We start from the raw sequence: 72,089 nt of genomic DNA, 5'->3' as shown, positions 1-72,089 counted from the left end.
GACTGTGAATGTTTACACGGTGTGTTCAATGAAGACATGAAAACGTATAATTGTTTGTGTGTTATTAGTTTAAGCAGACTGTTTGTCTATTGTTGTGACCTAGATGAAGATCAGATCAAACGTTATGACCAATTCATGCAGAAATCCAGGTATATCCAAAGGTTTCACATACTTTTTCTTGCCACTGTATATACACTACTGTTCAAAAGTTTGGGGTCACTTAGAAATGTCCTTGTTTTTGATAAAAAAGCTATTTTTTTTGTCCATTAAAATAACATCAAATTGATCAGAAATACAGTGTAGACATTGTTAATGTTGTAAATGACTATTGTAGCTAGAAACGGCAGTTATATGGGCCCAGATGCAGACACGGGAGGCAGATGGTTCGATGGTTCGAGTCTCTGGTATTTATTATAATCCAAGGGGCAGGCAGGAGAATGGTCGTGGACAGGCAAAATATCATAACAAGGTCAGGTGTTTTGCACTTCATTTTGTTTTACCTGTTTTCTATTGAATTATTTTTGTATATATCCATAACAATTATGCTGATTCATGATTTTGACTGGCTGAGAAAATATGCATGCCTGTCAGTCTCATCCCGACTCGAGACCCCAACAAGTTCATTATTATGGGACAGCTGGAGAACACATTTCAATACTGAAACAATACTGAAACAAATGTCAGAGAGAGAGAGACAGCAAGGCTTATACAAATCTACATTATTGAAAGCCAAATGCTAGTCTAAAAAAATGGGAGATAATGTCTAGATGTTTTTTAAAGTGGAGATCAAGTTAATAAATTGCCTGGCTGGGCTGATGAGACAGTGGATTGTGCAGTGAGATGGAACAGAGTAAATGGGCGTTTCAACGTCAGAGCTTTAGACGGTGGTCACTTGTGGAATAGACACTGGCTGGAATGCGGTTTTAACCAAATCAGCTTCCAAGATTAGACCCACCCGTTGAATAAAAAGGTATAATTGTTATATACAACAAAATTGGTGAATACGTGTTACTGATTGACTAGAAGGGCATTGTAGAACGGACATTAAAATGAGATAACGGGACAGTTGGAAACTTTATAGGGACACCTTTACTTTATTTGAACAAAAAAACATTTGGGGGGAGTCATAGCTAGGTCTCTTTCACAGATGAGCCCTGAATTACAGAAAATACACATCAAAATATATATGCAAGCAGAAAGAAACAAAAGCACGGTCATAAAAAAACAAACACATTCATCAGTAATAAGGTCCTCAATCAGCTTTCTGAATTGCCCTACAGGCACCAAAACATAAAATGTAAGAACATTGTCCAGCTGCGTCGTCTCTCTAGGTCATCTATTATTTCTGAGGTAATATACAGAACATAGGTGTTTATCCCTTACATACAGTGCATTTAGAAAGTATTCAGACCCTGAATATTTCCACATTTTGTTACGTTACAGCCTTATTCTAAAATGTATTAAATTGTTTTTTCCCCCTCATCAATCTACACACAATACCCCCTAAATAACAAAGCAAATACAGATTAAAAAATAATAATAATAAAATTAAACTGAAATATAGCATTTACATAAGTATTCAGACCCTGTACTCAGTACTTTGTTGAAGCACCTTTGGCAACAATAAAAACTTTGAGTCTTCCTGGGTATGACATTACAGGCTTGGCACATCTGTATTTGGGGAGATTCTCCCATTCTTCTCTGAAGATCCTCTCAAGCTCTGTCAGGTTGGATGGGGAGCGTCGCGGCACAGCTATTTTTAGGTCTCTCCAGAAATTTTCGAGTACGTTCAGAGACTTGTTCCGAAGCCACTCCTGCTCTCTGTACTTTGCTTATCTTTCCCTCGATCCTGACTAGTCTCCCAGTCCTTGCCGCTGAAAAACATCCCCACAGCATGATGTTGCCACCACCATGCTTCACTGAAGGGATGGTGCCAGGTTTCCTCCAGACGTGACGGTTGGCATTCAGGCCAAAGAGTTCAATCTTGGTTTCTTCAGAACAGAGAATCTTGTTTCTCATGATCTGAGAGTCCTTTAGGTGCCTTTTGGCAAACTCCAAGCCGGCTGTCATGTGCCTTTTACTGAGGAGTGGCTTCCGTCTGGCCACTCTACCATAAAGGCCTGATTGGTGGAATTGCTGAAGAGATGGTTGTCCTTCTGGAAGGTTCTCCCATCTCCACAGAAGAATTCTGGAGTTCTGTCAGAGCGACCTTCGGGTTCTTGGTCACCTCCCTGACCAAGGCCCTTCTTCCCCGATTTCTCATGGAGGCCACCGTCTTCTTGGGGACCTTCAATGCTGCAGAAATGTTTTGGTACCCTTCCCTAGATCTGTGCCTCGGCACAATCCTGTCTTGGTGCTCTACAGGCAATTCCTTCGACCCCATGGCTTGGTTTTTGCTCTGACATACACTGTCAATTGTGGTACCGTATGTAGACAAGTGTGTGCCTTTCCAAATCATGTGCAATCATTTGAATTTACCACAGGTGGACTGCAAAAAAGTTGTAGAAACATCAAGGATGATCAATGGAAACAGGATGCACCTGTTTTCAAAATGTACACGCAACCAAATCTCGGGCCCTGCCTGAAGGTTCAGTCCGGCCCAGTCTGAAGGTTCAGTCCGGCCCTGCCTGTGAGCAATCACTACATTATCAAGCTTTCCGGTACACCAAGCACCTGGCCATGGAGGCTGATGCCTGTTGTGGATGGGATGTGTATAGAGGAAATAGACTGAGGTCTAACCACTAAACTATCTCTATACCTAACACTGTAGGCTATATTGAATTTAAGGACAAATCTATGATTGATGATAAAGCCCAAACTGCACCTGCTCCAAATATATCCTCTTCAAATCAAATAGACTTTATTCCGTTCTCGATTCTTTTCAGAATGGCTTGATAAATGCCTGTGGTCATTTAATCACTATAATCTTGCCTTAATTGGATCCATCTTTAGCAGCCAGAGCAGGAGTTTACTGACTGTAGACAGTTAGGTCTCTGATCTTGTAATTATGAGTCATCTAATGAATATTAATGAAGAGAAGCGTTTCTCCTTGCACAAAAAAATGACCTTCTATGTCCAGGAGATCTCCAGAATGTAGGTTATATTCTCTCATCTTTTTTGACTCCTGATAACATTTATGAAGATGAACATAATTTCTTCATCGGATAGATAGATAGATACTAGTGTTCAGCCATGTGTGTATATACTGTACAGCTGAACATATACACACACACACACACACACACACACACACACACACACACACACACACACACACACATACATACATAGACACACATATATATACATAGACAAACACACACACACACACACACACAGTTGAAGTCGGAAGTTTACATACACCTTAGCCAAGTACATTTAAACTCAGTTCTTCACAATTCCTGACATTTAATCAGAGTAAAAATTCTCTGCCTTAGGTCAGTTAGGATCACCACTTTTATTTTAAGAATGTGAAATGTCAGAATAATAGTAGAGAGAATGATTTATTTCAGCTTTTATTTCTTTCATCACATTCCCAGTGGATCAGAAGTTTACATACACTCAATTGGTATTTGGTAGCATTGCCTTTAAATTGTTAAAATTGGGTCAAGCGTTTTGGGTAGCCTTCCACACGCTTCCCACAATAGGTTGGGTAAATTTTGGCCCATTCCTCATGATAGAGCTGATGTAAGTGAGTCAGGTTTGTAGGCCTCCTTGCTCGCACACGCTTTCTCAGTTCTGTCCACAAATTTTCTATAGGATTGAGGTCAGGGCTTTGTGATGGCCACTCCAAAACCTTGACTTTGTTGTCCTTATTAAGCCAGTTTGCCACAACTTTGGAAGTATGCTTGGGGTCATTGTCCATTTGGAAGACCCATTTGCGACCAAGCTCTAACTTCCTGACTGATGTCTTGAGATGCTGCTTCAATATATCCACATAATGTTCCTCCCTCATGATGCCATCTATTTTGTGAAGTGCACCAGTCCCTCCTGCAGCAAAGCACCCCCACAACATGATGCTGCCATCCCCATGCTTCACGGTTGGGATGGTGTTCTTCAGCTTGCAAGCCTGCCCCTTTTTCTTCCAAACATGACGATGGTCAATATGGCCAAACAGTTCTATTTTTGTTTCATCAGACCAGAGGACATTTCTCCAAAAAGTACTATCTTTGTCCCCATGTGCAGTTGCAAACAATAGTGTGGCTTTTTTTATGGCGGGTTTGGAGCAGTGGCTTCTTCCTTGCTGAGCGGCCTTTCAGGTTATGTTGATAAAGGACTCGTTTTACTGTGGATATAGATACCTTTGTGCCTGTTTCCTCCAGCATCTTCACAAGGTCCTTTGCTGTTGTTCTGGGTTTGATTTGTACTTTTCGCACCAAAGTACGTTCATCTCTAGGAGACAGAACGCATCTCCTTCCTGAGCAGTATGACGGCTGCGTGGTCCCATGGTGTTCATACTTGTGTATATTGTTTGTACAGATGAACGTGGTACCTTCAGGCGTTTGGAAATTGCTCCCAAGGATGACGCAGACTTGTGGAGGTCAACAAATTATTTTCTGAGGTCTTGGCTGATTTCTTTTGATTCTCCCATGATGTCAAGCAAAGAGGCACTGAGTTTGACGGTAGGCCTTGAAATACATCCACAGGTACACCTCCAATTGACTCAAATGGATGTCAATTAGCCTATCAGAATCTTCTAAAGCCATGACATCATTTTCTGGAATTTCCCAAGCTGTTTAAAGGCACAGTCAACTTAGTGTATGTAAACTTCTAACCCAATGGAATTGTGATACAGTGAATTATAAGTGAAATAATCTGTCTGGAAACAATTGTTGGAAAAATTACTTGTGTCATGCACAAAGTAGATGTCCTAACCGACTTGCCAAAACTATAGTTTGTTAACAAGAAATTTGTGGAGTGGTTGAAAAATGAGTTTTAATGAATTCAACTTAATTGTATGTAAACTTACGACTTCAACTGTATATATCTACACTGCTCAAAAAAATAAAGGGAACACTTAAACAACACAATGTAACTCCAAGTCAATCACACTTCTGTGAAATCAAACTTTTCACTTCTGTGAAATCAAACTTAGGAAGCAACACTGATTGACAATAAATTTCACATGCTGTTGTGCAACTGGAATAGACAACAGGTGGAAATTATAGGCAATTAGCAAGACACCCCCAATAAAGGAGTGGTTCTGCAGGTGGTGACCACAGACCACTTCTCAGTTCCTATGCTTCCTGGCTGATGTTTTGGTCACTTTTGAATGCTGGCGGTGCTTTCACTCTAGTGGTAGCATGAGACGGAGTCTACAACCCACACAAGTGGCTCAGGTAGTGCAGCTCATCCAGGACGGCACATCAATGCGAGCTGTGGCAAGAAGGTTTGCTGTGTCTGTCAGCGTAGTGTCCAGAGCATGGAGGCGCTACCAGGAGACAGGCCAGTACATCAGGAGACGTGGAGGAGGCCGTAGGAGGGCAACAACCCAGCAGCAGGACCGCTACCTCCGCCTTTGTGCAAGGAGGAGCAGGAGGAGCACTGCCAGAGCCCTGCAAAATGACCTCCAGCAGGCCACAAATGTGCATGTGTCTGCTCAAACGGTCAGAAACAGACTCCATGAGGGTGGTATGAGGGCCCGACGTCCACAGGTGGGGGTTGTGCTTACAGCCCAACACCGTGCAGGACGTTTGGCATTTGCCAGAGAACACCAAGATTGGCAAATTCGCCACTGGTGCCCTGTGCTCTTCACAGATGAAAGCAGGTTCACACTGAGCACATGTGACAGACGTGACACAGTCTGGAGACGCCGTGGAGAACGTTCTGCTGCCTGCAACATCCTCCAGCATGACCGGTTTGGCGGTGGGTCAGTCATGGTGTGGGGTGGCATTTCTTTGGGGGGCCGCACAGCCCTCCATGTGCTCGCCAGAGGTAGGCTGACTGCCATTAGGTACCGAGATGAGATCCTCAGACCCCTTGTGAGACCATATGCTGGTGCGGTTGGCCCTGGGTTCCTCCTAATGCAAGACAATGCTAGACCTCATGTGGCTGGAGTGTGTCAGCAGTTCCTGCAAGAGGAAGGCATTGATGCTATGGACTGGCCCGCCCGTTCCCCAGACCTGAATCGATTTGAGCACATCTGGGACATCATGTCTCGCTCCATCCACCAACGCCACGTTGCACCACAGACTGTCCAGGAGTTGGCGGATGCTTTAGTCCAGGTCTGGGAGGAGATCCCTCAGGAGACCATTCTCCACCTCATCAGGAGCATGCCCATGCGTTGTAGGGAGGTCATACAGGCACGTGGAGGCCACACACACTACTGAGCCTCATTTTGACTTGTTTTAAGGACATTACATCAAAGTTGGATCAGCCTGTAGTGTGGTTTTCCACTTTAATTTTGAGTGTGACTCCAAATCCAGACCTCCATGGGTTGATAAATTTGATTTCCATTGATCATTTTTGTGTGATTTTGTTGTCAGCACATTCAACTATGTAAAGAAAAAAGTATTTAAAAAGAATATTTCATTCATTCAGATCTAGGATGTGTCATTTTAGTGTTCCCTTTATTTTTTTGAGCAGTGTATATACACACATATATACATGTACGTACACAAAAAAAATAAACACACACACAGTACCAGACAAAAGTTTGGACATACATACTCATTCAAGGGTTTTTCTTTATTTTTACTATTTTCTACTTTGTAGAATAATAGTGAAGACATCAAAATTATGAAATAACACATATGGATGTAGTAACCAAAAAAGTGATCTTAGATTCTTCAAAGTAGCCACCCGCATTGACGACAGCTTTGCACACTCTTGGAATTCTCTCAACCAGCTTCATGAGGTAGTCACCTGGAATGCATTTCAATTAACAGGTGTGCCTTGTTAAAAGTTAGTTTATGGAATTTCTATCAGTTTTGTTGTGATAAGGTAGGGGTGGTATTCAGAAGATAGCCCTATTTGGTAAAAATCCAAGTCCATATTAAGGCAAGAACAGCTCAAGTAAGAAAAGAGACACGACAGTCCATCATTACTTTAAGATATGAAGGTCACTCAATGCGGAACATTTTAAGAACTTTGAAAGTTTCTTCAAGTACAGTCACAAAAACCATCAAGCGCTATGATGAAACTGGCTCTCATGAGGACCACCAGAGGAGAGGAAGACCCAAAGTTACCTCTGCTGCAGAGGATAAGTTCAATAGAGTTACCAGTCTCACAAATTGCAGCCCAAATAAATGCTTCACAGAGTTCAAGTAACAGACACATCTCAACAGTCAGAGGAGACTGCGTGAATCAGACCTTCATGGTTGAATTGCTGCAAAGAAACCACTACTAAAGGACACCAATAATAAGAAGAGACTTGCTTGGGCCAAGAAACATGAGCAATGGACATTAGACTGGTGGAAATATGTCCTTTGGTCTAATGAGTTCAAATGTGCAATTTTTGGTACCAACCGCCGTGTCTTGGTGAGACGCAGAGTAGGTGAATGTATGATCTCTGCATGTGTGGTTCCCACCGTGAAGCATGGAGGAGGAGGTGTGATGGTTGTGGGGGTTCTTTGCTGGTGACACTGTCAGTTATTTATTTAGAATTCAAGGCACATTTAACCAGCATGGCTACCACAGCATTCTGCAGCGATACTCCGTCCCATCTCATTTACGCTTAGTGGGACTATCATTTGTTTTTCAACAGGACAATGACCCATCACACCTCCAGGCTGTGTAAGGTTTATTTGACCAAGGAGAGTGATGCAGTGCTGCATCAGATGACCTGGCCTCCCCAATCACCCGACCTCAACCAAATTGAGATGGTTTGAGATGAGTTGGACCACAGAGTGAAGGAAAAGCAGTCAACAAGTGCTCCGCAAATGTGGGAACTTCTTCAAGGCTGTTGAAAAGCATTAAAGGTGAAGCTGGTTGAGAGAATTCCAAGAGTGTGCAAAGCTGTCATCAAGGCAAAGGGTGGCTACATTGAAGAATCTAAAATCTAAAATCTATTTTGATTTGTTTAACACTTTTTGGTTACTACATGATCCCATATGTGTTATTTCATAGTTTTGATGTCTTCACTATTATTCTGGGCCACTCAATTGATGCCATTCCTACGTTGTCTTGTCTGTGTGCTTAGAGTCGTTGTTCTGTTGGAAGGTGAACCTTGCCCCAGTCTGAGGTCCTGAGCAGGTTTTCATCAAGGATTTCTCTGTACTTTGCTCCGTTTATCTTTGCCTCGATCCTGACAAGTATCCCAGTCCCTGCCGCTGAAAAACATCCCCACAGCATGATGCTGCCACCAGCATGCTTCACCGTAGGGATGGTGCCAGGTTTCCTCCCTGACCAAGGCCTTCTACCCCGAGTGCTCAGTTTGGCTGGGCGGACAGCTCTAGGAAGAGTCTTGGTGGTTACAAAATTCTTCCATTTAAGAATGATGGAGGCCACTGTTTTCTTGGGGGCCTTAAATACTGTATACATTTTTTGGTACCCTTCCCGAGATCGGTGCCTCGACACAATCCTGTCTCAGAGCTTTACGGACAATTCCTTTGACCTTATGACTTGGTGTAGTTTGATGAAAAAGGCTTTAGAAAAGGCTGTAAATTAACAAAATATGGAAAAAGTCAAGGGGTCTGAATACTTTCCGAAGTAAATGTATGTGTGAGGCCAGTTGGATGTACTGTTAAATTCTCTAAAACGGCATTGGTAGAGAAATTAACATTAAATTCTCTGGCAACAGCTCCAGTGGACAATACATTTTAGAGTATTTTTTTATATATATTTTTTTTAATACAGTATATAATTTGGTTTTTGGAACTCAGATGGCGTCTCAATTTATTGTTAGTCTAACCAGCTATCATACTAACCGGGCACACAGGGCACGTGCCCAGGGGCCCCCACCTCCAGGGGGCCCCCATTGATTCTGTTAGTCACTCTCACTCAGATGTCATATGAACATGACATAAGTCATGGCATTAGCTTGTAAACTGTAAACATACCTCCCCACCACATGGCAAAATGTGTAGAATTGCAGGAAATTAGCTATAAAACTGCACACAACAAAAATATGTAAAGCAAACTCATTTGTTTACTTTTTGTTAATAAAATTGTTTATTTCCTACACTGATCACTCTGTACGTATTAAGTTATTGTTTTTAATCCCAGGGCTAAATTAATGTGAGTTAATGTGTAGCGGCTAATTGTATATAGCTAATAGGCAATGTGTTTGTAGATAGACTGAGGTTAATGAAGCTATAGCTACCGATGTGATAATGGCTGGGGTCATTTTACCTTGGTTTTGCTGTTCTCCAAATATCATTTTAGGTCCGTCCGGACCTCACTAAAACTCAGATCCTGGTTACGGCCCTGACAGGGTCCACGAACACACGCCCCTTCTTTTTCCCTCACAGCCTTGTCAGCAACGTGAAGGCCCCCAGTCCAAATCCCACAAGGTCTCCCTCTCTCTTGCCTCACAGCGGTGGTATATCACTCATCAGCATTGACATGTGTTGGCAGACAGACTGCTGGCAAGAGACCCAGGTGACAAAGGAGAAGAGGGGGAGGGGTGGAGAGATTATTGGACTTGTGACAGGGCAAGTTTATTGGACAGCAGAGGCGGGTGACGACCTTCCACTCTGTCCCACACAGACCGGCCAAGCGGGAGATCTACAGCCACCATGGCCTCATCTCCAGCCTTTAATAAAAATGTAAATAATTCATTATTTCATGCTGTCCTTCGTTATCGTTATTATCTTAGCTGTATGCATGCATATGCCCACTTCTCTAAACATTTTAAGCCAATTCAGATGGATCGAGCTACTCATAAACGTAAACCGTTTTGACCACCTGTTTTATAACAATGTTCATTGTATTTCAATGGTGCTTATGTGGTGCATACCCAGAACGTCAACCATTAGAGCAGGGTTTCCCCAAACTCGGTCCTGGGGTCCGTTTTGGGTTTTGCCCTAGCGCTACACAGCTGATTCAAATAACCAACTCATCATCAAGCTTTGATTACTTGAATCAGCTGTGTAGCAGAGGAATGGACCCTTGTCAGTATGTCTTTTGAAACATGACATTAGAAATTGTCATGGGGACAAATCATTCCATATTTGTTATTGAATAGACTAACAACTTTTGAAAGGTTAGTTCACAAGCTCATCGGTTACTGGAAGCCATGTCCCAAAATACTCATTCAATTAGTATTAATATTGTGTGTGTGTGTATAGACAGTGTCAGTGCAGTTTGTGTTCACTTATTTGTTTCTTGCTGGCTGTATTGCAGGGCATTGAGGGATGCCATTGAATTTCAACTAGATTTCTAACCATCGTGACATAACTGCAGTCTACGTACACTGACTCAGTTGTAAATAACATTTAAAAAAAGAATGGTTGTCAAAAATGGCTGTTTGTAGATCACAGTTTGTGTGGACAACTTTTCTGCACTGATCCAACACTAACATAGGCTGCATCCCAAATGTCTCCCTATTCCCTATGGAGCCTAGTGAAAAGTCGTGCACTATAGGGAATAAGGTACCATTTGAGACGCAACCATTATTTTCCATAGATTTTTCAGCTCCAACTAAGTTGTCATCATGCAGTTTGGTTGTGGCAAGGATTCTCACACTATAGCTCATAGCTGCCATCCAGAAATAGCAACCATTCATCAGCTAAATCAGCATTTCTTACACAGGAGGCTGCTGAGGGGAGAACGGCTCATAATAAATGGCCGGAACGGTGCGAATGGCATCAAACACCTAGAAACCATGTAATTGCTGTATTTGATACCATTACACTGATTCCGCTCCAGCCATTACCACGAACCTGTTCTCCCCAATTAAGGTGCAACCAACCTGTGATTTCTTATGCCGTTTTTATACTTGGTAATTACAGTATCGATCACTTGATAACATCAAGCAGTACATTATTTCTGTAAAATCATCAAATAACATAGATGAAGCTCTTTAAAACAGACTTGAGTGCTGGTTGTCTGGAAGGTAAGTAGATATTATTTTTTAAATTGTGCTGTTTTTCTAATGAAAAGCTGAAGTGTTTCAACATAGCTCTTTTTCAAAGCTTGTGAAGCACCTTCTTGTGTCTGGGAGCACATGCCTGCATTCACCAGGTGAGCAGTATCAGGGATGTGTTCATTAGCCACCAAACAAAAGAAAACTGACTGCAACATGGAGGTACTACTTGGACTTGTCCTAAATGGAAGTTTCATTTTCGTTTTCCGTTGCATAACATTTTGCTACAGTGTGCCCTAATGAACACGACCCAGGTGTGCATCTGCGTAACAAAAAATAGTGCAGAGGGAGTAGACCACAGGAGGTTAGTGGCACCTTATTTGGAGAAGACAGGCTTGTGGTAATGGCTGGAGCGGTATTAGTGGAATGGTATCAAATACATCAAACATCGTTTCCAGGTGTTTGATGCCATTCCATTTGTTCCGTTCCGGAAATTATAAGCCGTCCTCCCCTCAGCAGCCTCCTGTGGCGTAAACACAGGGCTGTCATCTGAAATTGACAGGACAAGCACACAAGTTGACAAGTCAATTGTAAAAAAAAATATGACTGAATAACAAAAATAATTGGACAGGTTATGAACTGAATAAGCCACAGAGATAATATAATGCTTGTCACTTTGCCATAAGTATAAAAGCAGTGTCTAGAGACATCTAGTGGCCAAAGTGAAGCGTGTTTCCAGAAGTCATTGACCTAATGCCAAAGATGTAGGACGGAGAAGCAATTTCTCTCAGCCCTTTGGTTTGTCAATACACACAATAAAGTATGACTTTTGACTTATATTGCTACTTAGTTGTCATAAAACACTGCCTGAAGATAGTCAGTTCTAGAGATAAGAAACAGAAAAGAGAGAGCATTATAATCGGGACCACGTTCACTTTTGCAATGCGTTAAAAGAATGTATTAATCGTTCTGAGATTCATGTATTAATCGGCCCATAAATCAACGCAATCGTTTTTGAAAACATACGAACAAAAGTCATAGCGACATTTTTGTTGTCAAATATTTGCTGCAAGAAATACACTGAGTGTACAAAACATTAAGAACATCTGCTCTTTCCATGACATAGACTGCCCTGGTGAATCCAGGTGAAAGCTATGATCCCTTTCTGACGTCACGTGTTAAATCCACTTCAATCAGTGTATATCAATGGGAGGAGACAGGTTAAACAATGATTTTTAAACCTTGAGACAATTGAGACATGGATTGTGTATGTGTGCCATTCATAGGGTGAATGGGCAAGACAACGGGGTATGGTAGTAGGTGGCAGGCGCATCGGTTTGTGTCAAGAACTGCAACGCTGCTTCACACTCAACAGCTTCCTGTGTGTATCAAGAATGGTCCACCACCCAAAGGACATCCAGCCAACTTGACACAACTGTAGGAAGCATTGGAGTCAACATGGGCCAGCATTGCTGTGGGATATTAGGAAGGTGTTCCTAATGTTTGGTATACTCAGTGTATAGCCTATTACTTTTGTCTCAGCGATCTATGTTGTTTTTGTCATGCCTGCTCCCGGGCGCCAGGCTTCCCAGCATCACGCACTCCTTCAGCATCATTACACACTCCTGCCACCATCATTACGCGCATCCGCAGTTATTGGACTCACCTGGACTCAATCCCCTGTGTCATTACCTCCCCTATATATGTCTGGTCCCCAGCTCTGTTCCCCGCTTCCGGATTAATTGTCGAATGTCGTTGTGTAACCGTGTGCTGACACTGGTCCTGTCTCGTTCCATGTCTGTTCCTTATTAAACGTTGACTCCCCATACCTGCTTCTCTACTCCAGCGTCGGTCCTTTCAGTTTTCTTTCATTAGGTCATAGTTTTTGTCTTTTTGATCATAGACCCCAGCGAGCTCTGTAGCATTGTTTGTCAGATACAGCTGTGCATGTGCTGAATGCTAAATATGGATTCTATGCAACGGCAGAATAAATATATTTCATAACAAAAAATATATATATTTTCAGAACTGTTACATATATGAAGCAAAGGCACAAATGAAGATTAGCTGGGCGCTGTTTGACAAATCCAGATTACCATCTCACACAGAGATACTATTTTTGGATTACATGCATACAGTATGTTATTTCAGTACAATTCTGCCACCTACTATAAAAATCATTAACCAAAACACATCTGTAGGCCTACATATAATACAGCCTGGTCTCATAGACTAGACGTAACATAGTAAATGTAAATCCGAAACACTCAAATGAGTATGAAATGTTACGTTTGGTATAGTTAGATAGGCACAACAAATTGTAATTTGTAACATATCATAAAAAATGGATGATGGACATCCACGATTAATACATATCAACCGAAACATAACATATAATTATATTTGGAGTGTTGTATTACATTTAATATGTTACGTCTACCCCTGAGTCCATGTTGCATAATAACATAACAATGTGCACAATCAATTCAAAATAACATCATAGCCCCTAATTCATATAGCCCATCACCCTCCTGTAGTCTAAATCTGAGAAGATCTATAGATTTAAGCAATTTTGTAATTGAGTCACAATACCTTCTGATAGGTTGGTTGGAATTGTTTTGACATATTGCTTTAATAAAGTTGAGGAGACACTGCTGACCAAAACACAATGATTGATCTTCGTTTCCAGACAGAGAAATCGCCGTTTGCAGACAGTATCAATCCGCCCATCGAGTTCAATTTGATCATAGTTGACCTACATTACAGAACTGACTAGCCAGCCTACTGATGAACCTAATTTCACTGTCTGTGGGTCCTAGTTAGGCCTGTCTGTTTTAAGCATGAAAGTGAGAGTCAGAGGACCAGTGATGTCTGTGTATGCCTACATGTACTGTAGGCTACTTCAGAGACAGAGTAGGCCTCCTTAATGGGGTCCAACTTGAGCACTGTTCTGACTCCTGTGTCGCCCAGCCCAAGCAAGTTAGATTATGTTCAGTTGATGGCGACAAATAATATGATACCAATATGAATATACAAATAGGCATGGCAAAAGAAAGGGTTCAAACGGACGCGGGCAAACCTCGGCATGTCAAGAGACTAGGCTACTCAATCCATCTCTCACTCTCATTTAACTGATTTCCCACCAATCCCTCACACTTGAGCAATCAAGCACCTGGCACCCAGCTTCTGCTGCCCATAGGGATGGGATACTTTAAAGACTTTAAAGCCTTCCTGTAACACATACAATGCATTTAAGAATTATTACATGCAATGTTAACCAGCATATAAACCCACCAGTCTTCCAACTGCAGTTCAGTGAGGCTATCCTGAGCTTCCCTGTACCATCAGAGAACCTGGACTTAGTCACATGAAACTCAAAAGTGAAAGAAATTCCTAACATTTTAAGATAATTTGGACAAGAAGTGAGTATGTTAAATGTTTTTTTTTCTGGGTCCTGAATTGTTATAACTATGTCTAACCACTAGAGAGAGCCACCTGACAAGGACACAGAAGCGCTAGACACTTTTAGACATAGTTGCCTCCCACAGGTCAAAATTGGAAACGCACATCATCAGATTCCAGCCTCACACCCACACACATGTTTTTGATCGCCTTCTGCCTCCTCTCCTCCGTCCTCTCCTAAAATGCGCTTTTATGAGAACTCTTCTCCCCTCCCGCTTCATCAGGCAAATGGGTGGAATCCCAAAATAAATGTGTAAATTGATCAAAACTAATGTAACTAGGCGTGGAAGACATTTGATAGATACAAGGATAAGTAGCGTACCGCTTTGAAATGTGTGCATGCTTTTCTCCTTTGAGAAAACAACAGCTGATTATGAGTGGGTGTGGCGGATGTTGAAACACTTATGCGCTAGCCGCCGGGAGGATGCTCTTGTGCGTCCTGTGCTGAAGTAGATCGAGAAGAGGAGGACACTCCTCTTGTTCGCCTACTCACGAATTTACACTCTCCTCAACAACTTGACCACTTATCGGTTTCAGGGTCACGGAGGAGAGGAGGACGTAGGAGTCGAGGAGAGGACAGATTTTTCCCAATTAAGAATCTCCCATAGTTAAAGACAGTACAATGGTACATCCAAGGGTGAAAAGGTTCTACCTGGAACCAAAAAGGACTCTCCTACAGGGACAGCCAAAGAACCCTTATGGTTCTAGGTAGCCTAGAGTGTAGCCTATGATGACATCATTGTCGTTACAAAGGTCTACCCAATTAGATGGATATGTTGGCATCCTATGTGAGGTAACATTTTCAGCAGACAGGTTAAGGGGTATATCAATAACCAACAGTATCATTGATATATCCCAGGAAATTGAGTTGAGTTGTTTTATGTAAATTGTAGTTCAGTAATCAGACACTAAATTATTGAACGTACAAAGAACATACACTGAGTGTGCAAAACATTAGGAACACCTTACTGCTATTTAATTGCACACCCTTATGCACTCAGGACAGCCTCATTCAATTCATTGGGGCATGGACTCTACAAGGTGTTGAAAGCATTCCACAGGGATGCTGGCCCATGTTGACTCCATAGTTGTGTGAAGTTGGTTGGATGTCGTTTCGGACCATTCTTGATACACACGGGAAGCTGTTGAGCGTTAAAAACTCAGCAGCATTACAGTTCTTGACACACTCAAACCGGTGTGCCTGACACCTACTACCCCATTCAAAAGCACTTACATTCACCCTCTGAATGGCACACATACACAATCCATGTGTCAATTGTCTCAAGGCTTAAAAATCCTTCTTTAACTTGTCTCCTCCCTTTCATCTACACCAGGTATTCCCAAACCAGGCGTACGTGCAATGCCGTCGGGGGTACGGCAAATAAAAATGTGATTCACATTTTTTAAATTTTAATTCTTCACATTTTCAAACAGTACATTTATATTTTCCAACGGGGCTATACATTTGGGTGAGGTTTTTTTCTCGCCTGAGTAGCCTCGTTTCACTACCAAAAATAAAATTAAACCATCTAGTGTTCAGCGAAATAACAACACAATGTCAAATACAGGTAGTCTAGTCAAATAATTAACATCCAATCACATTAACCGTTACTCTCTCGCGGGAAACCTTAACTCTTGCACAGACATTTAGAAACAAAATATAACAATTTGAAAAATAAGACACGGGAGTTTATTGAGCGACAATAAAGACGACTTTTGAGTAGTAAGACATGTATAAAAGCAACAGATACCATTAATAAGAAGAGGCTAGAAGCGTCTTATATGGTGAGCTACCAAGTGGCTAGGACAGGCAAGCCCCATACTATTGAGGAGAACTTAATTCTTCCTGCTGCCACGGATATGGCTGGGACAATGCTGGGGGAAAGGCCCAAAAAACTATACAGACAATGCCTTCATCAAACAACACTGTTTCACAACGCATCAGTGACATGGCAGGAGATGTTTTGAAACAATTACTGCTTCGCATACAAGCCAGTGAATTCTATGCGTTACAGTTGGATGAGTCAACAGACGTGGCGGGCCTGGCACAGCTCCTGGTATATGTCCGTTATGTTTATGGGGGGTCAATTAAGGAAGACATCCTCTTCTGCAAATCAGGACAACATGAGAGGATATTTTTTAAGTACTGGACAGCTTTGTGACATCAAATGGACTTTGGTGGTCAAGATGTGTTGGTATCTGTACTGATGGCGCAAAAGCCATGACAGGGAGACATAGTGGAGTGGTAAATCGCGTGCAAGCATTTGCTCCCGACACCACTTGGGTACACTGCAGTGTCCACCGAGAGGCTCTTGCCAAGGAAATGCCTGACAGCTTGAAAGACATTTTGGACACTACAGTGAAAATGGTTAACATTGTTAAAGCAAGGCCCCTGAACTCTCATGTATTTTCTGCATTATGCAATGATATGGGCAGCGACCATGTAACGCTTTTACAACATACAGAAGTGCGCTGGTTATCAAGGGGCAAAGTATTGACACGTTTTTTTTTCATTGAGAGACGAGCTTAAGTTTTCTTTACTGACCGTAATTTTCACTTGTCTAACCGCTTGCATGATGACGAGTTTCTCACACGACTGGCCTATCTGTGTGATTTTTTTTCTCGCCTGAATGATCTGAATCTAGGATTACAGAGACTCTCCGCAACTATATCAATGTGCGGAACAAAATTGAGGCTATGATTAAGAAGTTGGAGCTCTTTTCTGGACAACACACAGGTCTTTCCATCATTGTATGATTTTTTTGTATGCAAATGAACTCAAGCTTACGGACAATGCCAAATGTGATATAGCAAAGCACCTGAGTGAGCTGAGTGCGTAATTACGCAGTTATTTTCGCAAACAGACAACACAAACAACTGCATTCATTATCCCTTTCATGCCCTGCCTCCAGTCCACTTACCGATATCTAAACAAGCGGTTCTTTGAAAATGGAATTTAAACAGAAGCCACTCACAGATTTCTGGACAGGATTGCGCTCAGAGTTTCTTGCCTTGGCAAATCGCGCTGTTAAGACACTGATGCCCTTTGCAACCACGTACCTATGTGAGTGGATTCTCGGCCCTCACTAGCATGAAACCTAAATACAGGCACAGACTGTGTGTGGAAAATGATTTAAGACTGAGACTCTATCCAATACAACCCAACATTGCAGAGTTATGTGCATCCTTTCAAGCACACCCTTCCCTGTGGTGAGTTATTCACAATTTTCGATGAACAAATAAGGTTTTATATGTAAGATGGCTAAATAAAGAGCAAAGTTATTGATTATTATTATATTATTATTTGTGCCCTGGTCCTATAAGAGCTCTTTGTCACTTCCCACGAGCCGGGTTGTGACAAAAACTCACACTCATTCTTATGTTTAACAATTGTATTGCATAGTGTGTGTGTGGCAGGCTTATAATGGTGGCAAAAAAAACAACTTTGAGTGTGTGCTGACCCTGATGCTAGAGGTTGAATGTTTGAAGGGGTACGGGACTATAAAAAGTTTGGGAAACACTGGTCTACACTGATTGAAGTGAATTTAACAGGTGACATACATACGGGATCATAGCTTTCACCTGGATTCACCTGGTCAGTCTATCTCATGGAAAGAGCAGGTGTTCCAAATGTTTTGTACACTCAGTGTACGTAGCATAACCTATTCCAGAGTATGTTTTGTTTAAATTGAATTGTTTTGTGTTACATCAATTAACAGAAACATGATATATTCATGCCTGTTTTCACCCCACTGTTTGGAGAGGGTAAAACAAAAGCTTACAGGCTGACATCCAGAGATAGATTATGAATCAGAAAACAACTGTGTATGATGATATCGTAGTAAACATGTAACCTGAGTTGTATACCGCTCATCCATGGCAGCCTCTGACAAGTCATATATTACCCATGATCCTCTTGCGTGGATTGAAATAGACAGAATCCTGGTGGTGATGGTGGAGACAAAGTGGTTCTGGTTCTACTTGTTTACCTCCTCCGGAGGAAGGGGAGGGGGTCTGCCCAACCCTCTCCCTCCCACCTCTTCCTCTACTTCCTTTACAACCCTCTCATCCTCACTGGTGTTGCTCCTGATGCTCTTTAAGCATGCATTATGTCCTGCACAGTGGATCTCCGGAAGTGTGCAAGGATTTGCTCATTTGCCCAACTTGTGAAAATGGGGACTTTAAACCAATGCTGATCAATAATCATTTCCCCCTATTTCTTGACCTTTGATACTATGTTTCCATGGACTAATTTTACTGTAAAGGATAGAGATGTTCTACCTATGATATTATGTTCATGAGTAGGGCTAACATATGTGTGCTTTGCTCTCTATAGAGAATGCATATTACAGTCATAATTGCCCCAAAATGTGTTTTTTTAATGATTGACAATGATAAAAGATACTCTAGCCTAGAAAATAAACTAGATAATAGAATAGAACACATTAGAAAACGATAGAATGGAGTGGAGTATAATACAATAGAAATGAAAATAATAGAATTCATTATTCCTGGAAGAAAAAACTTGCTAATACTTTGTGGCTGGGAATATTTTCATCATTACTTAATTCGAACATTAAGGATGTTTTAACGCTATACCGTAGCCTAACGCCAATTTTTCAGGGCACTCACGCTCCTTTGTTCATTTCTATTTCACTGTACCTGTACTGCCTCTTTAAGAGAAAACATTTCAATTTAGGCGTGTTCTCTGCTTCCATTGATTAGGTACGAGCCAAGTTCGCATCCTGCGGTAAAGCACAGCGAACACACCTTCTTTTTAGGCTACGATTATTTATATGCTATTTAAGATAGGCCTATTGTAGTTATTTATTTTGATTAATAATGAGACTTATTGAATAGCAACCATCATAAACCAAACCTGTGTGGTGCGCGCGTATGATCAGTGTTATCGAGATGGTATGAACGTCACTCGGTCAAGGTCCACTCCCGATGCGAGTACCAAGACTGGATTGCTTTCCTATGGGCCGAGAAAATCTGCCTCCAGTTTTTGGATAAAATTCAAACATATTCCATTATTAGAGGGATCATTTGGGAACCTGATTACTGTTCTATTCTACAATGGAAGCCCTCTGGCACTGGAAGGAGGTAGCCACACTGAAAAGAGAACTTTCATTGACGAAAATATGGATGCTTGGATTTTGTGAAAATGTATGACACAAACGACAAGTGATTCATAATCATCTCATTTCAGAGCAATTAACGCGGATTGCCGAAGAAAGAAATTCGTTGCATCAGACTGAATGGACTGTAGGCTTATTGATGGCACTTTACTAGGCTATCAGATTTAAATCAACAAAACTTTTTTTATCATAGGCATATTTGTGAGCTTCTGAATCATCATAGGCATATTTGTGAGCTTCTGAATCATTTGGAATCGCCCGTTTCAGATGTAAAAAAAAATACCATCTCGCGGATGTTGTGATTCTGCCTGTTACAAGGCAATTGACTTTACCGTATCATTGTCGTTTTGAAAGGCAAGGAAATATTCTCATTTGGGCTACATACTGTGGCCTTTACACATATGTCACTATACTGAGTTGAACGTAATCTGTCATTATGTCGGCGGTAATGATTGCAAGGAAGGTACGAAAATGGGAAAAGCTCCCGGGGAAAAACACTTTCTGCTGCGATGGACGCGTAATGATGGCCCGGCAGAAAGGCGTCTTCTATCTAACCGTTTTTCTCATCGTCGGCACCTGCTCCCTGTTCTTCGCATTCGAGTAAGTATAGTTGTATCTCCATGATTCATTTGGGCGATGATCAAACAATATGTAAATAATTAGGGCGTGTTTTCTCAAGAAATCCTGAACATGCACCATCAGTGCAATTGTCATAAAATGTTTTCTAGGATGAGGTGCAGGGCCTGCTCTACTCTTTTGGGGGCCCTAAACTAGATTTGGTTGAGCCCCCCCCCCCCAAAATCTCCTTTAAAAGTGCATTTCCTGCAATTCTACACATTTTGCCATGACTTATGCCATGTTAATGATATCTGATTGAGAGTGACTAGCAAAATCAATAGAGGGCCCCCTGGAGTTCAGGGCCTGATTTGGCCATGATTACTATAAATTTAGTTAGCTGGCTAGACTAACTTACCAATTCAAAAATTGTTAGCTGACATGGCAAATTGAGTGACTGTCAGTGATTGACATAACATGAGAAAAATTGCTGATGCACAACCAACCACAACCTGTAGTAGGCCTAAAATATAGGTTATATTTACGCTGTACCAAGTTATGATTGAATAATGTATGATTATTATAATAATGTTATGGGTGCTTATATTTGTCCTGTTTCACAAATGTACAAGTGTGTATTAATATGCATCTGTGAAATTGATTTGAAAACATTTGCATATCCCAACTCCCCTGAGACACCCTCAGTGAGTCGGGTCACGGCCAGGGCCTGACATTATCAATGGAGACGCTGAAGCAATTAGGATTCAAACTAGCGACATTTAGGTTACTGGCCCAACGCTTGCCTAAAACATCAGACTGTTACCATGGTTAGCCCATGGATATTCAGTCTCAAAGAAGTCTGCCTAAAAAGGACAAGGGTCTTGTTCATGCTGTTGTTTCGTTTTGGCAGTAGGAGGTGGAGATACGGTATCCACAGGAAAGTGTTTACCCACATTTTGTTTGTTTGTTTTTTGGCACCGGTAGGTTCTGTCACTTGTATTTTAGATCTCCTGAGGCATTGCACGTGATGCACAATATGTAAACTATAGCCGAATCTAACCAAACATAGTTGACCGACACAGTTTCCTCATAATCAGCTGGAAGTTTTTTATTTTATTTGCCAGCTGACTGCATGGGACAACGTTCAGTTAGCCTCGGCCCTACTGGCGGTAGGGTTGAAAACGCTTCCCTGTGGATATTTTGTCTCAGATTACCTCCGACATAGGGACAAAATCAGCGCACAACAGGTAAAGTCATTTGAAATGAAGTATGTTCAACATTCTCTCAAGCTGTTGCGTGGTATGGTCTCTCTCAAGCTGTTGCGTGGCATGGTCTCTCTCAAGCTGTTGCGTGGCATGGTCTCAAGCTGTTGCGTGGCATGGTCTCTCTCAAGCTGTTGCGTGGCATGGTCTCTCTCAAGCTGTTGCGTGGCATGGTCTCTCTCAAGCTGTTGCGTGGCATGGTCTCTCTCAAGCTGTTGCGTGGCATGGTCTCTCTCAAGCTGTTGCGTGGCATGGTCTCTCTCAAGCTGTTGCGTGGCATGGTCTCTCTCAAGCTGTTGCGTGGCATGGTCTCTCTCAAGCTGTTGCGTGGCATGGTCTCTCTCAAGCTGTTGCGTGGCATGGTCTCTCTCAAGCTGTTGCGTGGCATGGTCTCTCTCAAGCTGTTGCGTGGCATGGTCTCTCTCAAGCTGTTGCGTGGCATGGTCTCTCTCAAGCTGTTGCGTGGCATGGTCTCTCTCAAGCTGTTGCGTGGCATGGTCTCTCTCAAGCTGTTGCGTGGCATGGTCTCTAGGCTTGCCATTGTGAACTACACACATTGTATGGTTGTACTCAGTGTCTGATTTGACTCTCCGAATTATATACCATTTCCAGTCTTTCATAATAAAATAGACCACAAAAAACACCCACAATTCATCATCATTACACTATTGTTCTAAATTCAATCATCCTTTTCACCCTCATCATTCAGATCAATCAAATTCAAATCACCCTCTTCATCATTCAGTTCTTTGAAGTCACATGCACCATTATCAGTTTCTAAATCGCACATTCATCCATTGATGACAGAACAAAATATTTGAATTTTAAGTGTATTATGTTACTAGTTTTTGCTTAGTAGCCAGAGCAATGCTGCCTTGCAAGTGGTCATGTGCTGAATGCATGGAAGCACAGATATTCTTGAAATTTGGAAATAATATAATAATACACTGTTACATAAATCAGTTTGTTCTGATTCATGTTTTCATTTTTGCCATGGAAAAAATATTGCGATATAAAAAAACATTGCGATGTGACTGACCAGCTCAAATAGGTCTTATGTAGCAACATTTTTTATTTCGTTTTTTTACATTGGATAGAAGTAGAGACTCAGAGCTACAAAATGGTATATCATACACTACAGTTCTGCTACATTTTGCTTTTAAAGTTGATAAACTTGTAAACTCACTTTTGAGAAAATGGCCTTTGAATGTTTTGGTACTACTACTGGAGAGTATGATAGAAAAAGTATGTATTCTCCTTATTTGTTGGACATGTAACAGTTATTTACTTAACAAACAGTAAGATATTTCTGTCCTGCTAATGCAGTGTTTTATGGTCTCCACTCAAGCACCCTGCAGCTAATTTGGGTGTATGGTTTTACTAGACATAGCTTGAACTGACAATGACTTGGTGATAAAAACCTCAAAGCTGGCATTCCATAGACAAGATGTGGTGTGTGTGTGTGTGTGTGTGTGTGTGTGTGTGTGTGTGTGTGTGTGTGTGTGTGTGTGTGTGTGTGTGTGTGTGTGTGTGTGTGTGTGTGTGTGTGTGTGTGTGTGTGTGTGTGTGTGTGTGACCCGAGATATCCTGGAAGAGTTTAGAACAATGCCTCATTGTCTCATCTTCCTGGCATCTGGGAAACTTAGGGGGTAAAATACCAATCTGTGTAGATCACCAAGGTGGCTTATGGGAGATGGAACCATTGTGACTAAGCATTTTTATAATATAATATCAGTTATTTTCAGTTACTCTGTCCCGCTGTCAAGACTTTTGGGCTGACGGTTTCATTATTGCAATAATTAATCGATATTAAATAAAGATGCTTGTTTGAAGAAATTCTTTCTCAGTACTGCATTTCCACGACAAGAGCCCTTTGTCTACATCCATTCAGCGTCGTTCACTCTTAAGCTTTAGCCCCATCTATTTAAGCACCCCTGTAAAGATCTTTATTATACACAGATCCAAAATAGCTATTGATAACAAATGTGTATTTTGAGGTTGTAACTGAGACTCTTGACCATTTATTTTGGGACTGTTCTTATGTCAGAAGATTGGAGTGAGTTAGAAGATTATTTTAAAATAAACGACTATTAATGTTAATTTGAAAGACTCTGATATTATGTTTTATTTTGATCCACATTATATGGACCTTATTTAACTTTCATTGTTTATTTTTCATGGCAGAACCTTTATCAATAAAATAAAGTGGGCGGAGAACAAACCCCTCTACATTGTTTGAGAGAATTTAAATATGATTTAGAAATGATCAGTACGTGTAAAAACAAAAAAGCAATACGTACCATAACTTTTTGACAATTTGAAAATATATCTATGTAATACCCTTGTCTGTTAGGTTTATGTATTTTTGTTTATATATTTTTGTTCATAATTAAAAAAAAAAAAACATTTAAAAAAGCAGTCGGGCACCTAAGCAAACTTGCTAGCTTCTTCCAGACACAAATGAGAGAACAGCTCACTGTACATTACTCACCCTAGCAGAGCTTTGGTGACTGCAACTGTGGTGTCAGATTGCCTGTTCGTAAATGCAGAGCGTTTCGCTCTCAAAGCGTTCAAGCGTACGCTGGAAGCTCTGGCCGCTAAGTAGGGTTGATCTGAGCATTCTGACCTCCACAACGGCAGTCAAGCACCCAAGCTAACTGGCTAACATTGGCTAGTTTTCTAGCTACTTCTGGACACATAATGAGAGAACACCCCACTGACCATTTTACTCACCCTAGCAGAGCTGGTTAGGCTGTTTTTATGTTATCCAGAGAGTTGGTGACTAACTGTGCTGCTGGCAACAATTTAATTACGCTTTTTTTGTCGACGTTTACTGACACCGACCATATTCAACGGGTGTTGAGCGTTCGTAAATTCACCAGTTATTCTGCGCTCTAGCACACTCAGACGAGAGTCTTTTGTTAAGACATGTAGCTAGCTAGGTAAACAATTAACCGTAATCCCATGACGTTACTACCCTGCTTGAATCTGCAGGTAGCTAACCAACCAGGTTCAATGTTAGCTAGCTAACATTGGGCTATAACTAGTCAAGCAAATGGGTCTGAGATAAAAAAAAAAAAATAAGATCATACTCAACTTTAGCTGGTGAAACAGCTAGCTAGCTAACAGTACACTTTTACTTTAAAATTGAAACTTTCTGTCAAAATTATAAATGTATAATATATGAAAATGTAGCTAGTTAGACTATCTTACACATATACATCATCGATGGACGCGTCTCCTGTCAGATACCATGGTTTCCCTTTAGTTTGAAGATGTAATCCAGAGACCGGTGGTTTCTCCATCTCCTTAGCTATCATACTAGAATTCCATTGATTTCAAAACTCGGTCCTCCAGAAAGTGGAGAGCATACACATAACGTTAGCTAGCTAACAGAACACTTTAACTTGACATTTAGGCTTATGCAATTAAAAAAAAGCTGCGTTAGAGAGGATTACCTAGACATACCGACCAACTCAAATAGACAGAAACCTTTCTATATGGCTGACCAATCCGAACTCCTCTCGGCATGTCCAGCCCACTCATTATCTCAACCAATCATGGCTAGCGGGAAGGTTGCTGTCTTTTTATGTGGCTAAACCAACTAGGCTCGTAACTTAACTTTTTTTATTTGTATTTACAGATGGCATAGCGGTTTGTTATTAAAGCACATGAAAGTACACATATTCGAAAAGGCATTTCTGCCAAAAAATGCATTTTGATAAGAACAAAAAAGTTTACGTTCAAACGGCTCTCCTGCGACATACGCCTAGTTTACTGAAACGGGTCACATATTTTCCCGGCCCTAACCTATATGTATAGTGCCTTCGGAAAGTATTCAGACCCCTTGAGCTTTTCCCACATTTTGTTAAGTTACAACCTTATTCTGGACATGCCGTTTTCAAGGAGCGGGACTCTAACCCGGAAGCTTTTAAGAAATCCCGCCATGCCCTCAGACGAACCATCAAACAGGCAAAGCATCAATACAGGACTAAGATCGAATCGTACTACACCGACTCCGACGCTCGTCGGATGTGGCAGGGCTTGAAAACTGTTACAGACTACAAAGGGAAGCACAGCCAAGAGCTGCCCAGTGACACAAGCCCACCAACTTCTATGCTCGCTTCGAGGAAAATAACACTGAAACATGCATGAGAGCATCAGCTGTTCCGGATGACTGTGTGATCACATCGGCCTATGTGAGTAAGACCTTTAAACAGGTCAACATTCACAAGGCTGCAGGGCCAGACGGATTACCAGGACGTGTACTCTGAGCATGCACTGACCAACTGGCAAGTGTCTTCACTGACATTTTCAACCTCTCCCTGTACGAGTCTGTAATACCAACTTGTTTCAAGCAGACCACCATAGTCCCTGTGCCCAAGAACACTAAGGCAACCTGCCTAAATGAATACCGACTCATAGCAATCACTTCTGTAGCCATGAAGAGCTTTGAAAGGTTGGTCATGGCTCATATCAACACCATTATCACAGAAACCCTAGACCCACTCCAATTTGCATACCGCCCCAACAGATCCACAGATGATGCAATCTCTATTGCACTCCACACTGCCCTTTCACACCTGGACAAAAGGAACACGTGTGAGAATGCTGTTCATTGACTACAGCTCAACGTTCAACACCATAGTGCCCTCAAAGCTCATTACTAAGCTAAGGACCCTGGGACTAAACACCTCCCTCTGCAACTGGATCCTGGACTTCCTGACGGGCTACCCCCAGGTGTTAATGGTAGCCACGCTGATCCTCAACATGGGAGCCCCTCAGGTGTGCGTGCTCTGCCCCCTACTGTACTCCCTGTTCACTTATGACAGCATGGCCAGGCACGACTCCAACACCATCATTAAGTTTGCCGATGACAACAGTGGTAGGCCTGACCACCGACAACGATGGCAGCCTATAGGGAGGAGGTCAGAGACCTGACCATGTGGAGGACAACAACCTCTCCCTCAATGTGATCAAGACAAAGGAGATGAATGTGGACTACAGGAAAAGGAGGACCGAGCACGTCCCCTTTTTCATCGACGGGACTGTAGTGGAGCAGGTTGAGCAGGTTCAACTTCCTTGGCGTCCACATGACCAACAAACTACCATGGTCCAAGCACACCAAGACAGTCGTGAAGCGGGCACGACAAAACCTATTCCCAAAACCTAAAGATTTGGCATGGGTCCTCATATCCTCCAAGTTCTACAGCTGCACAATCAAGAGCATCCTGACGGGTTGCATCACTGCCTGGTATATAGCAACTGCTCGGCCTCCGAACGCAAGGCACTACAGAGGGTAGTGCGTACGGCCCAGTACATCACCGGGGCCAAGCTTTCTGCTATCCAGGACCTGCTATACCAGGCGGTGTCAGAGGAAGGCCCTAAAAATTGTCAGACTCCAGCCACCCTAGTCATAGACTGTTCTCTCTGCTACCGCACGGCAAGCGGTACTGGAGCGCCAAGTCTAGGTCCAAGAGGCTTGTAAACAGCTTATACGACCAAGCCATGAGACTCCTGAACATCTAATCAAACCCAGACTATTTGCATTCCCCCCCCTTCTACACTGCTGCTACTCTTTGTTATCTATACATAGTCACTTAAACTCTACCTACATTTACAGTTGAAGTCGGAAGTTTACATACACCTTAGCCAAATACATTTAAACTCAGTTTTTCACAATCCTGACATTTTATCCTAGTAAAAATTCCCTGTCTTAGGTCAGTTAGGATCAGCACTTTCTTTTAAGGATGTGAAATGTCAGAATAATAGTAGAGTGATTTATTTCAATTTTTTTTTACCCCATAATGACTAAGCGAAAACAGGTTTAAAAAAACAAACAAAAACAGATACCTTATTTACATAAGTATTCAAACCCTTTGCCATGAGACTCGAATTTGAGCTCAGTTGCATCCTGTTTCCATTAAGCATCATTGATGTTTCTACAACTTGATTGGAGTCCACCTGTGGTAAATGCAATTGATTAGACATGATTTGGAAAGGCGCACACCTGTGTCAGAGCTACGGTGAAGCATGGTGGTGGCAGCATCATGCTGTGGGGATGTTTTTCAGTGGCAGGTACTAGGAGACTAGCCGGGATCGAGGCAAAAATGAACGGAGCAAAGTACAGCGAGATCCTTGACGAAAACCTGCTCAGGACCTCAGACTGGGGCGACGGTTTTAGAATAAGGCTGTAACGTAACAAAATGTGGAAAAAGTTTGTCTGAATACTGTACATATGCACTGTACATATCTACCTCAATTACCTCGTACCCCTGCACAGCGACTCTGTACTGGTACCCCGTGTATATAGCCAATTTATTGTTAATCATTGTGTATTTATTCCTCGTTATTATTCTTCTCTGCATTGTTGGGAAGTGCCTGTAAGTAAGCATTTCACTGTTAGTCTACACCTGTTTACGAAGCAAGGGACAAATAACATTTGATTTTGATGATATTCTAGCCGATGGACTCAAGTTTCACTATGTAATTCCACTAGACAGGGACCATTACTGCTAAGCTACTAGACATAATGTAATCATCTAGTGGACTGCTGAGGAGCAGTCCCTTCCCATCTCTGTGTGCACTCACTGGGAGTTTGGGTTGTGTTAATTAGGCACCACATGGAAGAAAGCGGAATGAAACTGGGAGGGACTTTCTGGACTCCAATCAATAATAATCTATTTTACGTTGCAAAACGTCTTAAAACATTTTGCCCTAATGAACAGACCACGTTCTCAGCTCAGTCCCCACAGAGGGAACTGTTGTCCGCCCCAGGGCCGGAGTTGAGACTGATACCGATTCCACTAGCTTAGCGCCTGAGGTTGGACCAGGCCCAACAATGACTAATGGCGAGAGAGTTGTTAGCGGTTAGCACGCTACGTTCATATTACAATTGTCCCTCATGGGGGGACGCCTGAATATTAACATGGATATTGAGCTGGGGAACAGGGGCTGTAATTCAAAACTCTCCATTACGGAGGAATTTGAGACGTATCTAATCTAGCCCCTTGATGGGCTAATGGAAATTTGCTGGTGAAAGAGGCACAGTGGTTTTGATGCTTTTCAAGAGTCATGTTTGAGAGAGTAGCTCACTACCACTAACCAACAGCTACAGGCACTCCTCTATTAGAAACTGAGTTGCAGTCTATTAGAAACTCACTTACACTATACTATATATCTTAAGAGATTAAGAAATGTCTAACATGGATGTCTAAATCTTTTAAAATGGCATCGATCACAGGGCCAGAAAAGTCCATCTTCACCTAAAGAGATGTCTCTACTTAGATTCCCATGGATCTAGCGTTGCCCCATGTGCTGTATGTGCATGTACAGTATGGCATGAAAATAGAGGAGTTGGCGACAGCACATTATGGAACAAGGCTGCCATGGATTATCTATGGGACAGATTCTTCAGCTGGAAACAGGGAGTGTCTCTGTGATTCTGGTTGGTGTCTGGCAAAGGTTTGACATTCCTCATTTAGCAAGAATGTTACTGTAGGCTAAACTAGTCTAACGGGAGTAGAGAGCGTTCACGGAAGCTGCTTTTGGTGGCTGTGCTTTCATGGTTTACACCAATAAGAGACTGGTCAGTATAATCATCATTGGTGTAGCATCTTCTCTGCACTGAATACATGTACTTTTTCAGAGGGGAGACAGGTCTAATCCTGCATCAATTTATTAGACAACAGCAGAAGAAAACGGTGTGAAACTGAGGTCTTATCTGAACTTGTCCATTAAGAAATTCTCATTTTTTTCCCCAAAAACGTTTTTGAAAAGTTTTGCTTTGTGTACCCTAAAGAACTTGCCTGACCACTCATCCTGAATTTAATTCCGCTGCTCTATCGATCACGCCATTGTCTGAAACTGCCATCCTAGAAGTTGTTTGTGCAGACCTCAAAATGAGGGGCAATATTCAAAACAAATGAATCAGCGATTGGATAGTCTCTAAACAGTCTAACCATTTTAGAATATCAAAGTTCTGTTTCTAGGACCAATCAGAACAGTCAATGTGTTTGCATTCTAGAAAATGTCAGGGAGGAAAGCCAATCCAGACTCATCGTGGAGAAAAAAACGCTAGTTTGGCTGGAGCAATGTGGATGGGTAGTCAGGTTACTAATAAACACAAACTAGTTCTGACGGCTCAAGGCCAACAACTTCAGTGGAATTCTATGATTGCATTACTCTCTGACCTCCATCTTAGTTCTCCACCCACTCACTTTCCTTCCCTTGGGAATCAATTCACTGCATTAGGGACCTTCTTTTAATGTGGATTTAGGATTAGAAAGAAGCAACAGGGCATAGATAGGGGAACAGAGAAGCAGTGTCCTCATGAGCGGGCTGGACCCAGTCCAACAACAACAACCAACCAACCGGGTAGCCCTCTTATTACTAATCTCCAACCATCAGCAGTCCAGCGAGAGAGGCGCTCCCCCTGAAGAGTAGCTGTGGAAATGAGCAACAAATACACAACAGATGAGCCAAATTGGTAGAAACCATTGGTAGGATGAAGCAGTCTTTTTCCAGCGTCGATTCATATAATAGGATTCACGTCTTGTTGTGGTCTTTGTATGTGGGCTTACTATTTCCTCGGTGCCCCTGCTCAGTAACATTTCACCATTTTGTTATAATAGAATTTCAGACATGCACTTCAGTGGTGTTTGTGCTTTGAATGGGAGCTTACCTCTGTGGCAGAGAGCAGGGTTGTGTTTATTAGGGCATGTTTTTCAAACGTTTTGCAACAGGAAATGGAAATTAGCGTTTCTTATTGGACTAGGTTCCTCAGTTTCTGTTTTCTTCCATTTGGTACCGAATGAACAGGCTCAGGCTTTGATAGCAGTAGTGATGTGTGAGTAAAATCACCGGGGGAAGCCAATCCAGGGGGAAAAAAGCCATATTACAACCTATGTGTTGTGATAATTGCGTTGTTTGCTCTATAACCTGTTAGTACATATGCCTTGACACCGTGATGCACTACATGACTATATTTCTGTATCGACCTAGCTTTGTGCACGAGGGCATTGCCATGCGGAAACAGGGAAGGGCCTTCCCCAAACTGTTGCCGCAAAGTTGGAAGCGCAGAATTGTCTAGAATGTTCTATGCTATAGCGTTAAGATTTCCCTTCACTGGAACTAAGGGGCCTAGCCCGAACCATGAAAAAACAGCCCCAGACCATTATTCCTCCTTAGCCAAACTTCACAGTTGGCACTATGCATTATGGCAGGTAGCGTTCTCCTGGCATCCGCCAAACACAGATTCGTCCGTCGGACTGCCAGATGGAGCGTTATTCATCCCTCAGAGAACGTTTCCACTGCTCCAGAGTCCAATGGCGGCGAGCATTTACACCACTCCCGCCGACACTTGGCATTGCACATGGTGGTCTTAGGCTTGTGTGCGGCTGCTCGGCCAAGGAAACCCGTTTCATGAAGCTCCCGACTAACAGTTATTGTGCTGAAGTTGCTTCTAAAGGCAGTTTGGAATGAGCCGGTGTCCACATACTTTTGGTCATGTAGTGTACATTCAGCCCCTTGCGAATTGAAGAAAATGTGTGAAATACAGAGATGAAACACAAAATAATAATATTTTTTTGTTACATTTTTTGGGTAAGCCTGGCTTCCCTTGGCATCCATGAATACATGCCAGTTTGCTAGTCATTTAGCTCTCTGAACTGAAGGCCTGGCTTTACGTGTCCTCATGGACCTGCTTACTGTGCATGTGATGTTCCATGGCTCAGCTCTCCAGAGGGGGGGGTGTAATGTGCATGTGTGAGTGATGAAGCAGGAGCATGGCACACAAGGGCAGTGCATCATCTGTGTTTGCCCATGTAACTGAGAGAGCGTGTGTCCTGTGTAGGGGGGTGGATGGCGTCCGTGGTGTGTACCTAGCCTAGCAGAGCGGTGCTTGTCAGCTCCCTAATATATTTTGTGTGTGTGTGTGACGAAGAAGGAGGGGAAGAAAGAAGCGCACTGCCAAGTGCTGACCTTGCAGTCTGACTCTGGCCAGAGGATCTAGTAACAGGCCCCAAGGTCTCTCAGGCATCCATTTCTTTCTCTCTCTTTCTCCTGCTCGCGTGCTTGCTCATATATGCTTGTTTGTTTTACCATCCTTGTGGGGACCCCAAAAAATTTTCCTGTTCAAAATCTGATTTTCCCTTAAGCCCTAAAACTAAATCTAACCTCTCATTGTAACACTCTCCCTAATTGTAACCCTTCTGGATTTTCCCTCCGTTTGGCTGTTTTCATTCATTTGTCTGTTTTCCTGACTAATAAACACGAGCCATGAAGTAAAATCCCTCATTTATATTCAGCTTCTTGGAAACCATTCTGCATCTAGCGCCCATAACAATGAGCACGGTTGTGTTCAGTAACAACAATGTAACAACATTTCTAAAACGGAAAATGAAAATGATTCGTCGCGGTTTTTGTGCCTAATGAACATAACCCAGTCAATGTGCTTATTTTTATTCAGCTGGGAAAACCTACTGTTTCTACTTCCAATAACAATGAAATGGAGTCTTTGTTGACTAAAAGCTTGCTTGTTAAAGGTTGTGTTTATGTGAATTTGAGTGAATTTCAGTGAAATGATCCTGTTCGTATCTGTACTTCAATACAAGCAGGCGAGCTAGGGACGCACACTTAATACTTATTTGCCTCCTCATCAAAGTGCTGTGTAATGGATGACAGCTGCCGCTATTCTCCCAAGAGATGTCTTCTGTCTGATGTCAAATTTTAAAGGCCTGGACTCAGGTGCGCGTACTGCCTCATAGCCACTTTGGCAGGATTTTGGGTCTTAAGGTTTCAGTCCCTTACCAATTTGCAGATCAATGTGTATTACATCCCAAATGGTCAGAAGTAGTGCGGTGTAGGGGATAGGGTGCTATTGGACACAACCAATGTATTGCAGTTGCTTGTTGGGCCCTTTTAGTATTGTGGAAAATCTGTTCCTTTTTCCTCTCTCTGTCAGAGGTCACTGGTGTGGTGTTTCATGTTTCTGGAATCAAATCTGACTAATTCAACACTTTGTTCTGCTCCACTGTGTTACAACTTTGTGTTGCTGATTCAACTTTTTTCTGTCTACTAAGATCAGACCGTTGTCAATTCCAACCGCACATAAATTAAGATTGTCCTTAAGTTTACTAAACAATTGTAGTGTTTTAAGTTCATTATTCAGCTTTAATGTAATTTTGTGGCACTAAACTGCACCTTTACTGTAGGTTGGGATTATTTCTTATTGTTTTAACGGGGTGTTTCCAGCCAGCACTTTGTCTTGTGGCCATAGCTGAAAGTCTCAGTCTCAAGCAAATATGTCAGGAGGATAACAGGGAAAGTTCATATAGATATATACTATCTAGAACAAACATGACATGTAGAATAAGAAATCGTGTACTACTGAATGTGTTGAGATGACTGTGAATGAGAGATCACTGGGGCCTCTATTATGGAACTATTTCCTGTGGGCATCTGAAAGAGAGAAGCAGCAAATGTCATTTGTGGGCTCTCTGTTTCTCACCAGTGCCCAAGAAAGAGTGAGTGAGACAAAGGGACAGAGGGAGAAAGTTGTAGGCAGACATCCTTACAAAAGATGTACGTTTCACAGCTGGCCCACTGTAGATCTGCTAGCGCAGCATTATGGTACATGATTCAATGGTATTGTGATTTCACGTCAGCTCTCCAACGGACGGCTAACGCCGACGTAAAGTTAAGAGCCTGGGTAGGAAGTACTTAGGCATGTCATCTCCCTCTGATGCTCAGGCACGGTGGTGTTGCTCAGCATGAGGACTACTAATATTTGAAGTCTGCAACATCTCTACTTTAGAGAGAGTTCCACTTGCGAAGTACATGATGGGCCAGTTTCCCTGACACAGATTTAGCCTAGTCCTGGGTTAAAATGCATGCTCAATGGAGATAAATAGTTGTTTTGTCCAGGAGTGGGTGTAATCTATGTTCAGGAAGTGGGGCAGATACAGTTGAAGTTTATATACACTTAGGTTGGAGTTATTAAAACTCATTTTTCAACCACTCCACAAATTTCTTGTTAACAAACTATGGTTTGGCAAGTCGGTTAGGACATCTACTTTGTGCATGACACAATTAATTCTTTCAACAATTGTTTACAGACACATTATTTCACTTATAATTCACTGTATCACAATTCCAGTGGGTCAGAAGTTTACATACATTAAGTTGACTGTGCCTTTAAACATCTTGGAAATTCCAGAAAATGTAAAGTCATGGCTTTAGAAGCTTCTGATAGGCTAATTGACATCCATTTGAGTCAATTGGAGGTGTAACTGTGGATGTATTTCAAGGCCTACCTTCAAACTCAGTGCCTCTTTGCTTGAAATCATGGAAAAATCTAAATGAATCAAACAAGACCTCAGAAAAACATTTGTAGACCTCCACAAGTCTGGTTCATCCTTGGGAGCAATTTCCAAAAGCCTGAAGGTACCACATTCATCTGTACAAACAATAGTACACAACTATAAACACCATGGGACCACGCAGCCGTCATACTGCTTAGGAAGGAGACGCGTTCTGTCTAATAGAGATGAACGTACTTTGGTGCGAAAAGTGCAAATCAATCCCAGAACAACAGCAAAGGACCTTGTGAAGATGCTGGAGGAAACAGGTACACAAGTATCTATATCCATAGTAAAAACGAGTCCTATATCGACATAACCTGAAAGGCCGCTCAGCAAGGAAGAAGCCACTGCTCCAAAACCGCCATAAAGCCAGACTACGGTTTGCAACTGCACATGGGGACAAAGATTGTAGTTTTTTGGAGAAATGTCCTCTGGTCTGATGAAACAAAAATAGAACTGTTTGGCCATAATGACCATCATTATGTTTGGAGGAAAAAGGGGGAGACTTGCAAGTCGAAGAACACCATCCCAACCGTGAAGCACGGGGGTGGCAGCATCATGTTGCGGGGGTGCTTTGCTGCAGGAGGGACTGGTACACTTCACGAACAAATCTGACTAAGTTACACCAGCTCTGTCAGGAGGAATGGGCCACAATTCACCCAACTTATTGTCGGAAGCTTGTGGAAGGCTACCCAAAATGTTTGACCCAAGTTAAACAATTTAAAGGCAATGCTACCAAACCCTAATTGAGTGTATGTAAACTTCTGACCACTGGGAATGTGATGAAAGAAATAAAAGCTGAAATAAATCATTCTCTCTACTATTATTCTGACATTTCACATTCTTAAAATAAAGTAGTGATCCTAACTGACCTAAGACAGGGAATTCTTACTAGGATTAAATGTCAGGAATTGTGAAAAACTGAGTTTAAATGTATTTGGCTAAGGTGTATGTAAACTTCCGACTTCAACTGTAAGTCTCAAACTTTGATAATTGAGCCCGTTTCATCGACACCACAACACGAAGGGAACAGTTCTTGTTACTTAACGAGTCCTGTACATATCCTCTCCCCTGTGTGTGTGTGTGTGTGAAGTTCAAAGTCTAGATTAGAGAGCCCTCATGCAAATGTTCCTTCCCCTCCAGTAGTTAAAAGTTGGCAGTGAACTTCTCACTCTGCATCAGTTAGCTATTATAATTGGTACCAGAGTGGCGCCTTTGCATTGCAAACATTTCCAGGGGTGATATGTTATCTCTGCTTTCAAGAATTGGCTGTTACAAGATCAGCCTCATGTGTTAGGAAAGTGTGTGGTAACTTTTACAGCATGCATGATGGGCTCTTGGTCCAATTCTAAAGGGATAGAGCAGCGAAATTACAGATTTAGATACCGGTATCTTAAATGAATTGTGTTGCTCAATGACTGATTAATTCAAATGTATGTTTTAGTGCGACGTTCCAAATGCCTGTATCGCAAGAATCAATGATTTTATATATTTTTGGGTCGCAGTGAGGGAGAGGAAGAACAAACAAAAATAATGTATTAAGGGAATATATTAAGAATTACATTAAATAATCTTGACATATTTCCCAGAGGCAAATAATACTGAACTCAGAATCTGATGAGTGTTGAGTCTGAACGAGATTTGACTACGCTGTTGATGTAATAAAAATACATGGCCATGCTTAAATTTGACTGGTTTATCGCATTGTTTTTTAATGATTGACACAAGAAGGAAAAATAACCACTAGAGCCCGACCGATATGCGATTTTTGGATCCCATTTTTAGAGTGGAAATATTTACCGATAACCATTATATCTGTAGATGTATTATTCTAGCTGGAATGGGGGGGCGGGGGGGGGGGGGGGACTATGGAGTGTGCTTAAAACAGACCTACAAAGATAAGCAGACATGTGAGGAAAGAACATTTTTAATGTAAGCACCACAAACAATTTCGGAGCGCCAGAAATACTTTTTTTATTTTTTGAAGAACTGTTACTCTAGTGAAAGGAGGATAAACCGCACCGATTCCAGCCCAAAAAAATGCCTAGGCTCTGAAGACTGAGCTGCCTCATGCTAGCCAGCTGGAAAACAACAACACAGGACACATTTTCAATGTATTGGTGTTTGGTGTTTTAATCAATAGTAGGGCTGTGGCCACTGAATTAGTTCACTCTCTTTTCCGACTGGTGTAGTTATGTTGGGGGATTATGTCCGGTCTTTTTTTTTTAGCTTTTTCTCCGCATCTTATATCGGTCCTTTTCGGTGGATTAAACGTTGATACAAATATTATCGGCTAATATCGGCAGATATCGGTCAACCCATTTTTAAATCGGCCGGGCTCTAAGAACCACCCAAAGCCAAATGTATGGCTCTGGTACCACCCTGGATTTGGCTTCTGGTAATGTCCAGGAATTCCAGGTGATGACAGTGTGACTAGAATGCTCAACCAGTCATCGGTGCTGGAATTATACATAATTGACAGACTGCGAGAGGGCTGAGACCAAGCTTCCTTTTCCTGCCTGCCTCTCCGTTCTCTTAATTCACTTCCTGTCCTCTGTTGTCTGTGATGACTCTGCAGTAATTGAGCAAGCTCTAGGCAACTGTCTCGGGGCTTGAACCAGTGGAAAACTACACTGCTCAAAAAAATAAAGGGAACACTTAAACAACACAATGTAACTCCAAGTCAATCACACTTCTGTGAAATCAAACTGTCCACTTAGGAAGCAACACTGATTGACAATAAATTTCACATGCTGTTGTGCAAATGGAATAGACAAAAGGTGGAAATTATAGGCAATTATCAAGACACCCCCAAAAACGGAATGGTTCTGCAGGTGGTGACCACAGACCACTTCTCAGTTCCTATGCTTCCTGGCTGATGTTTTGGTCACTTTTGAATGCTGGCAGTGCTTTCACTCTAGTGGTAGCATGAGACGGAGTCTACAACCCACACAAGTGGCTCAGGTAGTGCAGTTCATCCAAGATGGCACATCAATGCGAGCTGTGGCAAAAAGGTTTGCTGTGTCTGTCAGCGTAGTGTCCAGAGCATGGAGGCGCTACCAGGAGACAGGCCAGTACATCAGGAGACGTGAAGGAGGCCGTAGGAGGGCAACAACCCAGCAGCAGGACCGCTACCTCCGCCTTAGTGCAAGGAGGTGCACTGCCAGAGCCCTGCAAAATGACCTCCAGCAGGCCACAAATGTGCATGTGTCAGCATATGGTCTCACAAGGGGTCTGAGGATCTCATCTCGGTACCTAATGGCAGTCAGGCTACCTCTGGCGAGCACATGGAGGGCTGTGCGGCCCCACAAAGAAATGCCACCCCACACCATGACTGACCCACCGCCAAACCGGTCATACTGGAGGATGTTGCAGGCAGCAGAACGTTCTCCACGGCGTCTCAGACTCTGTCACGTCTGTCACATGTGCTCATGTGCTCAGTGTGAACCTGCTTTCATCTGTGAAGAGCACAGGGCGCCAGTGGCGAATTTGCCAATCTTGGTGTTCTCTGGCAAATGCCAAACGTCCTGCACGGTGTTGGGCTGTAAGCACAACCCCCACCTGTGGACGTCGGGCCCTCATACCACCCTCATGGAGTCTGTTTCTGACCGTTTGAGCAGACACATGCACATTTGTGGCCTGCTGGAGGTCATTTTGCAGGGCTCTGGCAGTGCACCTCCTTGCACTAAGGCGGAGGTAGCGGTCCTGCTGCTGGGTTGTTGCCCTCCTACGGCCTCCTTCACGTCTCCTGATGTACTGGCCTGTCTCCTGGTAGCGCCTCCATGCTCTGGACACTACGCTGACAGACACAGCAAACCTTTTTGCCACAGCTCGCATTGATGTGCCATCTTGGATGAACTGCACTACCTGAGCCACTTGTGTGGGTTGTAGACTCCGTCTCATGCTACCACTAGAGTGAAAGCACTGCCAGCATTCAAAAGTGACCAAAACATCAGCCAGGAAGCATAGGAACTGAGAAGTGGTCTGTGGTCACCACCTGCAGAACCATTCCGTTTTTGGGGGTGTCTTGATAATTGCCTATAATTTCCACCTTTTGTCTATTCCATTTGCACAACAGCATGTGAAATTTATTGTCAATCAGTGTTGCTTCCTAAGTGGACAGTTTGATTTCACAGAAGTGTGATTGACTTGGAGTTACATTGTGTTGTTTAAGTGTTCCCTTTATTTTTTTGAGCAGTGTATATTGATTGGATGGATCTCTCCCTTTTTATAATTTTTCCCATTAGTGTAGAAAAGGTAGCCTGATCCCAGATCTGTTTGTGCTGTCTTGCCATCTCATATGGTCGTTGTCAAGGCAAAGGAGTTGAACACACCGCAAAAACAGATCTGGAACCAGGTACTGGGGGGAACTTATCGGACCTGTCCTGCAAGTATGGCACCAGTATGCAGACTTACCTGTCTAATCTACATAGTGCCTTTTGCTCTACTAAGAGTTAAAAGGAATAAGTCCTGCAATCAAGTCAATCTGCATAATGTGAAAGGAACAGGTGGACATTGTTACCCTGTTTTTTGTTGGCTCACTCTTGTACACTGTAGCTACACCCCTCCCTTTTAACCTCTTCCTCACTCTTACAGTATGTTTCCACTGGTGTAGGCTAGTGTTTGAGTCAGCATAAAATGGCACCCAAACAAAAAGAGGAAATTGAACATTTTAAATGGGAACTGGAAATGACAGTCGGTGTCCGGGGCTTACATCACAACAGCATTTGTACCATACTGAGTGGGGAGAATGTTTGTTTTTGAACTAGAAAGTATTTTCTTGGATTGATAATGTTTTGGGATTTTGTAGGGAGATCTAGTCTTTATACATCTGGATCCACTAGAAATCTGGTGTTTTGAAAAAATGAGTTCCTTTTTACATACCTCTTGCATAATCAAACCTATATCCTGTTACACCAGGGTTTCGCAAACTCGGTCCTCCGGACCTCAAGGTGTGCACATGTTTGGTTTTTGCTCTAGGACTACACAGGTGATTTTTCAACTAATCATCAAGTAGTGTTATGGCAAAAAAACAAAACGTACCCTTTGGTGATCCCGAGGACCGAGTTTGGGAAACTCTGCGTTACACCATTTGCTCACTGGTACTGATAAAAACACTCACGATGACTCATCACCCATGTGCTGTCTAACATGCAATACTCAGGATTTCTGCCCTGTATGACCACCTCTCCTTTCCAATGCTCCCTTCACAATGAATTATATGTGGCATGTATAGCTCACAAGGTATTAGAAATGTGCTGATAATTCATTATGAAGATGGGAAATGTTATCGTAATGTATTACCCTTACATTATGGATGTGGGATCTCTTCGCACGGGGAAGGAGGAGAGAAGTGCAGCTTTTCTATTAATAGCTCAATGCAGTGGCCTGTGGCGCTTACCAATCTGCCGCAGTACTTTACAGACCACCTTCGCCACCGTGACGGGAAAAAGGCCTTTTTTTAGAGGGGCATCCTGGCTGCAGAATGGTATCCTGACTCTATTGTCAGTTTACACGTGCCAATTTGACTTATGTTAATGCAGCCTCCCCCCCCCCCCCCCCCCTACAGAGAGTGTGAGCATTCAGAAGAGTAAACACGGTCTCCGGCTGTTGTTGATTCTTGGGCCATAGCTGCAATGCGCGTGTGTGTGTGGCCCTAGGGGAAGGGTTTTGCAGACCAGACGGCCCGAACGGCACGTTGCAACAGTGACCTTCTGAACACTGCTCTACAAGAATGTGTACCGGCTTGTTTCTCAGTGCCGACTGTGCAGCGCTTTTGTTGGCAATTATGGGACGCTAATAGCCTCTCGTGTATAAGCAGAGGGATTCTTCCACCCCTGGTGTAGTTGTTATCTTCGCAGCCATATTGTTGTGCTGCCATAAAAGGAAAAATAGATTAGCTCCTGGGTCATGTAAATCCATATTTTAGTTTTGGTATGAAATTGAATGAAAGAAATTGTAATTTTCCACTTAATTCATGAGAATTTGCATCAACATAACTAAACAGAATAATCACCATGGCACGAACTATCCTGCTTTAGCTTGATGTTTTTATGGGTCAATCGCATTATAATCACTCAAGAAGGAGTATTAAGAGAGAACATTGTGTGGTACTTGTGTGTTTGCTTGAATATTGCTATTAACCTATGGTCCTCTTATCACATCTGCAGATGCCCATACCTGGCAATCCACCTGTCCCCTGCCATCCCGGTCTTCGCGATTGTCCTCTTCCTCTTTGTCATGGCCTTGCTGCTAAGGACCAGCTTTAGTGACCCGGGGGTGTTGCCGCGCGCACTTCCCGAGGAGGCCACCTTCATTGAGATGGAAATTGGTGAGTAGTTGACCCATACCTGTGTCATCATCATAATAATTCACACCCATGCTTCCCTCATTCTTCCATAAGCCCTGTAGAGAAAAAAACCCTTAGGCGAGGGTTCCCCAACTGGCGGCCCGCAGGCTGAATTTGGCCGGCGGGTGATTTATTTATTGTAAAAACACCAGTAAATCAGTTCCAAGTGGTTGTAATTTTGGAAATCTGTCCCAAAGTATCCTTACGCATAATAGAGAGATATACAGTGGGGAGAACAAGTATTTGATACACTGCCGATTTTGCAGGTTTTCCTGCTTACAAAGCATGTAGAGGTCTGTAATTTTTTATCATAGGTACACTTCAACTGTGAGAGACGGAATCTAAAACAAAAATCCAGAAAATCACATTGTATGATTTTTAAGTAATTAATTTGCATTTTATTGCATGACATAAGTATTTGATCACCTACCAACCAGTAAGAATTCCGGCTCTCACAGACCTGTTAGTTTTTCTTTAAGAAGCCCTCCTGTTCTCCACTCATTACCTGTATTAACTGAACCTGTTTGAACTCGTTACCTGTATAAAAGACACCTGTCCACACACTCAATCAAACAGACTCCAACCTCTCCACAATGGCCAAGACCAGACTACAATTGTAGACCTGCACAAGGCTGGGATGGGCTACAGGACAATAGGCAAGCAGCTTGGTGAGAAGGCAACAACTGTTGGCTCAATTATTAGAAAATGGAAGAAGTTCAAGATGACGGTCAATCACCCTCGGTCTGGGGCTCCATGCAAGATCTCACCTTGTGGGGCATCAATGATCATGAGGAAGGTGAGGGATCAGCCCAGAACTACACGGCAGGACCTAGTCAATGACCTGAAGAGAGCTGGGACCACAGTCTCAAAGAAAACCATTAGTAACACACTACACCGTCATGGATTATAATCCTGCAGCGCACGCAAGGTTCCCCTGCTCAAGCCAGCACATGTCCAGGCCCGTCTGAAGTTTGCCAATGACCATCTGGATGATCCAGAGGAGGAATGGGAGAAGGTCATGTGGTCTGATGAGACAAATATAGAGCTTTTTGGTCTAAACTCCACTCGCTGTGTTTGGAGGAAGAAGGATGAGTACAACCCCAAGAACACCATCCCAACCGTGAAGCATGGAGGTGGAAACATCATTCTTTGGGGATGCTTTTCTGCAAAGGGGACAGGACGACTGCACCGTATTGAGGGGAGGATGGATGGGGCCATGTATCGCGAGATCTTGGCCAACAACCTCCTTCCCTCAGTAAGAGCATTGAAGATGGGTCGTGGCTGGGTCTTCCAGCATGACAATGACCCGAAACACACAGCCAGGGCAACTAAGGAGTGGCTCCGTAAGAAGCATCTCAAGGTCCTGGAGTGGCCTAGCCAGTCTCCAGACCTGAACCCAATAGAAAATCTTTGGAGGGAGCTGAAAGTCCGTATTGCCCAGCGACAGCCCCGAAACCTGAAGGATCTGGAGGTCTGTATGGAGGAGTGGGCCAAAATCCCTGCTGCAGTGTGTGCAAACCTGGTCAAGAACTACAGGAAACTTATGATCTCTGTAATTGCAAACAAAGGTTTCTGTACCAAATATTAAGTTCTGCTTTTCTGATGTATCAAATACTTATGTCATGCAATAAAATGCAAATTAATTACTTAAAAATCATACAATGTGATTTTCTGGATTTTTGTTTTAGATTCCGTCTCTCACAGTTGAAGTGTACCTATGATAAAAATTACAGACCTCTACATGCTTTGTAAGTAGGAAAACCTGCAAAATCGGCAGTGTATCAAATACTTGTTCTCCCCACTGTATGTGATCGTATACAAATGTAAGCAAGGTTTGACATGGTTACGTTTTAGTCAAATACACTGCTCAAAAAAATAAAGGGAACACTTAAACAACACAATGTAACTCCAAGTCAATCACACTTCTGTGAAATCAAACTGTCCACTTAGGAAGCAACACTGATTGACAATAAGTTGCACATGCTGTTTATAGGCAATTAGCAAGACACCCCCAATAAAGGAGTGATTCTGCAGGTGGTGACCACAGACCACTTCTCAGTTCCTATGCTTCCTGGCTGATGTTTTGGTCACTTTTGAATGCTGGCGGTGCTCTCACTCTAGTGGTAGCATGAGACGGAGTCTACAACCCACACAAGTGGCTCAGGTAGTGCAGCTCATCCAGGATGGCACATCAATGCGAGCTGTGGCAAGAAGGTTTGCTGTGTCTGTCAGCGTAGTGTCCAGAGCTTGGAGGCGCTACCAGGAGACAGGCCAGTACATCAGGAGACGTGGAGGAGGCCATAGGAGGGCAACAACCCAGCAGCAGGACCGCTACCTCCGCCTTTGTGCAAGGAGTAGCACTGCCAGAGCCCTGCAAAATGACCTCCAGCAGGCCACAAATGTGCATGTGTCTGCTCAAACGGTCAGACACAGACTCCATGAGGGTGGTATGAGGGCCTGACGTCCACAGGTGGGGGTTGTGCTTACAGCCCCCCTCTACAGCCTCTCTGTCTGGGCGGTGAAGATTCACATTGCCCTCCGTGTCACCATTCTCTCTCGTTACGGTCTAGAGGCGTGGGTGGGGGGACTGGTAAGAGGCCCTCTCCAGATGACAGAAGAGGGCTGTAAATGATTGCCGCTGCTGCAGGTGGTCCACTGGAAGTGCCTGGGCTGGCAGCACTCCCTTTGTCACGGCTTTGACTCGAGCGTTCCAGTCAGAAAACACTGAGATGCATGCTAACAGCTATTGGGCTAACATGCTATTGCCTATTGGGACAATATGCTCCCTTTGTGACGGCTCTGACACAGGCCTTCCAGTCTGACTCCATAGAGATACATGCTAATGGCTATTTAGCTAACATGCTATTTACTGTTGGGCTAACATGCTATTTACTGTTGGGCTAACATGCTATTTACTGTTGGGCTAACATGCTATTTACTGTTGGGCTAACATGCTATTTACTGTTGGGCTAACATGCTAATGGATTTGGGATAACGTTCTCATGTTTGGGCTAACAATGGCCGCAATGGCACTACTTAGAACAGCGAGGCCGTTCAGTTTGTGTGACATTACCTTGTTTAGCATATGGAGTATGTTGAGCCACAGATTGTGTTTTGTTGGCGTGCATCGATCTTTCCCTGATGACAGATTTTTCGCTCCTCCCAAACTTGTCTTCGTCATTGTAAACTAGTACAGAGCCCACACACATACCACACCTTCTCATAAAATGACAAGAGATAAATCGCTCAAATGACAAAAATAAATCACATCCTCATCAAGCTGTTCAAATGTGTTTATAAGTAGAAAGTGGTTTGATTCACTTGTGATTTGATTTGTTAAAAGCCTGGTGTTTCTTTAAATGTTTGTTCACTATGTGAAGAAGACATTTGACCGCCATCTTGTGTGCTATACACTATTGATTTGGCCTGTTCAGTGTTGACTTTTTTTCATCAATGGCGGTAGCAAAATCCGTAAAAATATATTCTGCTTCCTTGCTAGCGTCTTGCTGCTTTAACCATGCAAAGACTTTGGAAGTGTTATGAGGTGGTATGGCCTCAATGCTTTCGAACTGTAAATGTTCTATTTGGGTCAAGTTGTGCTGTCTCTTCACCTATCCTAGCAGTAATTCCTACTGGCAGTATTCAGTCATGTTATTCCATTTATTAAAATGAACCATAAAGGAAAGGTTCAACCATTTTGAATGTATTATGTTATATTTTCTGATTGATCTGTCGATTTTCTGGATCATTTCGTGTTTTCATGTGTATCTTGGTTATTGACGTAGCAACGTGATAAAGTCGCTCACACTGGATGTTAATAGGAATACGACTTTTAGATCACGAAAACGTCTAATTTCAGATTTCAATACTGGCTGATTTTCATTACTCGGGAGGATGTCTTCTCTCGAATGAGCAATTTCTCAATACATGTTTTTATTTAACGTAGGGTATAACACATTTTTCCTATTTTTCTGTCTCTAGTCTAGTGACTTGCATGGTGCCGTTGCCAGATATATTATAGAAATGAACAGAGGAAGGGGTTACGCCCCACCAGGCATGACTGACCAATCGCGTTCACGTTGTCATGCTGCGTCTCGCGGTTGCTAAGCTATTCGTCACGCAATCCCTTCTCAACGTGTATGTCGAAACGTGCCTATCACGATTCCAACGCTATACGATACTACAGATAGCCAGTTCATTATTTCACATCTCATGTTTTATACTTATTGTTGAAGAAATTCGTGTTAATGTTGGGGGTTTTGAGCTAGCGCCCAATAGACTCACATTGAAGGGGAGAGCTTCTTGTCCCAGAATCGTCCAGAATGCACCGAGCGGCCCATTGACGTAACATGGCAACGTTTTCCCATCTCAAAAGTATATAAATTATGCTGTTGAGCATGTTCGACTCCACTCTGAGGCACATCGATATTCAGGTTGAACATGGTGAGATTGTAGACTTCTAAATTGATAGTGCAGTTTAGTTAGGCGATTTTACAGTTAACCAGCAATGTTACATGCGGATATTGTCTTTGGTGTTGTTGGCCAGCCAGCCCATAGAGAGCATTGCAACAGATTCCCACAGCTATTTCCCATGTTGCTACCAACGTCATAACCCCAAAATGAAACATTTGTTCACAATAAGTGTTATTTAACACTGTAAATTTAAAGGAAGAAGTGGATTTTTCCTTTAAGAGATTCATGTTACTGTAAACAGTACTACATACCCTGACACAACAAGACCCATCGTCCCAGGTCCAGGTTAATAAGTAAAAATAACAGTCCTGCTATGATAAAACATGGTAAATAACTGACCGGTGTGTGTGGAACCTTGGGCTGTAGCGACTGTGTTATTCACTGACATTCTCAAGGTTCGACGATTCACATTTGTGTGTGCTTCCAAAGCCCTTCATTTTTAACCGCCATTTTGGCTCTAAACTCACGGCTTCACTGTGTAGATATTCAACCCAATTGGAACCTCGATTTCCACCAGCTTTGAATACAATACTTTGAAGTGTGGCGATGGAGCTAGCAACAGGCAATGCAATAGAATTGATGCTCGACTATATGATTGTGTGTGTGGTAGCGGCACTCTGGGTCAATTGTTTAAATTCTGGTATATTTAGTTGACTTAATGTAATTTGCCTGTGGTCGATCTATGACTCCTTACTTGTTAAATGCGGATCATCATCCATGATTAAGACATGTCTGAAGCCAAATTATCATTATTCTTGGTTTAAAGGCAATTTAGGCTTAACCTGTATGTGAAACTTGCACTACACAGTATGAACATGAATAGATATGACTCCATTGTTAACTGAGTATGATCCCAAATGGCCACCTTTTTGTTGTCTCAGAGGCGGCTAATGGGAACGTCCCGGCTGGGCAGCGGCCTCCACCTCGGATCCGCAACGTCCAAATCAACGGGCAGATCGTCAAACTGAAGTACTGCTACACCTGCAAGATCTTCCGACCGCCTCGCGCCTCACACTGCAGTATCTGTGACAACTGTGTGGGTAAGAGCGAGCACTCTTCTCCCTTCAGTCAATTCATCTTATTCTTGTCATGAAAGAGACTCAGTCTGAAAATAACATACACATTTTACACATACATTTCAATTCAATCAGAGACGGGGTATTGTTTGAAAACAAGCTTTTTTTTATCAGCGTGTGAAGGACACATTCTGCTGATGCAAGTTTTTATTTGTTTGCTCAAGCCTTGACCTTACCTACATTTATTTTTCAGTGTTTTAGAACATTTTATTGGAAATAGTTTTAATCTGAAGGTTTATTGATAAGTTCTATATCCGGAGATGGACATTCTATAGCTGAATGGGTTTCCATTGGGGATTTGGAATGCTGGCGTATTTTATTCGTTCTCCCCAGTTCTCTACAAAGCACTCTTTGGATTGTTGCTTGAGGATAGTTTTTCACGTGTGTGCATGAACATGTCAAGCCTTCGGCAGAATAACAGTATTTTGGCTAGTCATGATTGAACCATGCATTTGGCCTTTAAACATCAGTTATTGTGTATGATCCCCCCCCCCCCCCAATCTGTGTGGGGCCAGTGCACTTGCTGCAGTCTGTATCACACACAACCAGCATGACACAGCAACCTGGGCCAGCCAGCCAGCCTCCTTATGGGAAAGGTGGGGCTCAGGCCCCTCCACTCTGCAGTAAGGGCTCAATATGATCAATGAATTAATAAAGGCTGTCGGTTTAATGGTCATCCAGTCTTTGCACAGGAGTTGGACAAAATAAAAGACATGACCTTTCTTCAATGCAATTAAGTCTGTTGCAGTATTGTAGTGAATAAAAATATAGATTTTTCACATATTGGAGTAAAACTAGTGGGTGTGGTTAATAGCTGGAAGGAAGGTGTTTTCAATGAACCTGTCGTGTGTGTGTGTGTGGTGCGTTGTGCCATACAATATTTAGTAGTTGATTATACACACTGGGCTCCTTTCTATATACAGTACATCAACAGATCATATTTATGGTTTTTCCTCATTCCAGATATGCTTCAATGCAGAAGTGCCCCACCTGCATGCTGTCATCATATATATTTGAACGTGTACGTGTTGTCTGCCACAGGGAGAAAAGTGTAAAGCCAGATTTTTTTCCTCTGTAAAGCTGCCTGACCCTGGATAGCTTCACTCTGGCTCTGGTCCTAGTGTAAATGAAGAAACAGTGGTCACTATATTTAGATCAGTGAAAAAGGAATTATAGGGAAACGGCTCTTATTTCCTGTCAAAACTGTGTGCATGTCTTTGAGGGATTGTGACCTATTGTAGCAGAGGACATGGGCTAATAGCTACTTTACCTTTGTTGAACTTGGTTCTTATTGTCAGAATTCGTTTTCAATGACTACCTAGCTAAATAAAAAAATAAAAATTTCATTTTTGTTCAGCCTTTAACCAGCAGAACTTTGGGGAAGGGTCTATCCAACGCACTCATTTACATCTCCAAGTTAAATTGAACTTAGTTTGTGTCTGTGTTGAAATGTGCATTTGATCCCGTGGCCACAGAACCTCTTCCCTCTCCTCTCCATCTTTGACCTCCTCCCGCTCCTCTTTTCTACAGATCGTTTTGACCATCACTGCCCCTGGGTGGGCAACTGTGTGGGCAAGAGGAACTACCGCTACTTCTACCTGTTCACTCTGTCCCTGTCCCTGCTTACCATCTACATCTTCACCTTCGCCATCGTACACGTGGTGATGCGTGAGTACTGTTGTTCCTTCATAGTTTCGCAACGTATGTGTCAGTCAAGACCAGAGCAGAATACAATAACAAAAAGCAAATGTAGATTCAGGTCAGTTTCAGACCATGACAGTACTTTAAGACTGTGTTTACAGATTGGGCGATAGGAAATTCACAGGTGTGTGCGGGAAACCGTCACTCTTGACAGTTGAGAGAATGTAATCGATCTGGAAGGGTCAGTGAGAGAGTGAGGGATGCGGACTAAATATGATGAAAAAGAGACCTAGTTCAGCTGAGGCTTGACTGGAGCGTGAAGTGACATGCAACAGTAACTGCCTGGATGACCCACTTACACACACACACTTCCCTTTGGTCTGTTCCTATATGTGGGACTTTACAGACAGCGAGATGGCAGGGAAAAGCAGAGTTACAGTCAGGATAATTGGCTCCAGGCTTGTGATCTTAATTCAAGCCACAAGCCAAGCCACTGTCAATGACATTCCTAATTTTAATGAATAGTTTCTTTTTTTAATGGTGGAGCGAGTGAGTGAGTGAGGGGAACATGTAAGTGTATGTCTTGGAGCTTATTAGGAGAGTGTGTGTGTGTGTGTGTGTGCGTGCACACTCTTGTACCGTGCGTTTGGAAAGTATTCAGATCCCTTGACTTTTTTCACATTTTGTTACGTTATTCTAAAATGAATTAAATAAAAATAAATCCTTAGCAATATACACTCAATACCCCAAAATGACAAAGCAAAAACAGGTTTTTAGACATTTTTGCTAATTTATAAAAAACAGAAACCTTTACATAAGTATTCAGACCCTTTGCTATGAGACTTGAAATTGAGCTCCGGTCCATCCTGTTTCCATTGATCATCCTTGAGATGTTTCTACAACTTGATTTGGAGTCCAACTGTGGTAAATTCAATTGATTGGACATGATTTGGAAAGGCACACACCTGTCTATATAAGGTCCCACAGTTGACAGTGCATGTCAGAGCACAGATCTGGGGAAGGGTACCAAAACATTTCTGCAGCATTGAAGGTCCCCAAGAATGCAGTGGTCTCCATTCTTAAATGGAAGAAAATTGGAACCACCAAGACTCTTCCTAGAGCTGGCCGCCCGGCCAAACTGAGCAATCGGGGGAGAAGGGCCTTGGTCAGGGAGGTAAGCAAGAAATCGATGGTCACTCTGACAGAGCTCCGGAGGTCCTCTGTGGAGATGGGAGAACCTTCCAGAAGCACAACGATCTCTGCAGGTTTCCACCAGTTAGGCCTTTATGGTACGGTGGCCAGACGGAAGCCACTCCGCAGTAGAATGCACAGAAAAGCCTGCTTGGAGTTTGCATAAAGGCACCTAAAGATTCTCAGACAATGAGAAACAAGATGCTCTGGTCTGATGACACCAAGATTGACCTCTTTGGCCTGAATACCAAGCATCACGTCAGGAGGAAACCTGGCACCATCCCTACGGTGCAGCACGGTGGTGGCAGCATCATGCTGTGTGGATGTTTTTCAGCGGCAGGTTCCTGGGAGACTAGTCAGGATCGAAGCAAAGATGAAGGGAGTAAAGTACATAGAGATCCTTGATGAAAACCTGCTCCAGAGCACTCAGGACCTCAGACTGGGGAGATTTAGGTTTACCTTCCAACAGGACAACGACCCTAAGCACTCATCCAAGACAATGTAGGAGTAGCTTTGGAACTAATCCCTGAATGTCTGAGTGGCCCTGCCAGAGCCCGGACTTGAACCTGATCGAACATCCCTGGAGAGACCTGAAAGACCTGTGCAGTGACGCTCCCCATCCAACCTGACAGAGCTTGAGAGGATCTGCAGAGAAGAATGGGAGACACTCACCAAATACAGGTGTGCCAAGCTTGTAGCGTCAGACCCAAAAGACTTGAGGCTGTAATCGCTGCCAAAGGTGCTTCAACAAAGTACTGAGTAAAATGTCTAAATACTTATGTAAATGTGATATTTCAGTTTATTTTTAATATGTTTGCAGAAATGTCTAAAAACCTGATTTTGATTTTGTCATTATGGGGGTATTGTGTGTAGATTTATGAGGGGAAAAAACAATCAATTTTAATCAATTTGAAAATAAGGCTAACTAACAAAGTGGAAAATGTCAAGGGGTCTGAATACTTTCCGAGTGCACTGTATGTGCTCCACAGAACATTCTTTAACTATGTGCTCCTCTCTACAGGCTCGGTGGACTCTGGGTTTGTGAAGACACTACAAGACACACCTGGGACATATCCTTTCAGTTCCACATAAATCTACAGTTCATAATACCATCTGTTTATAGACCCATAGGGCCACCGTAGTTTACTTTTTAAACCTAAAATAATCAGACATTCATAATTATCATAAGATAGACAGATTTTAGTTTGAGTCAAATCATGTTAAATGGAGTCATCCCTGAGGCATTTAACATAAAATGATCTAATAAATCAGTAGTGATTGCATGTTCGACAAAGACCTATCCTTGACCTGTGGACTTACATGCTGACCGGACACGTTGCGTGCGCGAGCGTCGCAAAATAAATTTAGAAATCCATGTTATTCAATTATTGCACCCACACTGCTCGCGCGCCAACGAGCGTCTGCGATGCCAAGGGCTAAAATATAACTCCTTTCTATTTCTGACGCATACCCACGTGGGTGATTGAAAGACTAAATGTTTTGCCGGTTGTCGTGGTAATACTATGAAAGTGTAGATGCCAAAAATCACCATATAAGTTCAAAGATGATAAGGCCTGGAAGGAGGAGAGATGACTAGAAACGATTCGGTTGACCGTTTTATGTGTGGATTAATTGTCGGATTAGAAGACCTTGTGCATTTCAGGTAAAATAACAACTCAATGTTTATATCCCAGGTGCAAGCTAACTAGCAAGTGCAAGCTAACTAGCTAAATTGCCATACATGTTTAATGCTTTTCGACCTGTCCCCAAATGAATGTCATTGGTTCAGAGTTTGTTTTGATATTTTAACCTGCGTGTCGTGATCGCGTTTGATGTAGGGGGACAAAATACATTTGTGCACGATGGCGCACGCGCGCAGCCAGTTTTGGTTCCGTGTTAGAGCTTGTAGTACTGTTACTGTATCTGTCCTGTTTCTTTAACCCCATCCCACTGTGCTGGAAGTGTTGGTGTGCTTCTTCACCTTGTGGTCAGTAGTGGGACTGACGGGCTTCCATTCTTATCTTATCTCCCTCAACCAGACCACCAATGAGGATGTGAGTATATCTCTTCTCTACCATTCACTACTCCTATTACAGGGGCTGTGTCTCAACAGTTTAAACTGTCTGCCTTTCCTCTTTTATCCAGCACTGGTGATTATGGAGATAAGGAAGGAAGGATGTTTTAGATTATTTACACAGCTGGTAGTCTCAGAAATCATGAGGGATTCTCTTGGTAACTTCGAAAAGGGAAAAAAAAATCCAGGAAGGGTCCTCCTCAGACTGACAACTCTCCCAACAAATCATGAGATTGGGTAGGCGGGGCTTAAAATGCAGACAGCAATTGTGCTTATGAAAAAGTCTTACCATAGCCTGTAGGCAGATATGACAGAACGTTGCAATTTGAAACCAAAGTTTGCAGGCCAAACCTTTGCAGTAGTTTTATTCAAGGTTGACGCAAACTAGCCACTTGCGAAATGCACTTATTCAAAATATTCGAGATACTATTTTGTGTCTGGGGGATGTTTACGCTAGGGCAACAAGCGGATAAGGCAGTGACGTAAGAAGGATGTCACACCTTTCCTCTATGCTAAACTGATGTTGTCTAAGTACAGGCGTGCATGTTGGAACATTGGCACGTTGTAGGAGGCAGCTTGTCTCTGTAGAGACTACAGTCGGGACTCGAGTTAAAGTTTTTACATTCCCACAGATCTGGGATCAGATTAACGCTACCCCTAATCCTAAACTTAACCATAATGCAATAAGACCTGACCCTGTGTCAGTTGTTAGGAGCTGCTTCACGCCAGGGTTCTGTTTAAATGCTGAAAGTGGAGTGCTAACATGGCATGGCTGGAAAGATAAATATACACTCAGGGTGGGTGATGTAAACACTCCAAAGTTCTCCAGTCAGCTGTCACCTTGGCAACCACACACCCTTTTTTTCCCTTTATAGCCTTGGCGGGGGTGGGGGGGGGGGGATTCAATCAAATACACCATGGAAATATTTACTCAGTGTCTTTGTTTTCAAATGCAGACACAGACTTCTTATTCTGATGAATGCAAGGCTCTGAGGGAAATCTACCTGTACCAGTCGTAGGTTTTTATACAGTACCCAAGACGAGTGTGATTTTATGACCATGGGGGGAAAAGCTTTACTGCCTAAATATGGCAATGCAGAAGTGATTCAATTCTAATTTCAAGTTTGATTAATGACTACATAGCAGTCTTAGACACTCAAATCCATTGGTATTACATAAACAATAAATCATCAAGTTTACAAAAACATATTGAATAGTGAGGGCAATTCCATGGTAACATAATGACAAAACCATTAAACAAAAGTTTAACAAACCATACAACTCTATGCACAATGACTACTTTCAACCATTTCCAATGAAAATTGTACAAAAACACATTTACTTGAACAACTGTGCAGATGTACATTTCTGTAACAGAATGATGGTAAAAAAAATGCCCTCCATTTGTGACCAAGTTTTCCAAAAACTCAGTTAAATGTCTATTCTGAATTAAGATTCAAAGATATCCGCAAAAATAATGGGATGTAAAAGCTATGATATGACACCTTGAGTTTGAAAAAAATCTATTTTGGTAAGTGAAGTGGATTAACACCTGATAACAGAATGACGGTAACCGAATAGGTCCTGATTTGTACTATACAGAAATGCATCATGATGGATATGCGATGCGTTCGTTGATGTATCCTGAATAGGTACACAAAGGTAGAAAAATGTAATTTCCTCCTTTACATGTTTGGGTATTTTTTGACACCGTTATTGAGGTATTTGTATTGTTTTGTACATTCAGTGTATATCTGAGGTCTAACCTCCTGAAAGGACCTGTCTAGTATATTTCTGAACACCCTTAAGGATTTCTGTTTCCATTACATTCACCAGCAGGTAGGGTTTCAAAGGGAGGGTATATTACTGGGAACCTAAGTTTACCAGTAAACAACCAGAATTTTGGTAACTTGTGATTTTTGGTGGGAATTTTATCAATGACATCTAGTGGCCTTTTTGGGTACTTCAGGTAGTCTGTAATTATCTCTGGCCCCCTGTGTGGCCTTATCACCTGTAAAATATATAAAATAAGATTACTTTAAAATAAAAAATATAACAAAGCTGTAAAGCATCATCCTAACTATAAACCATAAACATAGTAAATACTATTGATGTCTAATATGAGGATTTCAGCATGAAATATTCTTTATATTTTTTACACACATTTATTTTACTATGTCAATAGGTCATGTTGTAAATGTTTTGGTGCCAATCTGGTTGCAGTTGTGAAAAAATTCAATAGCTAGAAGAGTTGCAGAGTTCATTGAAATGAATGCCATTGTTGATTAGATGCTTTTTGTCATTAATTAGGCAATTTTCTCTTGAACCATATGGTCTGTCCACTAGAAACTCCTGGACAATATGTGCACTACATGACCAAAAGTATGTGATGTTGGAAAATTGCTGTGGGGACTTGATCTTACGCTTGTGTGCGGCTGCTCGGCCACGGAAACCCATTTCATGAACCTCCCAACAAAGTTATTGTGCTGATGTTGCAGTTTGGAACTCCGTAGTAAGTGTTTCAACCGAGGATAGACTATTTTTATGCGCTTCAGCACTCGGGGGTCACGTTTTGTGAGTTTGTGTGGCCTTACCACTTCGTGGCTGACCCGTTGTTGCTCCTAGACGTTTCCACTTCACAATAACAGCACTTACAGTTGACCGGGGCAGCTCTAGCAGGGCAGAAATTTGTTGAACTGACTTGTTGGAAAGGTGGCATCCTATGAAGTTGCCACGTTGAAAGTCACTGAGGTCTTCAGTAAGGCCATTCTACTGCCAATGTTTGTCTATGGAGATTGCATGACTGTGTGCTCGATTTTATAAAACTGTCAGAAACAGGTGTGGTTGAAATAGCCGAATCCACAATTTTTTTGCCGAATCTACTACTTTTGTATGTATTTTGTGTGTTTTTGTTCAAGTATAAATTACCTAAATTACTGTGGATTACCTGTTAATTTCCAAAGATTCTGCTAATTTATTTTGCTAACTTACCCAATATTTTGGGTAGCTTTGCAACCCTACCAGCTGGATACTTCATGCATTGATAACTCTTTGTGTGGAGAATTATTTCCATTTTGGAGAAATATATCCTAGTATCACTACCCATCAACACAGAATTGTGTTAAAGAATTTGGTCATTTTAATGACAATATGCCCTGTATACATGCATATTAACATACCTATCTTATACTTTGATCGGGAATTTTTAAAATCCCTCACCAGATATTTTTTGTAGGTCAAGTGTAACCCTGTGGGATTACAATCTAAAAATGGAACCGTACTTTTGAATAAGGTATAACTAAAGGGAAATTGTTTTAGTAGGGGGAGACAATACTGAATATCTCCTATTCTTTTTAAATGGTAACCAGACAGGCAGTGTCTGAGATCTGTCTGTGAGGGTGTGGTTTGCATTTGGCAGAAGTAGGGTTGGGGTCTATTCCATTCCAATTCAGTCAATTACAGAACTGAAATTACAATATACCTCATTGAAATGAATGGACTTGGATTTCAGTTCACCGAATTGAAATGGAATTTACAACGTGTAGAAGAGATGGCACAATAAATGTATTCCTTGCTACAGTGCCTTCAGAAAGTATTCACACCCTTTGCCTTTTTTCCACATTTTGTTAAAGCCTGAATATAAAATGGATTACATTTAGATTTTGTGCCACTGATCTACACACAATGTCAGTGTCATTTTGTTTTCACACATTTTTACAAATGAATTTAAAAAATGAAGCTGAAATGTCTTGAGTCAAGAATTCAACCCCTTTTTATGGCAAGCCTAAATACGTTCAGGAGTAAAAATGTGCTTAACAAGTCGCATAATAACTTGCATGGACTCAACATAAATTGTTATTACCCCATCTCTGTACCCTACACATAATTGTGTCTGTAAGGTCCACCAGTAGAGCAGTGAATTTCGAGCACAAAGACCAGGGAGGTTTTCCAATGCCTCACAAAGAACGGTATTTTATTTGTATTTTTATTTCACCTTTTATTTAACCAGGTAGGCTAGTGGAGAACAAGTTCTCATTTACAACTGCGACCTGGCCAAGATAAAGCAAAGCAGTGTGACACAACAACACAGTTACACATGGAATAAACAAGCGTACAGTCAATAACACAATAGAAAAAAAGAAAGTCTAAATTCAGTGTGTGCAAATGGCATGAGGAGGTAAGGCAATAAATAGGCCATAGTAGCGAAGTAATTACAATTGAGCAAATTAACACTGGAGTGATAGATGTGCAGATGATGTGCAAGTAGAAATACTGGTGTGCAAAAGAGCAGAAAAGTCAATAAAAACAATATTGGGATGAGGTAGGTAGATTGGATGGGCTATTTACAGATGGGCTATGTACAGCTGCAGCGATCGGTTAGCTGCTCAGATAGCTGATGTTTAAAGTTAGTGAGGGAAATAAGTCTCCAGCTTCAGCGATTTTTGCAATTCGTTCCAGTCATTGGCAGCAGAGAACTGTAAGGAAAGGCGGCCAAAGGAGGTGTTGGCTTTGGGGATGACCTGTGAGATATACCTGCTGGAGCGAGTGCTACGGGTGGGTGGTGTTATCGTGACCAGTGTGCTGAGATAAGGCGGAGCTTTACCTAGCATAGACTTATAGATGTCCTGGAGCCAGTGAGTCTGGCGATGAATATGTAGCGAGGGCCAGCCGACTAGAGCATACAGGTCGCAGCGGTGGGTGGTATATGGGGCTTTGGTGACAAAACGGATGGCACTGTGATAGACTGCATCCAGTTTGCTGAGTAGAGTGTTGGAGACTATTTTGTAAATGACATCGCCGAAGTCGAGGATCGGTAGGATAGTCAGTTTTACGAGGGTATGTTTGGCGGCGTGAGAGAAGGAGGCTATGTTGCGAAATAGGAAGCCGATTCTTTTAGATTTCATTTTGGATTGGAGATGTTTAATATGAGTCTGGAAGGAGAGTTTACAGTCTAGCCAGACACCTAGAATATGTGGACAACTACAAATACCTAAGTCAGAACCGTCCAGAGTAGTGATGCTAGTCGGGCGGGCGGGTGCGGGGAGCGAACGGTTGAAAAGCATGCATTTAGTTTTACTAGCGTTTAAGAGCTGTTGGAGGCCACGGAAGGAGTGTTGTATGGCATTGAAGCTTGTTTGGAGATTTGTTAACACTTAGTCCAAAGAAGGGCCAGATGTATACAGAATGGTGTCGTCTGCGTAGAGGTGGATCAGGGAATCACCCGCAGCAAGAGCGACATATACAGAGAAAAGAGTCGGCCTGAATATTGAACCCTGTGGCACCCCCATTGAGACTGCCAGAGGTCCGGACAACAGGCCCTCCGATTTGACACACTGAACTCTATTGGTAAAGGAGAGACTGAATATCCCTTTGAGCATGGTGAAGCTATTCATTAAGCTTTGGATGGTGTATCAATTCACCCAATTAATACAAAGATACAGGTGTCCTTTCTAACTCAGTTGCCGGAGAGGAAGGAAACCTCTCAGGGATTTTAAAACAGAGTTTAATGGCTGTGATAGGAGACAAATGAGGAGTGAAAAGAAGGACATTTGTATAAAAAAATATTCCAAAACATGCATCATGTTTGCAATAAGGCATTACTGCAAAGCATTTGGCAAAGCAATTGTCCTGAATAGAAAGCATTATGTTTGGGGCAAATCCTACACAACACATCACTGAGTGCCACTCTATATATTTTCAAGCATAGTGGTGGCTGCATCATGTTATTGGTATGCTTGTAATTGTTTAAGGACTGTTGAATTTTTCAAGATAACAAAAAAAAAATGAATGGTGCCAAGCACAAGCGAAATCCTAGAGGAAAACCTGGTTCAGTCTGCTTTCCAACAGACACTGGGAGGCATTCACCTTTCAGCAGGACAATAACCTAAAACTCAAGGCCAAATATACACTAGATGTTCCAAAGTGGCCTTGTTACAGTTTTGACTTATTGGCATGAAAATCTATGGCAAGACTTAAAAATGGCAGTCTAGTAATTATCAACAATCAACTTGACAGAGCTCGAAGAGTTTAAAAATAATAATGTGGAAATAGTGTACAATCCAGGAGTGCAAAGCTCATATAAACTTACCCAGAAAGACTCTCAGCTGTAATCACTGGCAAAGGTGAATGACTCAGGGGTTTCAGTACTTATCTAATCAAGATATATTAGTGTTTTATTTTTCATTAATCTTTCAAATATGTTAGCATTTTTCTTCCACTTTCACAGTAGAGTATTTTGTGTAGATCGTAAAAATAAAAAATGTAATTCCAATTTGTAACAGAAGAAAAAGTCGAAGGGCGTGAATACTTTATGAAGGCCTACTGTTTTGTTTAATGTTTTTTTTTACGGGTGGCTGTATTTTGTGTTTTACAGATCAAAGGCTCATGGTCGGGAAAGAACCGGCTGCAGAACCCCTACAGCCACAAGAACATTGTCAAGAACTGCTGTGAAGTGTTATGTGGGCCTGCATACCCCAGGTACTGTACAGTAGGAGCACTAGTGACCTTATCTTTGCTCATAGGATTAACTAGTGTAGAAAATACTCTGCTGCTGTGGTTTTCGTTGTTTCTCTTTCTTTATCTTCCTCTTGCTAACTTCCCTCTACTATTCTTCTTCTCTATAGCCACCCTCTGGTCCTCCTGCCCTTTCCGACCCTCCCTCGTCTCACTCTCACTACTTTCTAGTTCGCGTAGTCTCTAATATTATTCCTCTCTCATACTGTAGCCTCCCCCTTTATCCTCCTCCCGCTACCTCCCTCCTTTGTCTTTCTCTCATTCTCTCGCTCTCTCCTTTTCTGTTCGGTGGTGAATAGGGTGTTGTTGATGACTGTCTGTCTCCCCTTGGCAGTGTCTTGGACAGAAGAGGACTGACGCAGGATGATTTGCCTGTTCCCGCATCCACTGCCACCCAGAGCAATCCAGTGCCACAGACCACAGTAAGCGCACGCACGCACGAACGCATGCACACACAGATTTACTAAAATGGTTTCAGCTTGCCAGACACAAAGCATTAGTACAGTGAACGTGCATAAAATATAGCCTAAATCAATTACATAGAGGGAGGAGAGCAAAGGAGGTGAACGGGGTGAACAATGTACTGTAGAGCAGAAACCATTTTCCTTTTTTTTTATAGAGATACTATTAATGTACTCAGCAGCTCACAGTTCTGTAGACATTTTGTGTCTGTACAGATGCTATTTTGTACTGGTGTCTAGTCTATCCTACTATAGCCATTTTGTACATTGCAATGTCTACAGTTACCATCTACTGTTGCAGTATTGTACCTCACTTTGTCTGTAGCCATTTTGTGCCTCACTTTATCAGTATATTTTTACCGGTGCAATATCTTGCCTTTTCACATCCCCTGAATTCAAATACAGGGCAGCCTTCAATGGTTTACAGTCTTTGGCTACTATTCGTATCCTTATTGTTTCATGTTCCCTCTGTAGAAAACTACAGCTCCGCTCATCCCCAACGAGCACACCCCCGACGACGCCAAGCCCAGCATCGCAGACTCGGCCATCGCCCACGCAGAGAAAAGAAGCCCCTCCCCCAAGAAGGAGATACCGCCCACTCCCACCAAAGTCCCGCCCCTGGCCTCACCTGAAACTGACGTGGAGGCCTCCGTCATTATCGCCAAGGAGAAGGCGCTCTAGCTGCGTGGTGGGGGTGGAGACTCCTTCCTTGCCCCGCCCAAAGTCAGTTTATCAATAAAACGCTCTGTCTGGACCAGTGAGGAGACACTTTAATCAACCTCTATACGAGTGAAAAGCATCTATCTGCCTGTAATGAGTGGGGAATGACCGCAAGGCTCTGACTCCCTGCTCATTCCACCAGATATGTAGAGTTGGTGCCCACACCAAACCCTGCCTCCCCCCTAACTCAGTGACTGCAGGACTGCTTGATTGACATTCACACTCCAGAAGGGTGGGGTTGGGTATTGGGGGCTGGTGGCTCAGCACCTTTCTCGTTGCCCTGAACATTGTGTGGAAAAACACAAGAGGATGGTGAAACTGTGGGAAGAACTGCGATATCACTGGATGCAGATGACTGTTTATCCCCGGGTAGTGTGAGGCTGAGGGTGTCCTAAAATGTGCACCGTACCCATGCGCCTCTGGCTTATGGCTACCTGTGGACTCGCTCTGATTTGTTAATTCAACTTTTTCTGTCTTTTTTGTTTTGTAGCTGTGATGATGACTTTTAAAATGTGAAAAAGCCAGTTCTAACATACTAGCTTTTGTGTTGTAAATCCTCTTAACACATACACACTATTAGACCGTTCTCATCTTCTCTACTGAACCACACGAACAGCCCCCTATGCAATTAATGGGAAAGTTGGCCGTTTGGATAATGAGAATATAAGGACTGACAACTAGTTTAGGGTGTGTTTTAACAGTAAAACATAGTGGCGAAAGGAAACACTTTACCATCCTTTACGGTTGAGATGGAGGCAATATCTCAGCCACCATTTTGTCTCTTCCGGGAAGTGAAACTACACTACCTGATTCCCACTGATATTGCTGCATCTAGTTCTATCCTAATGAACATCTCTGACTAGATTTGTTGAGATGAAGGTGCAGCCTCGGCTACCGTCCTTCCATTTTTATACTGTTATAGCAAAAAGGTAAAATATTCTGGAATAATTGAACATCCACATTTCCGCAGACCGTTTGCAGGGGCACGCTCAGAGTTCCTGTATCTAGCATTAGAAATAGACACTTTGTCACTGTCCCAGAGTGTGTCTGGGTAGGCGTTTGTGTCAGTGTTGGGGGCATTTCAATTCAGTCAATTCAGAAAGTAAAATTAAATAAATTTTCCAAGGGAGAAAAAAAGTTGACCCTCTGAATTGACTGAATTTATGTTGGAAACCCCAACCTGTGTGTGTGTGTGACAGAGAAGGCCTGATTGCTGCTGACAGTAGACACTAGTTACAGTGCCTTATCAAGAAGCTGCACTATCACATGCGACTATAGCTATAAGGTTGTCTATCTACAGAGAGACCCTTAGACTCCAGTTCATGACTCAGCACTCCAAATCGTACATTGCAGACTGTCCAACGAGAAATAACGTCGCTTTTTTATAGTTACCAATGAGACTGCAAAAAAAGATGAAGTAAAGCCATTGGTTAAATGTACATACCGTATGTAGGTGTTAAAAAAACAAACTTGGATCTATTTCTGATGAAGATTGTCTCTGTTTTTAGAAAGTGCATGTGTCCAATGTTAGATATTTGCCTGTGTATGAAGGCCTGCCTTGCTTCTTGCAAGTCATGCAACTCCTGAATTTGTCCTCCTAGCTTTCACTGTCAACGTGGTGTCCTTGCTCCATGTCATGATCCATTGATGAGGAAAGCTTTCATTGTTTCCACTCCTCCATGCCTCGCTCTTTCGCGTCCTTTCTTCCCGCTCCATCTTTCCCGGGGAAGATATTCAGTTCCCCAGGCAACAGAGTCACGGCCAAAGCCATCCGTGACAGGCTCATTATCAAACCGAAAAATCAAGACACTGAAGCTGCTTTCTCTCTCTTTCTCCTTTCCACACATTCTGTTCATTTCACACCAAATGGAGCAGAGGATTATGGGGGTTTGTGAGAGGTGGGCAAGGTGGTTGAGAATTTCAGGTGCTTCAGCCCAAGACAACTCGAAGGGACAAGGATTCACAAAGGGATAGTCAGTGAGACTGGCTTGCTTGACTGTTGGGTTGATATGTTAAACTGATATTGATTGGAGAGAGTTTGTATTGCGCTTTGTGTTGTATGCAAGGCCGAGTAATTGTGATGTGTACTTGTGTAGAAACAATTAGTATAACAACGTTGACAGTGTCGTTCAGCCTTTTCATATGCCCAAGATAATTGTACCCCACGATGAAGAGGGGACTGCAGATCTGTCTCCGTCCTTTCATTCATACGTTAGTCACACGCGATATCTCAGACCGCACTGGCCCTATTTTGATGAAGCTTTGGTGAATGATGTATCTTGCCATAGAGATCCAGTATTTACTAAATTATACTGATTGGCCCAAAGTGAAAATGTGTTTAGTCACACGCATTCTCTCAATTGGCCCAAATGAGGGCAGTGCATCATTCGTGGGGGATGACATGTTTACTATTGCCTTATTTATATATGACCGGAACAGAATGATACTGAAATAATCCGATTTTAATGAATGAAAAGGATGGCGGAGCTACTGTATATGGCCAAGCAGTGGGTTTATACTTTTGTTGATTTCATTTCACAAAGATTGTCCTTTCCAGTGAAAAAGTGTATTTGTATTGGAAACGTGAGTAGGGGAGTTACTAGTTGTTTCCATCTAGGCCCTTGCAGTGTTTTTATCACTTTATTTTAAATCTGGAGTAGACTATCAAACAATCCAGTGACAGTCATGGAAGGGGTTATTTTAAGGAAGGAAAGATAAAAGCCAAATCCATATTCACTTGCGTAGTCTACAGATTCTGGAAGGATACTTGTGCCGTTGCCCCTAGACGCTGGTCAGGGTCAGTTTAGAATTTGCCCCACCAATGGTCTCTGCGTCCAGTATGAATGAAGTTGGAGGTAGTTTCGCTAGGCAATGCTAACTAGAGTTAGCAACTTCCTTCAAACTGCACGCAGACACACACAAGTGGTATCCATGAGTTCTTCTGACTCTGGGGAAGTAGATAAAGGTCCTCATTGACAAAATCCCAAAGTATCCCTTTAAGGTTAGGATTGGGGGAGGGGAAGCCGATCCTACTATAGATCTGTACCTAGGGGAAGTTTTACCCCGGAGCTGCTGAGAATGTAAGCCGCCTTGTGAAATGGACAACATGGAGGTTTTAATCAAATAGTGGTGTACAGTATTTCCTGAATTTGTGTGTGTATTGAGAAGGACTTTCAGGAAATGTATTCATTTTCTTTTTTGATCTATTTTTGTCTTTCGGAGCAGTTGTTAAGTCTACCCTCAAACCAATCCTATCAATTTAAGTTGATTAGTTTTCTTTCCCCTGAATAGTATTAAGTTCTAGCCAGTTCTCTCTCAGTAGATAACTGTGCTGCTGCATTGATGTCAATGGAAAGTGTGACCGTATTGGTGATTGTGATTTAACAAATGAAAAAGGGAATGTTCATGTTAAAGTTTATGCTGGTTGAAAGGTAATTGGACCATTGTACTATTAATGTTATCGCTATGGGCATATAGTAATAGTCTATACAATGACTTGGTAAGTTTGGACTTTTTTCTCTCAATGTTTGGATGTATGATTTTGATTTATAGTGTGAAAAGTACGTGACGAGGGTCTCCGATCTGAATGCTCTGATCTACATAACACCGTACATTATACAGTAGATACAATACCACTGATGGAATACTATTTATGTTCACTTTGTTTAGTAATAACATTGTGATTACGTATATTTCATGATATTTCTCACTTCTTTTTACATGATTGATTGACATTTCTGCTAATTGAATGATATTGTCATTATTATTAATCATCTTGTCTCTGAATTATTGCATGGAAAGGATTTTGACTGCTGACTGCCAAAAAATATATGTCAAATAATTTGCATACAGGGGAGGGACCAGGAAATCTGGTCACAATACAGACACAGTGGAAGGATAAGAGACATTTAAAAACCATGAGTAGACACAGAACCTTGAACAGATAGTAATTGGATCATCTTGATCAGATCATGAAAACCACATGTTAATGCAAGGTGTAACCAGGGCTATAAATAGACATTCTTTGACAAGGACATCAGCAAGATTGACCCTCTGGTCCCTATCTCAGTGACTATTCACCCGCCATTTGTTTGGAGTGGATATCTAAGAAATGAAGGTGTAGCGGAGGTATGGCAACAGCTACGCCATATTCTGACCTGGACTTAATTCCCTAATAATTCCACCACCTTTATGCGTGAGGAAACCAGGAATAAGGGGCTGAAATTTAATGGCAATGTATCTGCTTTAGCAGAGACTGCATTCACGGTAAATACTGCATATGTCAGCTCAATTGGAAATTACCTTTACATTTCTTTTGTGGAATCTGTAAGCAGCTTTACAGATTGAATAGAGCCCAAGGTCGCGCGAACCTGATGGTTCCAAGTGGAAAAAGCATCTACTTTATATTTTCTGATAGAATATCCATGCACTGTAATTTATAAATTGATAAGCGCTAGGTGAATGAGCGATCCTTTTGGAGAAGGGGATTGTAAATACACATAGCAATTGTTTGATTTCTTTCCTTATGATCCTTGGAGAAGAATGCAAAAACCAGTCATGGAAGGAAGCAAACTGAAAATCATAACATGACACGTATTGTGGCCCCTTTTCCACAGTGAAGTAGGCTATACATCAGTGGAGACTGGTGGGAGGATTTATAGCAGGACGGGCTCATTGTAATGGTTGGAATGGAATAGATGGAACGGAGTCAAAAGTGCTTTCTATATGTTTGTTTGATACTTCCATTCCAGCCATTACAATGAGCCCGTCCTCCTATTCATGGGTTGCATCTTTCGTCACAATATTGTTTTGAACGTTCTGTCGTGGAAATTCTACAAGAGAGGTGAGGAGAGGTTCCAACAAACTTGATGCACCATTGTGAACGTCTGTCAGAAGCTCTACCGGGGCAGTCCCTTTTATCTTATATTCTGCAGACAAGTTATTATTTGTATGATTTAGCTTCATCATTTATAATTAATTCATCATTAACGTTTGCTTCATTCATGTGACCGACCAATACCGCACAAGGCCTCTTCTCCCTAAGCCGAGCCCTTGAAACAGATATTTCGTTCTCAAAACAAGGGTCTGGGCATACTGCCAAATTGAACGAATCCACACCATCAGTATCTGCAATCAGTCACTTGCATGAACACAGAAATTGGTTATTAGAAAAGCACAAACATTTAAAAAAAAATATCACTCAATCTGTGATTATCATTACATTTTAAGTTAAACATTAGATTATAGCTTCTATCAAAAGGTTATGTACGCCTATTAAAGTAAGGGAAATCAACACAAAACCAGACACTTCGTTATTTCAAACCCTTCATTCTGGGTTGTGCAATCCTTCTCGTAAAACCATGGCTTTAGACCTTTGCTTCATACAGTTACATATATGCTTCATTACACAATTTCATTTATGGATTCTGGCAATGACATTTCAGCTGGAGCTTTTGTCGCGAGTGGCATATTAATGAAAGATCGGTATCTCAATCTATTTCTAGTTTAAAGTAATATACATTTTGCAGTGTGCAGACCTCCACAATTAACCTGATACCCCAAATGAACAATTTTGGATAAGCCTAAATTAATTACGGGCATGGTTGACCACCCTCCTCCCTCCCAGCATTCATTCTTCTGGTGTTTCAGTTCATCCTCCCAATGGCACATGTTCAAAGTGGATGGCCCTTGATAATGTCCCGATTTCTCTCACCTGAGCCACAACTGTGTTTTACAGTCCATTATGTATTTTCCATTTTCCTACCAGTACACCAGCAGCATGAGAGAAGTTTGGACGGGATCTCTCTCCATGCTCACTCCACATGGACACATGTCGCACTCATGAGAGAAAAGGCAGTTGATAGCCTCGACTGGATGCTGTATACAGGTTGCTGTCTCTGATTCAGGTCTCACGGTAGAAGTGGAGAAGGACCATAGTGAACGCCATTACTTCAGCCGGTTAGAGGGGGTGAGGTTTACACTATTCTCAGTCAAATTATCCCTTCCATGCATCTAGATACCATCTGTGGTCACCTTCGCCATAACCTCTAGAGAGGACAGATCAGAACAACAGTTTAGTTTAGAGCATTTCTGATTCAGGAAATCCAGACATAATTTATTTATGAGAAATTATTCACTGTATGACAAATTAGTACTACTACCAATATTCTTAATACAAATGTCAAAGAGAAGAACACACAGTTGAAACCCCCCCCCCCAATTGGCTTACTCCCCTATCATCTTGGCGATCTCACCACAGAGTTACAGGGTCGGGGAGTCAGAGGGCTAATCCTTAGGGAGAAATCCCGACCATCCAGCAAACCCAATCTGATGAGATTTGTATTGAAGCAAGACAAAAACAAAACAACAGCAATACACTTCTTCACATATCACTCGAGGTGGGGAAAACTTCAATCAATTTGGAGTAACTGTCAATCATTAACAACATGCCTTTTTTCCTTTTACAGGGAGGCATGGGAAGAAAATGAATTTGCATATTTAGCAAAGGGCGCCAGGGGATTGGTAATTCCCCTTTTGGACACGACTCGCATCGTGATTCATGCGTCCCAAAAAAAACAACACTGCCTGTTAAATCAACATAACAAATAAATTACAATTACAACCCTTGATGACTCCATCTTAACTTAACTGTCTCCCATAAGGTAATGGTAAAGTAGATGAGACAGGTGTCCCTCATTCAGGGTCAGCGCTCTCTCTATCCTTCTCGTGTTTCAAATCACACATAGGACTGTTGATGATAAATGATAAACTTCTTCCTAATTATTAGTGTTTACATAACCCATTAAATCTCACCCAATGTCTCTAGTCTTTCTAGTGATAGTGATCAGGCCTCACCAGAAAGTCAGAACAGAGGTCAAAGGTCATTCATCCCGATTAAGTGAGTGTTTCTTTCCCTGTACCTCACATTATTTAACAATATTTCAAACATTTTGTGTATCAGGTTTACATTGGGTTTTTCAGTACATTTCTTATCAAGGTAATTGACATGTGTGCAACCAAAACTCGGACAATAGATACTTCAGAAAAGTTATTTTGTGTGCCCTTTAAGGTGCATCCTTTCTAACCTGTGAAAAATCCACTAAAATAAAAAGACCCCACACAATAAATCAGTATCAACACCACTAACAAATATTCAATGACAGGTAAAAACAAACAAAATGGCCTTACTTTATTTGGGGCTCCTTTACCAGCCGGATTCAGTTACCTTCATACTAACTCCAAGGCACCACTCTCAGAAAGCATTTCAAAGGAGAGTTCTTTTTTTTTTTTACTTGGTAGCGGATATTCCATGAGCCTTTGAAGAAAGAAAATAAACATGTAGTTAGTTTTCAATATGCTACATTTTAATCAGTCCTAAACATTCTTAATCATTAATTGAGTTTACTGCATATTGGGCAGGAAGTCTTAGTAAAACCATGCATATACCGAATTAAACTTCAGACACATCAGCTGATACGATGTCCCGTAAAGCTGAATAGGCACCTTCTAAAGTAAGCAATCCCAGAACCCCGCTAATCTTTTTGAACTGTTGCGTTGACATACAGTTCTGTGCTAACTGTCCCTGGGACATAAACTAGTCAAAATATGAAACCTGTTTAACAAATCTGCTAAGACCTTCAAAAAGACAATAGTCGGTACTAAAAACATTTACTTGAGTATACTTCAATTCTGGACACAGTTCCACGTAATGGACACAGATTATGGTTGTAGATGATATTGCCTTCTTACTTAAATAATTTGTGCTACCCAAACTATATAATTGAGTAATAATAATTGGAACTTGTCAAAAACGTGTCTTATTCAATTATTCATACCTCGGTCCCAAATGTCTCACTATGACCCTTACCGCCTGTTTGAGTTCAGTGAGTACTGGCGGCTATCTATTGTTCCACAGGAAACTTATCTCTAACCCAAACACCAGATGGCGGCCTCTAATTTAACATCAGTCCCAATGTTCCATCCCTCTGTTCATCATGTGACCTTTTTATAATGAAACATTTACAAAGATATTGCATTATTAGAGTGCTATCTGAAAGCCACTAATATTACCATTCACTTTGTTACTTTCACTAGTCTCTATGTTTCCTTCAACTAGGACTCCCTTCTTTCCCAATAGGAAGACCTTCTCAATCTCTACTGCTAATGCACTAATTTCACTCTCAAACACTGTTCTGCTTTTCCCCCGATTTCAAAGTTTAAAAATAAAACTATTGGAAGCCATTGTTTTTCATTTTAGTCTACCCTAACAATGTTACTCTATATAATTATTTCTGTAGGATATTCACTTTCTGCTTCACACTTATTACATGTCTATTATTTATGTAATGTAATGCGCTGAATTTTTATAAAATACTGCCATTTCAGAGGGGAAGAGAAACTTTGGAGGGAGCATCCTTTTTAAAATTTGCTCTCCGAGACTAGAGTCTCTTTCTAGGATCAACTTTCACTATAATTGGGCTGGCATTGTAGATCAGTCCCCTATAAATGGTGTGCTCTGTCCATACTAAGTCTCTACCTAGCAAGTTAAACTCTAGTAACCCATTATACTATTAATTTCTCGTAATACTTTTTACACCACTTACGTACGTTTACGTCTGGGTGTGCAAGTTGTATATGTGACTGACCGGCTCGAATCGGTCTTATGTAGCAAAATATGTAATTGTGTTTTTTACATTGGATAAAAGTAGAGACTCAGAGCTAGAAAACGGTATTTCATACACTACAGTTGAGGAACAATGGGAAAGTCATTCTGCTTTGAGAGTTGATAAACTTGTAACCTCACTTTTGAGAAAATGGCCTTTGAATGTTTTGGTACACCCACTGGAGAGCTCTTCTTTGTCTACACCCATTCAGCATCCTTCACACCCTCTAAAGCCTTAGCCCCACCCATCTCTTTAAGGATTCACATGTGAGGCCATGTTATAAACAACCAAAAATTTAAAGACTAACACGGAACCCAAACCGGCTGCGCACCATCGTGCATACATTTGTTTTGTCCCCCCACACCAAATGCGATCACGACACGCAGGTTAAAATATAAAAACAAACTCCGAACCAATTACATTAATTTGGGGACAGGTCGAAAAGCATTAAACATTTATGGCAATTTAGCTAGTTAGCTTGCACTTGCTAGCTAATTTGTCCTATTTAGCTAGCTTGCTGTTGCTAGCTAATTTGTCCTGGGATATAAACATTGAGTTGTTATTTTACATGAAATGCACAAGGTCCTCTACTCCGACAATGAATCCACACATAAAGCGGTCAATTGAATTGTTTCTAGTCATCTCTCCTCCTTCCAGGCTTTTTATTCTTTGAACTTATATGGTGATCGGCATCTAAACATTCATAGTATTACCACGACGACCGACAACACTGTTCGTCTTTCAATCATCCACGTGGGCATAACCAATGAGGAGATGGCACGTGGGTATCTGCTTCTATAAACCAATGAGGAGATAGGAGAGGCAGGACTTGCAGCGTGATCTGCGTCACAAATAAAACTGACTTCTAATTTATCCCTTGGCAACGCAGACACTCGTTGACGCGCACGAGCAGTGTGGGTGCAATATTTGAATAATATAGATTTCTACATTTATTTTGCAATGCATGTGACGCGAGCGGTGTAGTCAGGGTGTTAAGGCTGGTTTATACTACAGGTGTGTTCGTAAACTTAATCTGGAGTGCCAGAGAGTGCGCTCTGGACGTTTGTAAACTCAAAGCGTTGTCTGATATCCGTTCGTAAATTCAGAGCGTTTCGCTCTCGGAGCGTTAAGAGTGCACACTGGACACTCTGGCCAAGGAGTAGGGTTGACCCGAGCATTTTGACCTAACAACAGCAGACAAGCACTGTTAAAGGAATTTAATTCCTATGTTTATCAACCAATTCAATTAAAACACTCTGTCCATACATAAGAATTTGTAAGATACTTATCAACATAAAATGGACAGAAACCAGTCTCAAAATCAATCAATCAATAGCGTTTATTCTCGAGAGTACTGAATCATAGTACAATTTACATCAGGTTATATAATAAAAATGATGTCATAGGTTTTAATGTCCATCCTCCTCTCGGATACAATGGCAGTATAGTTAGCGTTCTCATTACTGTCTGCCACCTGTTAAACTATCTGCAACCAACCCAAGGTCTTTCCCCTCCCTGAGTAGACATCATTCAAGCCTGTCTGAAGATAAACCCATTCTTTCTAACAAGGAACATATTACACTCAGCATTATGATGATAATAAGTTTCATTCATACAGTAACATCTAAGTCAAATGTATACATATTTTAGTCATTTATTCATAAAAATCCCATAACAAGCACCCAAACTAACTGGCTAACGTTGGCTAGCTACTTCCAGACACAAATGAGAGAACAGCTCACTCTGACAATTTTACTCACCCTAGCAGAGCTGGTTAGGCTGTTTTTATGTTATCCAGAGCATTGGTGACTGCAACTGGGCTGGCTAGCCCATCTTCAAAGAAGCATCTTCTGGAGTGAATGGAAGGAGAATAAACTCTGTAGTTCTGTTCAGGACTACACGACAAGACACCGGATACCGGACAACTTCAGAGAAGAACAACAGTAGAATACTTGTTGGAACCCTTGTGGATAATCAGAGCCTTACAAGCGTGCCGCAAAAAAGGCCCAACCCCCTTTCCAAGGCGGCCCGGTTCCGGGAGATACACGGCGAACCAAGGCATTTCACGTAAATGCATTCATGATTTCATACGCCAAGCGGGCGACGGTTCGTGTGCAAAGTATAGGAGTACTATAAGTTAGAGTAGTTTCTAAATGTACCAACGTTAAGTGTCTCTGTCCCTCTTGCTCCATGTCTTTTGTAACAATTAGCCATATTGTTGTCAGTCCGCTAGGGACCTGTTTCTAACATATTAAGTGTGTATGTTTAGCCTGTGTTACCATTTTATTTAGCTAGTAAATAAATAATTAAACCAATTTGTGTAGTACTGAATCATAAGTAAGGCTCAGGTTTTTGCAGATGCAAGGTTACGACTGTTCAGAATGATGATATGATACGAGGTTATGATTAGTAAGTTGACTGTTTATAGATGTGATAGGTAAAGACCTTTTAGTGTTTAATTCGGGAGATGGTAACTCTTTAACCTCTCTAGGGTATGTGGGACGTTAGCGTCCCACCTCAACAACAGCCAGTGATACTGCAGGGCGCCAAATTCAAAACAACAGAAATCCCATAATTTAAATTCCTCAAACATACAAGTATTTTACACCATTTTAAAGCTACACTTGTTGTAAATCCAGCCAAAGTGTCCGATTTCAAAAAGGTTTTACGACGAAAGCACACCAAACGATTATGTAAGGTATGAGCCAAGTCACAGAAAAAGACAGCCATTTTTCCAGCTAAAGAGAGCATTAACAAAAAGCAGAAATAGAGATAGAATTAATCACTAACCTTTGATAATCTTCATCAGATGACACTCATAGAACTTCATGTTACACAATACATGTATTTTATGTTCGGTAAAGTTCATATTTATATCCAAAAATCTGAGTTTAGGCAAGACGCTACTGTATCACTTGGCAGAAAGCCTGAGAAAATGCATAGCGCCACATTAAAATGAATGACTATGAAAATTACTATAAAATCCAACTTTCATTAAATCACACATGAAAGATATCAAATTAAAGCTACACTGCTTGTGAATCCAGCCAACATGTCAGAATTCAAATAGGCTTTTCAGCGAAAGCATACAATGCTATTATCTGAGCATAGCACCATTGTAAACAAAAGAGAGAAAACATTTCAACCCTGCAGGAGCGACACAAAACGCAGAATAAAAATATAATTCATGCCTTACCTTTGACGAGCTTCTGTTGTTGGCACTCCAATATGTTCCATAAACATCACAAATGGTCCTTTTGTTCGATTAATTCCGTCGATATATGTCCAAAATGTCCATTTATTTGGCGCGTTTGATACAGAAAAACACCGATTCCAACTTGCTCAAACAAGGTTACCTGTAAACTTTGCCAAAAAATGTCAAACTACTTATGTAATACAACTTAAGGTATTTTTTAACGTTAATAATCGATAAAATTGAAGACGTGATATGTGTTCAATACAGGATTAAAACGATATGTAGCATGCCTTCTGTTTGATTGAAACGCATGTCTAGGACACCAGGAGTGCCTCGACTTCAAGATGGCCGTATTTCTTCATTACACAAAGGAATAACCTCAACCTATTTCTCACGACTGTTGACATCCAGTGGAAGCCGTAGGAACTGCAAGCAAGTTGCTTAGGAATCTGGTTTCCCAATGAAAACTCATTGAAAAGACAGTGACCTCAAACAAAACAAAAAAAATCTGAATGGTTTGTTCTCGGGGTTTCGCCTGCTAAATAAGTTCTGTTATACTCACAGACATGATTCAAACAGTTTTAGAAACTTCAGAGTGTTTTCTATCCACATCTACTAATAATATGCATATCTTATCTCCTGGCGATGAGTAACTGGCAGTTGAATCTGGGTATGTTTTTCATCCAAATGTGAAAATGCTGCCCCCTACCCTAGAGAAGTTAAAGAACCACTCTCGTGGTGTCCCAGATCCTAATGAGTTAATGATTCATTTAATCGGGTAACAATTAGACATATTTAGGTAATTAGATAAATAAGTCTTCAGAATAATGTTAAAGTCAAGTCACGACACCGTTGACGGAGGTGGTTAGCTCATCAAAGTTATCGGCGGAGTCTCGAAACATATTCCAATCCGCGCTAGCAAAGCAGTCCTGTAGCATAATCTGATTCTGGTGACCATTTCTCAATGGAGTGAGTCACGGGTACTTCCTGTTTGAGTTTCTGCTTGTAAACAGGAAGCAGGAGTACGGAGTCATGATCTGATTTGCCAAATGGCGGACGAAGAAGGGTCCTGTATGGTTGCTTGTTGGTAGAATATCAGTGGTCTTAAGAGCCAGCTTGTTATCTTTCTTATCCTGAGGTGGTATATATACAACAGTCACGATAATAGCTGAAAACTTCCTTGGGACGTAGAAGGGTCGGCATTTGACCATCAGGTATTCCAAGACAGGTGAACCATGGGTTGACACTTCCACCGCACTGGGGTAAGCACACCAGTTGGTGTTGATGTAGAGGCAAAACCTTCCCCCCCTCGATTTCCCCGACACCCCGAATGGAGAATCCATCGAGTTGAATAGCATCTTGTCCGAAGCCATGTTTCAGAAAATCGAAGAATATTGCAGTTTTGAGATTCCCGTTGGTAGCAAATCCGCAATCGGAGGTCATCTATCTCATTGGCGGAGGGAAATAGGTGGCTGGTTTTCCCTTCGCCTTAATTTTACCAGGACCCCCTTCCCTCTGTAACACCGGCATTTCCTCTTGGGTAGCCCAAAAATTTGATTGGAATTACAGAGAGCCCAGGGTAAATGAGTCGAAGTTGAAGCCGGAATTGGGGTATGTAACTGCTGATCTGATTTTCAAAAGTTCTTGTCGGTTGTAAGGAATAAAAGCGGATACATTTTGTGAAAATAAATTAAAAATAAACAATAGAATAGCACAGTTGGGTCAGAGCTTGTAAAACGGCGGTGATCCAGTATGGCACAATCTATACTGTGCATTCTAGTGTTTTTTTACTGTTGAGATTACAGAAAAATCTTAGTGAAGGGCATTTTTTATATTTTCATAATTAATTGGCCGGCAGAATATTTCACCACCGTGTTTTTCCATCTCCTCTATTCCTTTCTCAAACGTGCAGAGGGGCTGTCAACAGTTTAAATCAACGTTTTGTTGTGAAAATGTTACTATCGATGTTTTCACTTGGTTTCCC

General features: G+C 41.9%; 1 protein-coding gene across 1 annotated transcript; it reads left to right on the top strand.

Annotated features, from left to right (window-relative positions):
- Positions 1–19,184: 19,184 nt before the first annotated feature.
- zdhhc9 (zinc finger DHHC-type palmitoyltransferase 9) lies at positions 19,185–62,016 on the top strand. The gene is made up of 9 exons (XM_039012051.1): positions 19,185–20,169; positions 39,919–40,079; positions 45,452–45,610; positions 47,177–47,314; positions 49,500–49,548; positions 50,430–50,532; positions 56,926–57,029; positions 57,400–57,487; positions 58,001–62,016. The coding sequence occupies exons 1-9, from the start codon at positions 20,006–20,008 to the stop codon at positions 58,205–58,207; spliced, it is 1,173 nt and encodes a 390-aa protein (XP_038867979.1). The 5' UTR covers positions 19,185–20,005; the 3' UTR covers positions 58,208–62,016.
- The last annotated feature ends 10,073 nt before the right edge of the window (positions 62,017–72,089 follow it).

This window comes from Salvelinus namaycush, chromosome 17 (genome assembly GCF_016432855.1).
Source record: "Salvelinus namaycush isolate Seneca chromosome 17, SaNama_1.0, whole genome shotgun sequence".
NCBI classification, from domain to species: domain Eukaryota; kingdom Metazoa; phylum Chordata; class Actinopteri; order Salmoniformes; family Salmonidae; genus Salvelinus; species Salvelinus namaycush.
Note: the sequence above shows the minus strand (reverse complement) of the source record. Positions and strands in the feature narration are given on the sequence as shown.

Bases quoted from the DNA above. Each gene is read 5' to 3' on its own strand.
- zdhhc9 (XM_039012051.1), top strand. From the start codon at position 20,006: ATGTCGGCGGTAATGATTGCAAGGAAGGTACGAAAATGGGAAAAGCTC. The intron at 40,080-45,451 runs GTGAGTAGTTGA...TTGTTGTCTCAG, and splicing joins CTTCATTGAGATGGAAATTG to AGGCGGCTAATGGGAACGTC. The intron at 47,315-49,499 runs GTGAGTACTGTT...TCCTCTCTACAG, and splicing joins CATCGTACACGTGGTGATGC to GCTCGGTGGACTCTGGGTTT.